General features: G+C 38.4%; 3 protein-coding genes across 3 annotated transcripts; 1 reads left to right on the top strand and 2 right to left on the bottom strand.

Annotated features, from left to right (window-relative positions):
• Positions 1-17065: 17065 nt before the first annotated feature.
• EFHB (EF-hand domain family member B) lies at positions 17066-36299 on the bottom strand. The gene is given in 15 exon segments (XM_074865187.1): positions 17066-17314; positions 21079-21260; positions 21786-21950; positions 21953-21991; positions 22395-22588; positions 22590-22600; positions 23416-23570; positions 24641-24720; positions 29556-29639; positions 29998-30127; positions 32122-32239; positions 32855-33028; positions 34821-34964; positions 35850-35912; positions 36279-36299. Coding segments are annotated over 15 exon segments (1725 nt in total). The 3' UTR covers positions 17066-17149.
• A 7772-nt stretch (positions 36300-44071) lies between these two features.
• Positions 44072-61925, top strand: RAB5A (RAB5A, member RAS oncogene family). The gene is made up of 6 exons (XM_074861287.1): positions 44072-44367; positions 50440-50690; positions 54349-54500; positions 55482-55604; positions 57402-57495; positions 60440-61925. The coding sequence occupies exons 2-6, from the start codon at positions 50528-50530 to the stop codon at positions 60553-60555; spliced, it is 648 nt and encodes a 215-aa protein (XP_074717388.1). The 5' UTR covers positions 44072-44367; positions 50440-50527; the 3' UTR covers positions 60556-61925.
• Positions 61926-62098: 173 nt separating this feature from the next.
• PP2D1 (protein phosphatase 2C like domain containing 1) lies at positions 62099-70082 on the bottom strand. Its single transcript, XM_074864158.1, is given in 8 exon segments — positions 62099-62472; positions 62475-63350; positions 66777-66883; positions 66885-67073; positions 67075-67353; positions 67355-67795; positions 68090-68291; positions 70055-70082. Coding segments are annotated over 8 exon segments (2496 nt in total).
• Positions 70083-72089: the final 2007 nt, after the last annotated feature.

The following is a 72089-nucleotide window of genomic DNA, read 5'->3' as shown; positions in this document are numbered from 1 at the left end:
CAATTTTCCTTATCTAGCAATTAGTGATTGAGTAATTCAAGTACAAAAACATGTTGTATTTGAATCAAAGCGTGTAGCTTTGAAGAACGGTGAAAGAAAATGAGTATACTAAAAATGGGGGTGACTAGACACAGCATTAAGTCTTGCAGCTAGCCAATAATATCATTTAACTATGGATTTCTAAAAGAAACTTAGAAAAAAAAGTGATTGAAAAACTACAAGTAAAAAAGCATCATTGCAGTTACATTTAAAACAAAATGGGTATTAAAGAAATCAAAATAGAAATAGCTTCCTAAGGTTGTCTCAGGAACAGCATTTACACCTGTGGATTAATACTAATCTTAGTCCACTGCATCTGTTGATGCTGCTTGTTGTGGTAGTGTGGTGGTACAATTCTCACCCCTCCCCACCCCTCCTTGTTGGGCTGCTTGGTGCTAGGTGTGATTCCACCCACATCCTCCAAGCTATACACCAATCTGTGGAGATAAGAACTGCTAACATTGAGGCACCCCATAATGAGCCTGGCTCCTGCCCCTCCTGACTGCTCAGAAACGGTTATAACAGCCCAGCATCTCCTAAGGGCCTAGCACACCTGTGCCTGGGATGGGGTCAGATGGGAACAATAACAGAGTTGCACAGTCATCAAGTTCTTGTGCAACTGCTGGAAGGCACCAGAAGGTATCTGACAAAAGTCAATTATCTTGGACCCTATAAATGGTGACCACAAGGGAGACCCTTTGAGCTCTTCTGGATTGCAGTGGGCCTGTGACCAGCATCTCCCCTGAGCTGGGATGCCTCTCAGGTACCAAAACCCTTAAGGTGTCGTCTGCTGCCAGAGCTGATAGAAAGCCAGGGCAAAGTCAACCCACTTGAGTCTCAATTATTGCCCTATGAGGAATGCCAAGGCATTATGAGTATTTGCTCTAAACTTGAGAAGAGGGAAATTTTTCTTTGAGCTAGCTTCTCTTTCACCTGTTCTTTTTCTGCTTATTGGTGTGTGGGTATGTACTTCATTCTACTGGATCCAAATACTTTTGTTTCTGTGTGTTTGTATGTTTTGTGTATGTGCATGTATATATGTATAAATTAAGGTACTATTAAGTAAGTTAGTGTGAATCTTGTAATTTTAGAATCTGTAAATAAGTTGCTTTTCTTTCTTTCAACATTTCTGAATTATTTTGTAATGATAAATTGCTGTTAGTTATTAATAAATCTAGATTTCCTGTTAAATCATTACCGTGTCAATACTTTCATCTGCAAGAGATAGTTAAAACCTAAAGAAAATGCCATGCAGAGATCTCAACAGCAGATGTCGCTTAGAAGTATCTTAATGGAGATGAAACAAGCAAAAAAATCTAGCACCTTTCACTGGGTTTATGGGGTTTCTTTATTTTTTTCTTTGGGAAAATTAGCTACAAATTGAAAAATAACCATTTTCTTCCTCTCTTTCTTGGGCACAGACGTCTGTCTTATTCAGTTTTTATTGTCTGTCAAATCACATACAAAATATACATCAGAGTATTAGACAAAGCAGATACATTCTTCACAAAGCAAGATCAATGAGGGCCTCGCATGTCCTGTACTTTAACCACCCTTAAGACAGAGAAGCACTAGTCACTACAAAACCATGAGCTCAATTACTATATTACTTAATTATTTTGGTATCCAGCTTAAGCACCCAAATCCAACATATTTTATTCAACTTCATCATTGAGTTTAGTCCAAAAGCCACAGTAAGTAGTGAGAAATACTGGCTTCAGCACCATCTGCAATTAAGTTCCACTTGACTCATATCTAAGAACATATACACTTAAAACTATATTTTCTCAGATTTTAGCCCAATACCAGTTGCACTTAGTTACACAAATACTTATTTCAGTTGATATATAGGGTCTGTTTCTCCTTGCATTAGTTACTTTTGTACCTATGTGGAGTTTTTTCTGCTTTATAACTATAGAAATGATGTTAGAGGTCGATGCTCAGTGGCAGAACTGTCATGGTCCTTAACAAACTGGTAGAGCTTGATTCAGCATTATCAGAATGAGGAAGCCCAGGCAATGAAAGAATCATCTCCGCACTATCCTGCTTCAGTTTCAAAGGCTGAAGGAGCTGGAAGTAGCAGGTAAGAGAAGTCATGATAACTCATAGCAAAGAGTTTAAATCTTCTTTGCCAACCTGCATACATACACATGCATGCACACACAAAAACCTGCTGTCCCAAGTGGAGAAGAAAAAATGTTCTACAGTTGGAAATTTCAGATCAATGCCCTACTACTATTGTAACTTACAACTGGTACTTGTGCCAGAATTTGTCAAATTTTCCAGGGTCGCAAGTCTAATTTAACTTTACTTTTCCAAATTCAACATTAATCATAGAGGTAGCTAATAAGAGCTGGAAAATGCTGCTTCTTGGAGAAGTGGTTGGCAGCATATCTTATTTCTATTTTCTCCTGAATTTGGGCATTTCTGGTTATTGGGAGCTAGGATTTGCTGCCCCGTGTAGTTTACTAGCCCCTGGAAGTCTCTTAGCACTTTCAAAGTAGGCCTCTTGACTCAAGCAGATTTGGGGATTTAACTGAAAGCATCAACGTAAAACATCAGTGAGAGGCAGCAACTTCTACCTCTGACCAGCTCTGCTGTATGCAATTCAAAAATCGACCTTGTCCTGGTTTAACCAGGATAGGGTTAAGTTTCCCCAGCAGTGGGGGGGGAGCTCTAGCCGGGTTATTCAGATACCATGCGGATGTCACATCCTGGCAGGTCACATTTTCCTGGCGCGGGAGCGCGGTGCACTCGTGGTTTTGTGCATCGTGCTTCTCATTGCTGTATTTGGTAGCTATTTTGCTCTGTTCATTGCTATCGCTATTACTGTTATTGTTATTGTTGTTGTTGATTGTGTTGCTATTGCATTGTTGTATTAAACCTTTCCTTATTTCAGTCTTGGGGCTTTGTATTTCACTCCCTTTGTGGGGGAGGGGCAGCGGCCACGTGGTCTCAGACCCCGGCAGGGGCTAAACCATCACAGACCTGTTCTCATAGTTTTTGAACCCTGTACTATCTGTAGTATTATGTTAAGACAGCGTAGTTCAGATCCCAACCTTTTTCAGAACTGACTTTGTCATTTGACTTTCACCACCATTCGTGTCTATCCACTGAGAGAAGGGTCCAGGTCCCTTCTCACGGATCTCTCAGCGTACATGACACACCCATTGGGTCAGATGCAGCCCTTGGAGTGGAGGTCTATTTATTAAAGTACTTTGGGTATCTAAAACATCTCACTGCTGAAAAATAACGGGTGTATTTGCATTTGAAGGAAGGAAGGGTCTAAGTATAAAGAAGGATCTAAGTATAGGGAAGGCGTCCACACATACACAGTAAGATAGGTTTGTATCAAGAATATGATGGGGAAAGGCATGAAAACAGTAGTGGGAGGGACAGGCTAACACAAGTAAAGGGAAGCAAGGATCAGACAGGTAAAAAGGGCAGTCTCACTGACAATAAGACACACTTAAACTTCATGGAAAAGATCAAAGGATTTAGAGCTAGACATTAAAAAGAACAATGGGACATTGCTCAGTGTACAATCACTGTACAGAGATTTTATTTCATCATTTTAAATGGAACAAAGAAGTGAGGAGATGATAGGGTGGAAGATGAAGATTATTTTAAAGCAGCTAGGGAAGAGAGGCTTTAGAATACTTTCAGAGGACAATATAAAGGAAACTGATGCAAGATGGACTCAATGAAAGAGGAAGAGTCTTTAGTAAGACAGCAAGATCGTGGTTCCAGGAGAGAAAGCAAAGTGAAATTACAGGACTAGTTTGAAAGGGAAGGCTTGTAAAGAGATGCTTTCATCATGAGACTGTAGTAGGAACTTTGGGATATATGTCAGGAATGAAAGTTTGCAGAAAAAGGGAAGAACTAAAATTAAGCATCAGTTTGGAGTTCTAAGATTATAGGCAGAGACAAAAGCCTAGGCAGTGAATGAATTCAACAGCACAGATTAGTGAAATACATAATTTTGCTAGTTCCAAGAAAATAATTTCCATTTAACCTAATCGGTGACACTTAGGAAAACATCTAAAATAATTTTCAACTACCATAAGAAAACAGTGGGTAGGTGAATAGCCCTTAATTAAATAATTTCATTTCCACATACAAGCCCACACATTGAATGAAGTATAGAACATGGCTTAAGTGACTTGTACAATGGTCTGACCATGAACCATTTGTCCATGGATTAATATGCAGTGTCAGCCTGTCAGCAACTTCTGTGTCACTATCATCACTTCCTGCAGCACTGCCGGTGGCAGGAGCTCTTGCTAATATGGAGACTTCTTTGCAAGGGCTGCAATGTTTTGCTGTTGGATGGCCCTGGAGAGGATATACTTTTGCAAGCAAAGCATGATTCCCATTCAACCCTAAGGGTAGATTCAAACTAAGTCAAAATATTCTTACCATTGTAGCTGTTTCTTCAGCTGAAATTTTAGGATTTTCACCAACCTTTAAGAAAACATTAAGAAGAAGTTAAAACGTCAGTCAAACTGACAACATCAGAACTAGGATTTAATTTTCCACTATAGTAATCAAAAAAAGTAATACACAAGTGGAGAATTGAGATGTTGGCTCAATTTCTTTGTCATTAGACAAGAGTGTCATAACCAATTTTGGACTTTCTTCCTATTCACTTTTAAAGCAGAAGTTAAATTCAGGAAGCCTGTAACAAAATTAGAGTATGAATCACTGGAAGATTATGGGTAAAGTAATATGAAAACATATTACTTTGCTTGTAATGTCTCCTGCTTGTGAGTGCTTACATTTCTAGTTACTCTGTGAGGAACTTTAACAGCCTTTACTTTTAGAAAATGCTGATAGCCTATCCTTTGAAATTCCAGACCTCTTAAAAGTAATTCAAGTGGTCCCAAAAAAAAAATTGAAAGCAGGTTAAATCTCGAGTATTCAAAAAGAGGGGGGAAAAAAGTCCTTCTGAACACAGGAGAGTTTTTATATTTCCCTCCCCCATCTCTCTGACCTTACAGAAGGATGTCTTTCGGCTTAGGGTCTAGGTTTTTATTCAAAAAAGAAATTTGTCAGATGAGGATTTAAGAGAAAAAATTATATACTCTCAGGTTTTGGTTAATACAGGAACAATTTCATTGATTTTCAGCTCAATCTGTTTTGGTTTCATTTTGCTTTCTACAGAGAAAGACTGATAGGTTTTAATATAGCTCAGATTCAAGAGCTGGAAATGTGACATTCCCCAGCTCTGCTCCTCTGCTTTGCAACAGTTCCTGGGGGCAGATATTTAGAGTGAATCTGTTACTAGGTGAATTGGAGTATATTTTACCATAAAGTAAATTTAACTTTGAGAGGATGAGAAACAAACAGAAAATGCATTACCAGTATGTATTTGAGCAACAGAGTAACTAATTCACCACTGAAAACCCCATACTTAAGCATTACATGGCCAAATGCTTAATTTAACACGTTTGTTACCTGGGGTATCAGTAATAAAATATGAATAGACATTTAAAACATTTTAAAGTAACTTCCCCATCCTTTTAGTCCAAGAGTATTTTATATTATTGATGCTTTAAAAGAATAAAAAAAACCCAACACAATGACTTTTTGGCCTTTGGATTGATGAAAACCTGTATATTAACACACAGGACATGAATATTTCTTTAATACATGCACTCACTAATGAACCTTTTCTTCTAATTTTTAGGTTATTGTAAATTGTTATTGCAATACTACCATAAAACCTCCTGTGCCATTTGGAGATCCTCTAAGGATTTTTCTTTCTTCCCATTTTAATTGCCATTCACCATGGCTGCTACGTACGTCAGATAACAAACTTACCATTAAAGGGAAATTTTTTTTACTTTTATTAATTTTTTTATATAACTTTCCATTATTGTTTGCATCAATGATAAAATGTGATGTTTCCTGAAGATCTCTCAGCTACAAACTAAGGCAACTATAGATACAAACATGCTAACCCTCGCAGACAAAAATATTTCCAGGTTCATCTGCATCAGCGTTTGCATGTTGGTTTAATACTTATTGAACGTGACTGAAAATCTGTTGCCTGCTTAAATCAAGTCATACAAACACGACAAAAACATGATTAATAACACAGATATGTAGCAGGGAAGAAAGTGTGATAAGGTATTTATTTAGACATTACAATAGTCCGGAATTACTGAATTTCCTTTCTTTCAGAACAAGGTTATATGGGCCAGAACGAACATGCAATATTAGACATCCCCGAACTAATGATCCCCCTTAAAATTCAATACGGAGAAAGGGACGTCATTTACTCTGTGCTTCAGCAGAAGTGAAAAAGATCACCTGCCATTTAGTCGCTCTGGAAGCCACAGCGCTCAGCGAACCCACCGGCCGGGAAACGGCGGCGGCTCCGCTGCGGGGACCACCCGGGGCCGCCCCCCGCCCGCGCCCGGCCCGGCCGCCCCCCTCGTGTCCCGTGCGGCAATACTAGAGCGCCCCCTGGCGGCGGAACGGCCGCTCCTCAGCCCGCGCTGCTGCGGCCGCCCGGGGAAACCGCTACGAAGCGACCGTTCGGCAGGAATAAAAGCTCTTACTTCGTTGTTGTTGGGTTTTGTTTTGTTTTTTTCTCCCCAGACATATACAATTTAAAAAGATACAGCAGTGGATAATTGAATTTAAACTTTTACATTTTATCGCACAGACACCGACACCAAGCTGTGTGGTGCGGTCGACACGCTGGAGGGAAGGGATGTGCCATCCAGAGGGACCTGGACAGGCTGGAGAGGTGGGACCATGCAAACCTCATGAAGTTCAACAAGGCCAAGTGCAAGGTCCTGCACATGGGTCGGGGCAATCCCAAGACAAATACAGGCTCGATGATGAGTGGGTTGAGAGCAGCCCTGCGGAGGAAGGACTTCGGGGTATGGGTGGATGGAAAACTGACTGTGAGCCAGCAATGTGTGCTCACAGCCCAGAAAGCCAACTGTATCCTGGGCTGCATCAAGAGAAGTGTGGCCAGCAGGTCGAGGGAGGGGATTCTTCCCCTCTACTCTGCTCTCATGAGACCCCACCTGCAGTGCTGTGTCCAGCTCTGGGGCCCCAACAGAAGGACATGGACCTGCTTGAGCAGATCCAGAGGAGGCCACAAAGATGATCAGGGGGCTGGAGCACCTCCCCTGTGAGGACAGGCTGAGAGAGTTGGGGTTGTTCAGCCTAGAGAAGAGAAGGCTCCAAGGAGACCTTATAGCGGCCTTCCAGTACTTAAAGGGGGCTACAGGAAAGATGGGGAGGGACCCTGTATCAGGGAGGGTAGTGATAGGATGAAGGGTAATGGTTTTAAACTGAAAGAAGGTAGAATTAGATTAGATAAGAAATTCTTCACTGTGAGGGTGGTGAGACACTGGAACAGGTTGCCCAGAGAAGCTGTGGCTGCCCCCTCCCTGGCAGTGTTCAAGGCCAGGTTGGACGGGGCTTTGAGCAACCTGGTCTAGTGGAAGGTGTCCCTGCCCATGGCAGGGGGTTGGAACGAGATGATCTTTAAGGTGCCTTCCAACCCAAACCATTCTATGATTCTATGATTGCTTCCTACTCTTTCTACTGCTACCCAGTAAAAATAAATAGCTTTAAATCACATGAATCATTAAGAGCAAATGTTGAGCCAACACAGTTCTACAAAACAAGGCCTTTGGTTTAAAAAAATGTAGTAAATCAAACTCACAAGTAACTTAATCTCAAGGAAACCTACTCTCTTCCACGTGGTAATCTAATGTACACATACATAGAAGGCAGAAGTGAAGGCTAGGGACTGAAGCTAAATTAAATGCTGAGTGGAAATACCCCACCAAGCTCATATGCTTAACAGATGTATCAAAGTGGTTCTAAACCTTCCCTTAGTCTTTGACTATTGAGAAAAATGTTTGAAAAACTGAACTGCCACAAAAGTGCACATCTTCTGTTTAATATAAAGGAACCTTTAGGCAAGCTGGTGCTTCAGTAAATTGTGTACAGTTAAGTAGACAGGCATAGAGATTTTGTGCTTAATATCACCAACTATCCTATCTCATAAATATACATTGTATTTATAGTTTAAATACATTCTTGAATGCTGGATGAAAACATTTTGGACTACTCACAATTCCAGAATAACATTACTAACTTGGAATCCTGGAATTAAGGATGTGAATGACATGTAGAAATTAAAAAAAAAAAAAAGGGTTGCTTATCAGAAATGCAAGGAGCAGTTTCAGCTCTCAATTCTGCCAGGAAATAGGAGCCGAAGCAATACAACACATCCTCCCACTTGTATGAAACACTACAAAATATTTAAGGCAAGTATATTTTCTACATTACCCCACCAGCAGTCACTTAATAAAGTGATAATTATTAATATTCTTACAGATTACAGGGAAATTAAAGGGAATAATAAAATACTGTATTCCTATTGCACAGCTAACAATTTAGGGAAGAACAATGATGTATGATCATATTTCTATAGTCATTCAAAATAAAGAACCAGCAGAATAGATTATTCTAGTTTAAATGAGTGATATATATAAGAACTATTGCGGGTTTTGTCAGAGTTTCTTCAACATACCAAGAAAAAGAGTAAGAATGGAATAAGGAGCAGTCGTCATTTTATTGCCTTTACTTGCCTTTTTCTAACTAATTAGCTGACTAACAGAAAGAAATCCCTTCTGTGGAAAATTCTTATGTGATTTAATAAAGGGGGGGGAAAAAAACACATTCTGTAGAAATTTCTTTGCCCCTACTTGTTTTGCTCCCTTCCTCATTTCTTCACTTTTCTCCACAAAATAATCATTTGCCTAACAGGGAGTGTTTCCTCCCACACCTCTTGGGATAATAAAACACTGTCTGAGTATCTCATGCACTTTCTATTTGAAAAGGACTATGCAGAAAATCAGGACTTGCTTTTCAGACTAAGAGCTTCCGAGTATCTGAAGTTACTTATTAAAATTATTTCATTATTATAGATGCAATAACCCATCCATAACCTCTAGATACTGTAAACTCTGCTGTTTCCCTACAGGAATTTATAATCGGACTTACAGGCCTAAGAAGTGTAGCTAGACATGAAACAAATATGGCATATACAGGATGGTATAACCATCCTGTAGAAAAATCTTTCCATAAAAGGTGCTGCATATTGCACATGGTGGGGAGCTATGCGCACGTTGTACTGGCACGCCGCTGCCGTACAATCCAATACACAACATTTCTCCCAACATTTCAAACCATCTTTTAATATTGAAGAATAACTACTACTCTATAGACAGGTACAATACATTTTTTCTCACAAACCCTCTGCTGTATTTCAAGAAAGGGTCAACGTACTTTCAGGCATTTCCCTTTAGAGAATCACAGCTTTCTTCCATGTAGGCTCTTTGGCAGAAATGGATGGAGCTGACTAAAAAGTCCCTTCAGACTTCGGTTCTTCTTATCAAAGAAAAACAGACAAACAAAGTCATTTTGATGCAAGTTTTTCTTCTCTTTGAAAAGAAGAATTGTGTCTTTTCATACCATACTCATTTCTCATTTCCCCACTTCCTCCTATTTTCTTCTTACTGTGTTTGTTCTTCTACTTTCTTCAGTGAAACAAAAGAGGACAGACTGTGTTTCTCTACCTCTGTTTTTCTTTGCACTTAAGAAGGGAATAATTCACAGAAACTGTGTAACAGCATACAAAATGTTAGTTTCTTTTCCTTTCATTCCAAGCAGGGTTTTTTTTCCCCACCAACTCCGTTAACTGGTTAACCAGAGGGAGAATTTGATGTGACACTTGACATCTTTCAAGCCTCAAGCTCTTCAATTCATGCAAAGCTCTTTTCAGGATAGCACTCTGCTTGCCTAGTTCTCCAGTGAAGAAGCAGTAGAAAGGGAAACAATCATCACTCATCTGAACCATGCCTAGTTTTATGAACAAATGTTTGTCATGCAGTATTTTATTCAGTAATCTCTCAGTTGTTCTCAAATAATAAGGCTAATAATCATGACACTGGAGCATTGTTAGCACATCTCTGACCACCTGCAAACACTGTTAGGCTGTGTGTTCCTACTATCCTCAATATTACCCCTAAGTAAATCATCTGAACTGAAAAGCTGACAAACACAGTAAATGGTGGCAAATGGTTTGAAGCAAAAAATGAGTCAGTAATGAAGTGCTAGCACTTTCTGTGACAACATACTCAGGCTACTGCTGTTGCTTCCAGCAATCAAAAAGCCCCCAACTTTTAAGAAACAATAGCTATTATTCAAGTGAGAAATACTTGTTGTGATATCTAAGCTTTTGGTCCCAATCTTATCCCTCTGTTACTAATATTAGGTTTCATGTCAAAGCAACTTTAGAGGTGAACTGTGTACTATCATCTTAAACAAGGATGTGTTAAACATTGATGGTGGTTTAACAAGGGTTCACTGATGGTCTAACAAGGGTTAACTGGTTTACTTAACCACCTGCGTGATTAAATTAGAAAAGAAAACCAGGTCTGTGGCAGACAATTATATGCCTGCATGCATGCAGGGACAGTTACCTACGGTCTTCAGTAGATGGCTGCACATCTACAAACACATTTAAAACTTGTCCTAAAAAATGGCAACATGAGTCTTTGTTTCCCTGCCTGTAGAATAAGGACAAAAGCAGACTAAAAAAAAAAAAAAAGCCCTATGCATCACGTTACTATTTTAACTGTAATGTAAGTCCCGTTCAAATGAGGTAATTAATCATTAGCTTGTTTTCTCCTCAGAAATTCTTTGTACTGCTTTCTATTCTAAAGAGGGTGCAAATAAGGACTTCAAAAGAGATGCTTATTAAGAGATCAGAAGTCTGGAATCCACTCACTTTTGGCTTTCAGCAGTACTGTACTTTGAGTGAATCATTGTACGAGTGCTGTTTTGTTACCCATATAAATGCACTGGAATAACACGACCAATAAGTACAGAGATAGCATTATTCTATATTCCCACTGTGACTGAACAACAAAAAGAACACTGGCAGATAGCATTAGCTTTGGCCCTAGATCAAGAGACCTGGCATTTAAGAAAGCTAACAGACTGAATCTGATCTTTATTTTCACAGGGTTAGCATGAGCCTGTGCACTAATCTAGGCCTATTATAGATGTAAGCGGTAGCTAGATGTCTTTGATGAATTTATGCAGAGGAAGAATTACATCTCAGTATAATAAACGTCTCTCACTAGCAGCTTAACAATTTACCTTGCTATATGTGCAATGGTGGCATTGAAACAGAGTATTTATCAAAGCAAAGCCAGTTTAATCTTAGGCTTCATCTTCCATCCAACACCTCCAAAGCATTTTATGAAAGAAAACACATAGACTGCCCAGGTGTATAAGCTGAACTAAATTCTGTTCTCACAACAACATGCAAACTGGAATCAAATCCACTTGACTCAGTGTTTTTATAAGAGCAAAGCAGGTCATGGGAGACTGTTTGCATTAAGCATACAACTGTGTATCATGAGGTTTCTGTGCTCAGCAGTGCCTTACTGACTCAGTCTGTGCTGGCTGCCCTATAATTGTAAAAAGCATCTTTGAAACTACCATTGTCTCCATGTTTGAAATACAGTAACCATTCCTAATACTGTTATTAGGGGAAATAAACTGACAGCAAAGAGAAAGCTCCATCTCCCACTTCTAAATCCATGTTCACTGCTGCAGAATCAGAAAAATTTCAGAGAAAGGTCAAAAGAACACTTTGGAATAATATCTATACAGTCAATAGCTAGGCAAGCACTCCCTGGCCAGGACTTAGGAGGGATGTGACAAAGGCCTATAAATATCTGTATTCTGGACAGTGCCTAGAAATTGATTTGTTTGTGGTTTCTTCCGATAAATTAATTATCTTACATCATGTCAAGCCATTGGAAAGGTTTAAAACAAGGAGCTAGTTTTTCCTGTTCAGTGTATTGCTAAAGCTGTGGAACTCCTTGCCAGAAGATGTTGCAGAGGTGAGTATCACAAAGTTTCAAGGGCAGACTGGGTAGGTTCATTAAGAGAAACGTGTTTAAGATCACTGAATATAAGGAAAAGATATGCTTTTCAGAAAGGTCCTTCCTTCCTTTCAACCACTTGAAGTTCAAGTGGTTGAAGCACTGGGAGACAGCTAGGAAGAAACATCATGTTTGCCCTGATCTGCTACTTCGCCCTAATCATGTTTTTGTCCACCGTCAGATGGGACACTGGGCTAGACAGAACCTTTCAGCTGCCCTGTACAGATGCTCTTTACATTCTTATCTTATATTCATTGCTGACTAGCAAAAAGTAGTCTTAAATTTTTTTTTATGCATTCATCCTTGTTGCTCACTGGGGAGACACACTTTTTGTAAAGTGTATATGGGATTACATATGTCTTTATAATCCGTTGAAAACTGCTGGGAAAACAAAATCACCCCATGATTAACTGGTACCATTTGAAAACCCTTCTGCTCTTACTTCAGTCCTTTGTTCCACCTCAGATTCGAAGAAATACTTGACATTTTCTAGAATCTGCAGAAAATTTCCAGGCTTATAGAAAAGCTATTTCTAGAAGTACGTGTTCTTAAGATACCCTGTCTGCTTTTGATCTGATTGTGTGGTAGAACCTTATCTAGTATACACACACCACACACAAGATTTTTTTTTTAAGATGCAGAAGGTATGATCCCTATTACTAGAGAAAGAGATACTTCATAAAACCCACATGAATAAAATCTGTCAGTGATACTCAGGCCCGTCTCTTTTTTTCAGGTTAGGTCTTGGTTTTGCCATTCTCATTTACATCTAGGCACTGGAATGAGGAGTGAGCTTTGAAAACATGCAGAATACACCAACGATTTACTATTTAGGTATTATAGAATTTACCACCTAGAGTATAATTTCATAACACAGTTGCACATGCTTGTGTCCCGAGGAATATAAATTTTCCATGGTTATGACATTTGGAAGTCAGGAATGTGGACCCAGGATGCACAAGTTCTCCATCTACTCTAGTGTGCGCAGAGGCCACACACAGTTGGCAGAAACCAACAAGCATCTATCATAGCAAATCAGGCCACAGTGAGACTGGTCTAACTACCTTTCCCTTTGCAGACTGATCCTGATCAAAGACGCCAAAATCTTTCCTACAGGTTTGCATAATCTCTGTTGGCATTTTCAAAATTAATATAGTTTTAAAGAGTAATAAAGAAATATAGATCCTATCCCAACTACTCAACCATGCAGCATTTAGTGCTTCTTTGGCATGCCTAAACTCATACCCATCTGCTAGAAAAGCATTCTGGCCATTCAGCAAGGTGAAACACTCAGGCAGGTGGTGCCCAATGATAGACTGTCAAATGCAAATAACTAGTTTCCAAAGAAATACCTCCTAATGGCAAACACCAACTAATTAGGCTGCATAAGCCATTCCTCCCTATTCATATCTGTTGGCAAGACAAAGACTTAAATCATATTTCTGGGCACTTTGCCCCAGTACCTCCTTTTCTGCTTAGACATCCATTTGAAGTATTCTTCTTAGCATAAAGGTTTATTAGCATTCTGTTTAGCACCCAAATAATTACATATAGTTGTTTAAAAACCAAAACAAACAACCAAACAAAACTGGCCATTCATTTCTAAGAATGAGTTCCAGGACCAGGAAATTTACTCAAGTCAGGTAAGATCACTGAAAAACAGCAATTCTTAATTTACTGGGAAAAAAAAAAAATCTTTTAAAGACATATTTTAAAGATATGTAGTAATAATATCAAGGTAAGGTCTACATTTATTTGTACATATGTTTCTTGGAAGACAGTGGGCTGGATCTTCCAGCATTTGAAACACGAGTCATTGCACAGACATGTTTTTCCATTACACAACAGTAAAAAGAATAATCAAGTCCAACATCTTTATGTAGCACAAGTCCCTGCCAAATAAGTCATATTAGCTGTACGTTTATCTGCGCTAATATTCACATTCTAAAGATTAAGAGCCAGAAATGTAGAATGAATAACAAATACTTTTGCACATTCAAATCCTCAGCCTCATCTTTACAGGTAAGTGTTTTCAGGTACTGAAAGTCAGTAGCCCTGACACGGCTTTTGGGGAGAAACACCGGCTACCTCTGAAGAAAGTTAGACCTCCCCGCTCTGTCCCTGGAAACCAATGCATCTGCTCTAAGATGAACTTAAGAGGAGTTCAATTCATCTGACAGAATCAATTAAAAATGCATAATTATTAAATATGCTATTCTTTGGAATAATCACTGTAGCTAAACAGAGATTAATGGAGAAAAAGTACACAAATATCTGAATGTGCTGTGTCTCTTATCCAGCACCTATTTTTATGACAATTCTATAAAGAAAATTTGGCCCAAAATGTCTAGAACTCCTTGATTTTTACCGAAATATTTACCTTTGTCAGGATTTCCTGTTTACTAGTTTCGTCCACAAAGTCTCAATCAACATATTTACAACCTCTGTGATTTTGTAATATAACTGTCAACAGAATAAATTATTCAAACATTCATTTGTACATTTTCTCTTAGAACACATGGCTTTTGAGTCATAGTGAAGGTTGTTTTGCTAACCCTTTCTGGAAAACTTTATCTTGGATATGGCCCAAGTACCTTAGTGAAAGGTAGTGTGCTCTCCTGGTTAAATCTGCTCCATATCTAGACAAAGTCAATCACACTGCAATACAGATGAAAGCAAACTTGTTAACTTCTGTCTGTTGGAATATATTAAGGGAGCCATAAAAACCACAGAACACAACTTGCAGGTCTAAAGCCTATAAATATGCCATTGAATTCACACATATTGGGAAGTCAAACAGAAATTAAATACAAAAATCTGCACCAAGACTCTGTGTGCATAAAGCATCTAACAAAAGGAAGCAAAAGGACTGGGGAACTCAACAGAAGTAACAAGTACCTACAAGTAGAATTTACAGCCCTGTTCAGTGATTAATCCTTTAAAGCTTCAGAAGAGGTAAGTTTAGGTGAACACCACTTCCAGTTCATTTCAAACCCAAGCTCAAAAGGAAACCTTCAGTCTGCACTTAAAAACATACTGGCAAAAAACTAAACCATGATTTATCACTCTTCTTTATTCTGGACTTATTCACAGACTGCCCAAGAACAATGTTAATTCCATTTCACGGACAAAGTAAGATTTCACTGAAAGTAGAGGAATGAAAGTGGGTATCTTTACAGTAGATTTAAAAAATAGGGTACACAGAATTTCCAGTTGCTGAACAAACACAACAGATCTCATATATATATACACACACAGAGATCTGTTGTTTTTTTCATTTTTCCCTGAAGTGAGTTTAAACCTTTCATCTAAAATTTTTTATTGAAGGAGAAAAACAGCACTTTTTTTAAAAGTAATTATGTCCGATGCTTTTGGAAGCGCACTGCAATGAAGGTAAAGGATTCTTCTCTCCCACCTTATACGAGCAGAAGAGGAGCTTTAGAGAATTACTGGAGGTAATGAAATCCTGACATAACACATTCACTTGAAATTAGCAGTACATTAATCTTTCTGTCATTTCACTTAGGCCAGTCACAGTCTGCTTCCTGCACGCTTCCCAGTGCATGCACAGAGTTCCAGCAGGATGGGAAGGCAAGGCAACAACGGCACACAAGAACTTTCATTCAGAGCAGGAAAGAAACTGCCTTCATCAAGCAGCATTTCCACCATCTGCTCCCTGGAGATACCAGAAAGCAAATTTTTTCTACTTGATGTAAGACAGCTACAATAATAACGTACAAAAGGGCCTGGCTTGTGGATCTCACATAACAAGCTAGTAAATTACAAGCTCCTAGAACACTGGCAAAAGACGAATCTTAACTATCACTTGAGTAAGGCATTACAATGAAACTTTAAGCTGGCATCACACGTGCATTCCTAGTATTTAAGATATATAGAACCTTTACTTACATTATAGCACTCAGTAAAACTTTTGGCTGACATCCTCCAAATCTTACTAAGATATTTAAAGTACCAATAGGTGACAAAGTGGTATCCTTCCTGCAATCCCACATGTTAAGACTACATTGAGCAAGGATATTTCAATTAATTTGAAAAAGTCTGCAAGTAATCATTCTCACTGTCAATACTGAACAATTTCCATTTGTTTTATACCAAGCTCAGTATTGCAGGTGAAGAGTGAACATTCCAATTCACAGTTGCAGATTTTAGTATTACTTACTTTCCATTGTTTATTCTTACCGGACTTCATCTGTATCTATTGGCATTCCATAATGATTCTCAAGTGTTTGTCATTTATGAAGATGCCTCTTCCCAAAAAATTGCATTGGTCACAGGTGAATGCTTAGCTCTCTGAAAGACCTCCCAAACTTTTCTGACTACCTAGCCTGTGTTTTTATGTCATGGGCACTTACACCTCTAAATATCCGTTCTTTTTTCTTGTTTGTGAAAGCTAAATATTACCTAATAGCCATAAGCTTGCATAAAGAATATGAGCCCTCAGCCACACAACTGACCATTTATTTTTGCACTTAATCAATTGGTTCGTAGAGAGTCTATTTCATAGCAACATTTAAAATCCCACACTCATGACTATGTAGTTTCCTTAATATCTTACTGTAAAGTACTTTCTCACATGAATTTTTAAACATGTCAAATATCTTACCACAACCAGATCTTTGTTAGCTACCATTTTGCTGGCAACAAATTATGGAACATTAGAAGCAAGGCAAGATGCCATTCTATGATAATAATCTTTAAGATGTCTTGCATATCTGAAACATTTATCTTAAGTACTTTCAAAAGTGTCCTTCTGTTTATAAGAGAAAAAAATAAATCCAAAAATGCAAAATGTGTCCATGCTCAAAAGTATTATTATTTCAACTTAGAAACACTGTAAAAAAATATAATGAATGTAAGATAAATATTTGCATTCCATTTACAAATATGCTGTATCCTCTTATTCCTATGGATATCAGTTCCTAACTGCAATGATAGCAGTAAGATTCATATATATGTGGTGAATCCACTATTCAGAAACACAATAAACAGTGAATTCCAGTTCTGTAAACATGTTATTGAAAATGTTTATTGTATTCAGCATCAGAATTATGACTGATGTCAATTTAAATAAATGCAATGCCCAAAGACTAGAATTAGCAACTGCTTTTTGTGTATGATCCATGTATCTCGTTCAGTACATTCCTGATGCTTTCTGCACAAACCTCTTCTTCGTGATGTTTCATACAGGCTTGCTTCCATATCTCTTCAAACCCTCCATCTGAAATGTTCATGCCGATGTTGCGGAGAATTTGTGCAATCTACAAAATAATACAATTCATGTAATTCTGGTTCACAGTTTCTTTAAACTATATAGAGTCTGGCTTTTACATATATTAGCAATCTCTATTTGCCAAAGAGTATTTTCCCACTCTTAAATAAAAGCTACAGACCACATCCTGCATCCTTAACCAAAGAAGTTCCTATTTAAGTAAATCTGAATCTTAGTGGGATGAAAGCTGGGGTATACAAAATTGTCTTTATTTAATAAAGTAATCTTGCTGCAACTTCAACATTGGAAAAATCAAATACAGAAAATTCAGGGATAAGTAAACGTTTTTTAAAAGCCCTAAGTCAAGTCCTGTTTATCCACTGAATTTTTACTCTTTGCAGTTATCAACATAAATGAGATTATATTATTGTCTGCATTTCACAGCAAGAATACTATATGCAAGATCTTCAGGTGGTATAGATAAGTGGGTGAAGTGACTAAAATGAAATGGTTCACATCAACTTTCGGTCTTGCTGTAGTTTTACACCAAAGTAATCCAACAGAAGTTTTTTTTTTTCCCGTATTTTCCCACTTGGATGCTTCCTGCTACATGCCTCATTACACTGACTTGTTGACTCATCAGAGGAAGGTGGCTTTAGAAGAATATTGACATGACTTGTGCTTTTGTTAGTATTAGCAAATGTTTGGCTTCTTCAGTTGTATCCTGTGTGTGTGCATGTGTGTCTATATTTATGCTCTGGAGATTTTATGCATGCTTTGATAAAGTAAGACCTTTAACACAGTCAAATTAACCTTGTTTGACATCCTTCTCTAAACTTTTGTATAAATATAGGCCTGATTCACAGCACAGCAAATCTGCAGCTTCATCTATGACAGTTTACGCCAGCTGATATTACAGGAGGAAAACATAGACTAAATTTTGTTTCTTTAAGCACAGGTGTTGTTTCAGTTAAATCAATAACATTACTCACAAGGAAAACAAACCAGATTTGGTCTAATGTCTTCAACAAGCTAGTGAAATTTAAAAGTTAAACTAAAAGCAATATTTCATTACAGGACACCACTGCAGGGGCAATAAAGGCCTACAGCCTCTCATAACTTGGCTTCACCTTGTTAAAATACAACTCTGTCCTGACTCATCAACAGCCATAAAATAATCACTGACTAAACCACAGAGTATCAGATGTGCACATGGGGTTAAACCAACCCTTACCTATTATTAACATGATCATGTTGAATATAAATTACACACTATTACTCTTCTATTCTCTTCAATAGACTAGGAGGAATTCCAGTGAAGAAAACAGCCGGCCCTAGAACTACTCTGGTCTTTTGTAACAGCTTTTCGAAGCTGCTTTATAGTCAGAATTTGCATTCATTTCTACAGGCCTATACAAAAACTAGTAGTATTAAATGACTCTGGCTTTCATATAATTTCATTAGCATGTTTGAAAATATTAATGCCCCATTGTTTTGCTGATTAAGGATACCAATTAAACTCGGACACCAGAGTGAAAGGAGTAGGCGTACTTTACTAGTGATAGTTACAAGTAATGTAACAGCGTAATACAGAGAACATGCAGTAAGAATAAGCAGAATAGTGCACTTAAAGCAACAAACAGAGTAATGCATCAAATCATTACTACATGAGAGAGAGAGAGAATAATAATTAAGAGAAATATATCACCACTTGCATATATAATCATCATCATCCAGATCCGCAGACGCTGGAGAGCCCCGGTTACAGCGAGGATTTGGAGAGCCAGTCCCGGCAAGTGGGAAATCCTACGCGGTGCGTCCACCCATAGGTGAGGCTTCCAAAGTCGCTGTGAACGGGCCCAGTCTTATATACCAGAGATCGACAAGCCAGAATAGCTGGCATCTTTGTTTTGAGCGGAAAGTTTTATTCTCCTGTTGGATTCCACCCAAAGCTTGGCCAGGGCTCGAGGGGGGAGACCAAGGGAGTTTTTAACAAGGCCAAATACTTGGGTTCTCAGCCTTGAAGAAGGCTGCGAAAGGAAAGTCGGATACATTCTCTCCTCTCTACTGATTATATTTTGTCTTTCACTAGCGAGTTTACATATTTTACTAATGACTACATGCTAAGTTAGCAGCTTCAGCTTGGGGCCTGTTGTTCAGGCTGCAGTATTTCAATACTTTAGCACTTTTTACACCAGCATAAGTAGGTTGTTATAACTTAGTACAATACCTACTAGCACAATGGTTATCAGTTATAAAATATGCAGGATTCATCTATAGGTCAACTCAGGCTTGGGCCTGTTGTCCAAGCCTTAGCACTTCACCCATACCAAAATAAATCAAAGACCATCACTAAAATACTGAAACAGTCCATTTCATGAGTATAGGAGGATTTAATACACTCAGAGGTGGTTCTGTACTGAACTCTGTACAGCCTGTATAGTCTCCAATGGAGTATGACATCTCAGGCCACATTATAACTTCAGAGAAGAGTTCTGTCTAGTGTTTGACAGGTATAATGAGCTTCTCAATGAAGCATGAATTCTATTTACTGTTAGCTATATTCTGCATGCATGGATTTCCTGCTTCAGAGCTAGATTATAAAATGGTAAGTGCTCACGTACACAACATTCTGACAAGCCATTTTATGAATATGGATAGAACATGACACCACACCTTTTACATCCCCAGCGCTCAAGTTCCAGATCCACTTTCAAATTTGACTGAATATTTAATATAATGACTAGTAGAGAGGGAGAGGTTGTCAAGGCTTCTTTTCTGATTTTAGATTGGAATTTCATGTTTTGTTACAATTGTCTCATAAATTGTATTTCAGGTAATGAAGTTACCTTAGTATTTTTTCACTAGAAAATGCATATAAACGTAGAAGCAAAAGAGTAAATAATACTGAAGAAGAAACAAAGTTGTTTTGTGGGAGGAACTCTGGGCTGTAACAGAGTGGTAGCAGCCCCCAGACATATCAGATAGAAAAGTCCCCAAGAAATCCCTACAGTCTCACATCCTACCTTTCTCTTCAGACAGATGAGATGGCACAGCATTGGTGAGTGACTCCCTATATCCTCTATCACTGTATAAGCCCTTTGTAGATCTGAGCCTACGACCATGACTCAGAAGAGCACTTAAGAAGTATATTCAAGCAGTTTGCTGAATTTGCCATTAGCAAAATCGGCAAGGTTGTTTGAAGAGAGACACCTAGGATAAAGTTTTCCACTGAACCTTCCTCTGTAATAGAAACTAGTTTTACACACCTGTAAAAATCTTCTTGTGGGGCTTTTAACAGCATCTACTCATAGAATAACAGGTTGGAAGAGATCTCCGGAGATCATCCATCCAACCACATAATCAAAGCAGGGCTAACTTTACCATTAAAGCATGTTGCTCGCTGCTTGAGCCCTTCCTCAGAAATTTGACTATGTGCAAGGATGGAAATTTCACAACTGCTTTATCTGCTCTTCTCACATTGCAGAAATGATGTGTCATAGACTCTTGAGCCCTAGACTAATTACAAACCCTTGTTCGACACAGCATTTGAGCACGTGAGCAGCAACAACCTGATGTACTTCCTTATATTACTTATTGAAGGTGGATCTCAGTAAAATTATTATCTACCACATTTATGAATAATTTTGAATGTGAAGAGTACATATTTTTCAGATAGTTGAATGGATGTAAAGACAGTAATGTTGCAACAATGAATTTTACAATCTGTTTATCTGATAATATGACTTTCCACTCCCACATGGCTAGAGGTACATTTACCTTGGAAGAATATTCTGAAGAAATGCACTATACCTCTGTCTTTGGTCTTGTTTTTAAAAAGTCTCTTTCATACACTCCCTTCCGACTGAAGACAGAAGGGAACAATACTGCATAAGCACTGGCCTCATCACCATAGTTAGTTCTGTCACTGATGCGGCGAATTCGAGAAGCAGGAATAGCTGAACGAATAGTTGGAACACCACACACTGGATAACCTATGGAAATCAATCAAGAGGTAGCATGGAAAAGCCTGTATGTAAAGATAGCACCAGGGAGGATAAAACATTTTGTATGAAGTAAGAACAAATTTGATGCTTCATCTCACATAGGTTCAATAACAAGTTATATAATTTTCTTCCTCATCTCTTTTTTTCATATTTTTAGAATTCCTAGATTGAGCTACATCATGAAGCACTGCAACAGGAAATCTTGCAGTCATATTCTACTTATCCAGTACTTCCAGCTGAAAACATTTTAAGTGATTCCAAGACAACACTGTTCTCTTAAAATTATCAGCATAATTTCTCAAAGACATCTAGATTAACCTTCGCATTTTGAATGGATTAACCATGCCAAACATCCAAGCCATGCCAGCTTCCAAGCCATGGTCCTAAACAAACTTAGTTTAGATAAATTAATTCACTATTGTACATTAATAGAACCTGTAGCAATATTTTAAAACTTGTTCCTGATTCTGTCTTAAATAATGCTCAGAAGTGAGTACAGTCCACTGTACTTACAGGTTGTTGGGAGACCACCTACTACAGCATTGTACTGAGAAGAAGTTGTTTGATAATTTGCAAATACATGATCTGTTGATCTTGTAAGCATTTCTGCTGTCTTTTCTGAGCTTCCCGGTTCTTTTAACAGAATATCTTCCTGCTTCAGCAGTGGCTCATCATTATCTTTGTGTCTTCGGGCAGAAGAGGAACATCTAGTTTTTTCCCTATAAACAAAAGTTATGGTACAGCCAAGGTTTATTATCAGCACAATATAGACTAAGAGGTAAAAGACATTGCTTGAATCCTTGAAAAACTATAAAGTAAGTAACATAATTAATCGGCATTTCTGGTAATGATTCTAAGAGGTTTTTTACTTTCTCTTGATTTATGGGACATTCTCAATATGCAACAGACTCCAGGGTTCTGAAATACATTTCTATCTGAGGCTCTGCTGGTGGTAGGCAAGGACTAAATGCACTCTCTAAATCCTACCCTTCTAAAGGAGCACCTAGTCTACAACAGCAGAACAAGATCATCTTGTTTTCATATTGAAAGTTTCCAATAGCTTTCAATAGCTGTTGTAAGAATAAGATCACATCCACAATTTCCCAATATTAAGTCATCTACCTTTTGTAATTATTTTTTCTTCAAACTCTTTAACAGCCATTTTGTCTTTCCAGTTCAGAAAGTTTGTAAACTCCAGATAATTAATCAGACCATCTTTATCCAAATCACAACAGTCAAATAAGGAATCCAGGAGCTCATCATCTAGATTCAGATTAAGCTGAATACAGGACTTTCGTAGGTTGTCCTTGTCTATTTCCATCACCATTCTATTATAAATAAAAGAAAACAGTTGTTATAACAGCCGTTATAAAAAGGTTCCACCAAAAAGGAACACATACACGGATGTGTTTATGTTTTCACGTATGTATATAATTTTATATATATATATAGCACCAAGCACACCATTTCAGACGAGTAACATTGCTGAGTAAAAAAAGAAACCCTAAATAATTTAGAAATTTGAAATCTGAATATAAAAGTGTCAATAAATAATTTTCAACTTAAATAATACAGTGATTTGAGACTAAAAGAGTGTGACAGGGTATTGTGACAAGATAACAACCTAATCACAAATGTTGAGGCAAAGACAAGATTTCTTTTGAGAGTAAGGCATCAATCATTCTGTATACATTACAATTGATGTTATATATGAAATGTCAATTATCATTTTTCTTCCAAAGAGAAGAAAAGATCTGAACTTCTGATGCTTGGTGACTCAGTCAAAAATACAGCTTGGAAGAAAATATGAACATAATCCTTTCAACTGTATTTCTTTTAAGAAGAACTACCAAATTTTCAAGAGCAAAAAATGCTAGGATTATTCCTGCTCACATGTATGTCCCTTGCTCACTGTAACTTGGATATTTAAAATACTGTTGTGAAAGGCTCCAGCTACGGTTGTGTTTAATTCCATAGCACATCACAGTAGATTAAACATGCAATAACTATGAATTTACCTTGTCTTTATAGTCTTCATCTATATTTGCCTTGCTATGCTTGTTTCTTCATGTCTGTGTCTCCACAGCACAGGAGTGCTGATGTCACACATTCCTTTACATCTATAGTTTTTCAAAGCACTAACCTTATCATAATGCCTGAATGCTTCTCGTAATATGTCAAAATTCTCATAGTTAGCTTTCTTCAAACTTTGCCGAACTGCCGTCAAGACAGCTCTCTCTCTGTCTTTACCATGGAGGAACTCACATGGAACATGGCACTGAAGAAGATCACCAATTCCTATAAAAATAAACACATCCTCAATTAGTTATGCATATATAGAAAATAGACATTTAAAAAAAAATTGTTTACAGTCTTAAGGAAAAGGAGAATTTCAGTTTCAGGATGCTGATTTTCAGCACTAATGAATATCTGATATGGCCATTTCATTAAAAGATCAAATGGTCCATATGATGATTTCTCTACTCACATGCAGTTAATATCAAAAGTCCCCAAGACAGCAAGGTCACTTTCTAGACTGCAAGAAGTTAATTCAGTGTCCAATAACAAATAGGAGTAACTCACCTAATCCCCTTCTAGCAGCAATGTACATGCATTATTTCTACTTGTTAATAATTTTTTTGTTCAGTTCCTTCTGCTGTTCCTTATAGGACAAGCATACCTACACATTTAAAATATTTATTACAGAACATAGTAAAGCATGTATAAAAGCTTATGCAGAATTTGAACAAGCCTTCTCTGGTAGTAACTCTTAGTAACTTTGAGCCACTTACATTTTTTGCTGCTAAACTACTCACTGTATTCCCTAGTTATTAAACATAATGTTAAAACACCATCAATCCCAATATTTACTATTTGAATTAACTAGCTTTTAATATTGTCATAATGAAAATTAATAATTTTTTATTTTCATTGTTTTCTTTCTCCCTGCTACCTTCCAAACTTATTATTCTTATTGCTTGTTATTTTTACTCTTTTTACAGAAGTGCTGGAAAAATCAAGAGGAAAGACACAGAATTGATTTAAATAGCCATTTAAAAATTGTCACTTAGATCTCAATATGAGTTTTCTGCTGTTTCCTGTTTTGCTCGCATTCAGATACAGAGGCTTAAAAACCAAAACAAAACCAAAACAAAAAAAACATCATCCGAAACCTAAAGTTTCTTTATTTCTGACATTTTTTTTCCCCACTAGCAACTTCAATTCTTCTCAACTTTTCCCTCCAAAAATTTACTGTCAGTGTTAAATTTTTGCACCTTGCCTTTAAGATTTTAGGAAAATTATATACTACACAACCCACAGTAATTAATTCAGCATAGTTTCAGAAAGAAGATAAGATTTTATTCTGCCCCTCAACTTATCATATTCATCTCGATGGAGTAACATTCCAAATGCACGTCCTGGGGGAACATTCATAGTTTCTGCTATACTGTCAATAAGCACATTTCTTTGTTAATTGTCAAATAGTTTATTAACAGCCAAAATAAATCCCGTATTATTATATTTAAAAAAAAAGTAATAATCTGTTATATGATTTGGGACGATACACATAGTTCACCTGAAATTTATAAGTACTTTGCTTCAAAGTTGCCACTGCAGAAAAGCATTCCTTTATAAACCTGTTCAGAACATTTGCTGTTTGTAATAGAACACAACTAAATGTAAACATTAACTTTTTGAACACTTATACTCATTAGGAAAAACATTCTATGCTAAAATAAGTTTTTTTCTAAGACAATGTCAGAAATGAGTGAAAAAAGTCCTTATAACATACTAGTCAAATAATAGGAACGTTTAGGACAAACCAGATCTCCAACTGAAATAATGTCTCCAAATAAACTACTTTTGGCTAAAGTGGAAAAATTGAATCACACCTCTGCTTTTTAACATGCAATTTTGTGTCTACCAAAACCAGCAACCAAGCCAATATCCATCTGGAAAAACTGTCCCAGCTTTACTTACCAGAAAATTAAGATGCTGTTGGTAACATTAAAGAACTGTTTATTTCTTAATTTGAAAAAGATGCAATGTTCATTTTATTGCTATGTTTAATAATTACAACTGTTACATGAATCAGAAATTTCCATCAAGTGTGAAACTGAAGCACAGCCTTAGCTTCAGTGACCATGAAATGGTGGAGTTCAAGATCCTTAGGGCAGCAAGGAGGGCACACAGCAAGCTCACTGCCCTGGACATCAGGAGAGCAGACTTTGGCGACTTCAGGGATCTGCTTGGCAGAGTACCGTGGGATAAAGCTCCGGAGCGATGCATCCTGACAAAGAGGAAGTCAGGTAAAAATGCCAGGTGGCCTGCATGGATGAACAAGGAGCTCCTGGATGTTACGACCTGGACTGGAGGCCCAGAGAGTCACAAAGGTTCTGTGATCCCCTCGGGTTAAATTAAGGTGAAATAACACCAGACAACCAGTTAAAATGTTTTACTTGCAGTAGAAATGGCTTAAACTTGGAAAAGGATAATAAGCAATGTGGTCTCTTATAAATCTATAAGAAAGAAAAGAAAGGAAAGGAAAAGAAAGAAGAGAAAGAGTCACAGAAATATGGATCACCCCAGGTTCCAGCATTGTCTCAGGTCTGGTAATCTTGAGTGGTGGGTGCACACACAGCAAAGTTCTCTGTTGCCTTCTAAGTTCATCTTATCAGCTGATTAGCATACTAGATGAGGAGAGGCAGGTATTCCGCAAACTCATTTCCATGAAAGACGAGGAAAAAGGTGGAGCATGGGTTCTGCGCGTGCATTGAGCGGCAATGGGGAGCATCAACCCCTGTGTCCAATTAAGTCGGTGGTTGTGCTCCCCCTGCTGCCTTTACTTCTTCCCCAGTTCCCACAGATTTTTGCTGACTTTATGCTTCTTGAGCAATCATCTGGTTTCTGGTGCCTACTGGGGAGCCAGTGATTAGCAAGGCCTGAATCATATCACACTTGCACAATGGAGCCAATGATCCCCACTTTGAGGTTGATCTAAGGAATTTGGCAATACAACCACAAGGGAGCGGGGACGTGCATCCTTCCATACACTCCGCACTTCCTTGGGTGACATTCCTTAGACTAATCACAAAGGCCACAGCTTGTCCTTGAGGTTTTCTGTGTCGATGAATGTTTGAGGCATTAATTCCTTCAGTTCCTTACACTGGATAAGCTCAAACATAAAAATGAAGCCTACAGAGGGTAGAAACAAGGACAGATACCCTGGGAGGAATACAGAGAAACTATCCAAGCAGCTGGGGATCAGGTCAGGAAGGCCAAAGCCCTGACAGAATTAAATCTGGCCAGGGATGTCAAGGGCAACAAGAAAAGCTTCTGCAGGTATGTTGGTGATAAAAGGAAGAGTCAGGAAAATGTAGGCCCTCTCCAGAAGGAAACAGGAGACCTGGTTACGGTATATGGAGAAGGCTGAGGTACTCTTATGACTTTTTTGCCTCAGTCTTCACCAGTAAGGGCTCCAGCCATACAGCCCAAGTAGCAGAAGGCAAAGGTGGGGACTGGGAGAATGAAGAACTGCCCACTGTAGGAGAAGATCAGGTTTGAGACCATCTAAGGAACCTGAAGGTGCACAAGACCATGGGACCTGAAGAGATGCATCCGCAGGTCCTGAGGGAACTGGTGGACGAAGTGGCCAAGCCACTATCCATCATATTTGAGAAGTCGTGGAAGTCTGGTGAAGTTCCCATGACTGGAAAAGAGGAAACATAATCCCCATTTTTAAAAAGGGAAAACAGGAAGACCCAGGGAACTACAGGCCAGTCAGTCTCACCTCTGTGCCCAGCAAGATCATGGAGTGGATCCTCCTGGAAACTCTGCTAGGGCACATGGAAAATAAGGAAATGATGGGTGACAGCCCACACGGCTTCACTAAGGCCAAACCGTGCCTGACAAATCTGGTGGCCTTCTATGCTGGGGTTGCAGAATGCTACAATAGGGAATAAGGGATAAGGGTGAATAAGGGAAGAGCAACTGACATCATCTACCTGGACTTCTGCAAAGCATTTGACACTGTCCCACACAACATCTTTGTCTCTAAACTGGAGAGACATGGATTTGACGGATGGACCACTCAGTGGATAAGGAATTGGCTGGATGGTCGCACTCAAAGAGTTGTGGTCAACAGCTTGATGTTCAAGTGGAGAGCAGTGACGAGTGGCGTTCCTCAGGGGTCGGCACTGGGACCGGCGCTGTTTAACATCTTTGTTGGTGACACGGACAGTGGGATTGAGGGCACTCTCAGCAAGTTTGCCGATGACACCAAGCTGTGTGGTGCGGTCAACATGCTAGAGGGAAGGGATGTGCCATCCAGAGGGACCTGGACAGGCTGGAGAGGTGGGACCATGCAAACCTCATGAACTTCAACAAGGCCAAGTGCAAGGTCCTGTACATGGGTCGGGGCAATCCCAAGCACAAATACAGGCTGGGAGATGAGTGGGTTGAGAGCAGCCCTGCGGAGAAGGGCTTGGGAGTATTAGTGGATGGAAAACTGACTATGAGCCAGCAATGTGTGCTCGCAGCTCAGAAAGCCAACAGTATCCTGGGCTGCATCAAGAGAAGTGTGGCCAGCAGGTCAAGGGAGGGGATTCTACCCCTCTACTCTGCTCTCGTGAAACCCCACCTGCAGTGCTCTGTCCAGCTCTGGGGCCCCCAACAGAAGGAGGACATGGACCTGCTTGAGCAGATCCAGAGGAGGCCACAAAGATGATCGGGGGCTGGAGCATCTTCCCTATGAGGACAGGCTGAGAGACTTGGGGTTGTTCAGCCTGGAGAAGAGAAGGAGACCTTATAGCGGCCTTCCAGTACTTAAAGGGAGCTACAGGAAAGATGGGGAGGGACCCTGTATCAGGGAGTGTCGTGATAGGATGAGGGGTAACAGTTTTAAACTGAAAAAGGGTAGATTGAGATGAGATATAAGGAAGAAATTCTTACCTGTGAGGGTGTGAGACACTGGAACAGGTTGCCCAGAGGAGCTGTGGCTTTCCCCTCCCTGGCAGTGTTCCAGGCCAGGTTGGACGGGGCTTTGAGCAACCTGGTCTACTGGAAGGTGTCCCTGCCCATGGCAGGGGGGTTGGAACTAGGTGATCTTTAAGGTCCCTTCCAACCCAAACCATTCTATGATTCTGTGATCAAAATTGAAAGGAGAATCAGTGCTTTGTTCTAAAATACAAAACAAACAAACAAACAACCCAGACAGAGATGGAAGCAGTGTAATCTAAAAACTACTTTTTATCATTTCATCTTTTATCATTTTCATATTACACACTGGATGTGGATGGTGTAAAATTCACTAAATAAAATTAAGTTTGCTTGTATCTGTCTTTTAATATTAGTGCATGGTTTGAGCTTGCACTGCAACCCCTATTTCCTGACTGATCATACTGCCCCATGTTGCTCACACTCCAGGTCTACTTAAAAGTAAGGCAGAACACAGTGAAGAGGAAAGGAGAAGCTGGCTCACATTTGTGTTCATTCCTCACAGGTACTACAGGCATAGATCTCCAGTCACTAAAGCCTGTGATCTTGAGCTTAAAATTAAATTTTGATACCAAAGTCAATAACGTCTTCAGATATTGTTTTGCAGAAATCTAGAGCAGCCACAAAGACAGTTTTTGTATACATTCAGGAACCACAGATGTATAGCACAGCTGGATCCTGACCACACTGTACCTCAGGACTACTGCAGCCCTTCATAAGCACTGCTTTGTAAAATTAAAAAGCTGTTCCAGATCACCTGAGGTTTATGAAGCATTGTAATGATTTGACTGAGACTGATACATGCTGCTAGATAATAACACAACTTCGTTCCATGTGCTTTCCCAAGGAAATAACAAGGTGAGAATAGAGGTGATGTAACAAAGATGATCAAAAATAGTGTCAGAGTAAGAAAAACAGTCAAATCCCCAAATAATAGGTGAGACATTTCAGTTCTTTTGAACCTTCGTAACTGCAAAAGACAACAAATAAACAATGAGTTGTTGCAGTGTGCTTGTAATTTGCTTGGTGCAAACTCGATCAATTCAGATACAGACCATTTAAACAATAAGATTTAAAACCACCACATAGACACAATACAGCCCTCATCAGTAACATGTGTACTTATCAGCCTAATTAGGGCAAGTAGAAAGTCCCTTTCTGTAATTGAATGCTGTAGTGGAAGCACTGAGCACACAGTTATAATTTTTACCCAAGACAGAAAAAGATATCAGAGACTTTGCAAATGCAAGTGAATTTTGCTCTTGGAAGGTATCTTTGCTTACTTACGGATCAAGGACTTTTCCAAGCTGAGGCTGAAATTTTTCTTTGAAATCATCACTTCGTTTTGATAAGATTTTTGCTGCTCTCTTCCTACGAATTATGAAAATAATTCTCATACATATTTGTTTAACAATATTCAACAATTTTTCAATAATATTAAAAATATTATTGTGTGTTAGAAGGAAACAGCAACTCCTCTGCAAGACAAATACAGATTTAGTTAATTGAAAAATCTTGCTATTTAAAATCAAAGGTGTCTTTATGTAATGCTAAAGACATGCCAAGTGCTGTTATACTATGGTAGAACTGATTTGGATAAACTATTCTGAAAATTAGTCCTTACATTTTCTATTCAGTTCAATATAGCTAAGGATGGGATTGTGAGATGTGAAATTATCTTCTTGAGAACTCACACCACTAATTAACTAGTTAACTCATTGCAACTTACGATTGCAGATCACAGAGCCAATTTAAGGATTTGGATATGCTTCGCCCATCTTTAAAATGAGGGGTTTCTACTCCATAAACAAAAGACTTGCTGAAGTTTGGTGAGTCATACTTCCTATTTATTGTTTCCCCTGTGGAAAAAGTGTTTCAACCTGTATAAAACACCTCAGGAAGAAAAATGTACTAAGTATCTTCATTCTTAAGACAAAACAATGAAGAAACAAAAGCAAATAACTAATTAACAATTCTGTTCAATTAAAGAGAACTAATTTGCATTCTCCACGTTTAGTAAGTAGCAAGGAATAATCCCATTGTCAAAAGTGAAGATAAAAGGCAAAATAAAAAGCAAAAACTGCTTCAGTGGTAAAATAGTTGGATGTCTTTTTATGTCTGACTAAAGATATGCCCAACACAATTAATGAAAAAATACCTGGCAGCCTAAGTAGTGAGGGTCACGCAAACAAATCACTTTATTACGTCCATACCTGAGCAGAGACGCGTTCCATTAATTTACTATTTATTAAAAAATAATGCTAAAAGGAAAAAAATGTTTTTGAGGTACTGCACTTTCAGATATACTCTTGCTATGTTGACTTCAATGGAAATTTTGTCACTGACTTCACTGTAAACAAGGTATTACCCTACTTGTTCATGATTCTATTAATCAAGTCTTGCCTATAAAATGAAGTTTCACATACAAGAATATCACATAAGTACTCTAAGTGAGCAAACACATGTTTCTTGTCACAGAAGAAACTGCCACTCTGTTTCTTCAAGCTGTTTTCAATCACCTTTTGACAGGAATGGCAATTAGAACTTTCAAAAAATATTATTCACTGTGTGCTTTCTAATAAGGGTTTCCTCTGGCTGTATGGCAGCATGGAATTTTTATGCTATTGTTCAGAACTGGGGCACACAGTTACTTTTTTTTTTCTGTCTGTCTGTTTTTGGATTGGCCTCTCCATGACCTCTCCATGACAGGATGAAAGTTGCAAAGGAGACAGAAACAGATAATGAAGAACTCTACTAAAACACCTAGGAAAGATGGGGAAGAGGTGAAAAAAAACTACAAGTTTGGCCAATTTATACCATTAGTACTTGTAGTAATTTCTCCATGAGAGAACACAGTACTAAAATGTCACTTCTACCTAACTACCTCCATATAAAATTTACATTATTACAACTGAAGTACCTGTACTGCAGTTTCTTACGTGTTTGGCCTACACCTACAAAACTGCTGGTACTAGCACAATGAGCAATTTTATTATAATACTAGTCTTATAGAGCAGCAACGTAGTAACCCTCTCAGCTTAAGTGGAAAGGATGGGACTGGGAAAAATAGAAGCGGCTGCAAAAGTAATACATGTACTGCGTTTCAGAGTGATATTTGTCACTCTGTTCCTGTACTGACCTATGAGATAAAGGGTAACCATCCCTGAGCAGACCTCTTCACACAAGTACAGCTTCCTGAGGCTGAAGCAGTGGAGGCACAGCCCAGTGGAAGGGCAGAGACAGAGGCTGTGGGACAGACTCACAGGCAGGATCCTGTAGGCTGAGGAACCTGCATTCCTGAGAGCCAATTAGCAGTCTGAAATTCCTCGTAACCAGAGCCTGATCCTGAGCGCTCCATCAGAAAGTCTAGCTGTCCTGAAATTCCTTTTGGATCCTGATAAAAGGAAGGAACCAGAGGTGAAAGTACTGGAATAGGTTGGGCTCACAGTCTGTGGCTTTAAGCCTGAGATTGCTCTCAGTGGCATAGACAATGCCAAACTCAATAAGCAACCAGGGCATCTGTGCATTTCTAGTTTCCTGGAAATACTTTGCCTTTCAAATAGCACCCAAAAGAAATCAGGCTTCCAACTCCTTCATTAAGTTCTTATACTGACCGATACACCCACCATGAAGTGATCTACAGTCCTACAAACAGGTCATGCTCTCTCAGTTGCATATGCTTTTTCACATCACTACTTTCAAAAATAATTTCTATTATATTAATACAGTAATAAAAAATAATAGTTTATATCTCAAACAATAGCATACAAAATATTGAAGACACAAAGAAAAACTATTACCTTTATTTATATTAGAACTTTTAATGCCATTTCTTATCAGCCTTTACACTTACCCACATAATAATCATTGTGTGACACAATGTACAGATCATGTCCTTCTCTGGCTTCTTTATCCACTTCCTCAGAAGTTTTTGGTGGATTTATAATCTCTCCAGCTGGTATACCTGGCAAGTATGGAATAAATATATGGTTGGGGAAGGTAAGGGGGATAGGTGTTTTCTTTGGTTGGTCCTTAATTTTAAACAACATCTTGTAGCGAAGGTGCTAATAGTGTGGAAGAATGATACTTCTTACCACATTTCCAGTCATTCCATAGGAATCTTACAGCATAATGACATGGGACTGAGGGGAAAAAAAAATAAAAATCACAGAACCTGAGATGTACATAACTGTTGCAAGAAAGCTACATGGTCAACACATATGCGATTTTCTCCAATCTATGGAGGAAAGATTCACAGGACAAGATAATATCTTTTATTAGACCTATTAGAATAGTTAGGAATAGGAAGGTAAATTGTTAACTATCTAAACAGTTCTCCAGGGAAATCTACGACAGCTCCAGAACAGAGACAAAAGCCCTACTAGTCACCAAATGTCCTCAGTTGCTGTTTCTTCATTGTAACTGAAAAATACTAGTACGTTTTTATGCCTTTCAATAACTGCTAGAATTTAACTTCTCTATTAAGCTGGAATTGTTGGAAGCATAGTATATGTGCTGGATACTAAATTGCAGATTATCCTGTATGTGAAATAAATGTTTTAATGCTAAATTTTCCTAACTTGGATGACTTTTGTTCCAAATGTAGTATTAATTATATCCAAGCCCTTAGGTAACATACAAGATTGATCATGTGATCTGCCCAAGGATGCTTGACGATTACTAAAGTAGATTGCTTCTTCTTTGTCTTGTATTCTTTGTTGAAAATCAGTTTTAGGAAGTGGATTTATCAATGAAGCTGCCTAAAGACATCACAAACACCACAAGATACAGAAAAGCAGCAAAATTTAAGCATTCACACATCACTATGGCTACCTCCTCAACATACACGCGAACAAAAATTTGATCCTAAGTGTTCTAATGAGATCTTATATGATTACACTGACATTTTATATACCAAGTTGCAAAACAAAACTGTGTTTGAGAGAAGACTACTAATAATCAATGCTATATTTCCAGCTCAATAAAATACATGTCGTGAGACAGAGCTTTTTATTTTTATGCAAGTTTTTCCACTTGTTAATTTATAAAATTTCAGACTGTGGCCTTTCTGTTCTTAGCATGTATTAGAAACTATAGTCAAATTGTAATATGACCAAAACTTAAGTGTGAAAATGATTATAATCATAACATCTTTGGAATGAAGTCTCCTGGTGCTTATGCTTAAAAACATCTATTGTCTAGCGGTTAAGATTATCTATGCTCTAAACACCTATTCCCAATTCTGCCAATGCAGAATTAAAAGATAATATTTCAAGATATACACTAATATTGCACGCTAAGACAACTACCAACAGGAAATACTTCATCAGGTTTTTCAAAGCTTAGCACTAAAGTTAGACAAAATTTTTTTCTCTGTGTACACACTGGGCTTGGGTCAATAGAAGTTACTCGTAAAATTAGGTCAACTTCAAGGGGGAAAAAAAACCTCAAAAAAAAGGTTTCAGAAATGTCAAAACAGGGTATTGTGATCTTCCCAAAATGTCTGAGTTTTCATCAAAGTAATGGGCACTCTAGACAGTGTTTATTTTTAGATTCTTGTTGAATGTTATATAAAGAAGACCTGAAAGCAGTAGTAGCAAATACAATTGATCCAAACCCACACTTAGCAAACCCACTAAGATTCCGACTCTTTCTCCAGTTAATATTTAATTGATAATGCAAACTGAAACAGTCTTCAACAGACAGTACAGGCTAAACAAATCAATCCATTCAGTGTAAAACTTCTGAGAAGGGACACCAAGAACCTTTCTTTTCATTTTGGATATGCCTAATAAATGTCCTACTCAACATCCTCTAATATCAGGACTTAGGTGTTTCAATCTGAAGACTTCTTTTTGAAACCTGAACTCCTCTTTGCCTCAACTTCTTCATTTGTAAAACTGAAAATTGTTAAATTACAAGCCCAGCTGATGAAATGCACCATAAAATTGTATTTTACTAACACAACTGTTATTTTTAGATATTTTAACAATTATGTGACAAAATCACCAATGATCTCTTCAGTTGATTGATTACAGATTACAAAAATAATTTCTGAAGAATATACACAAAATAGTCTGACATATCCAGAGTATCACTCTTTAGCTTACAAAATCAATTTCAACCCAAATGTAAGAAAGAATACGGAATAATTAGACTGAACTATAAGCACGTTCTCAGATAGCAGTTCTCTTGCTAAAAGCTCAACAGGTTTTATCTCTACAATCAGTAAAGAAAGCAGCAAAATTTGTGGGTAGAAGACTGTTCACTAAAATGTTGACATGAAATAAATAATTCAGTAGTCACTGCAAAAGTTAAGTCACTGGTAAAATAAAAGTCAGTGAACTTCAAGTGTTTTCCTATTTCAATCATGCTAATTAAATCCTATGAATTGACCTCAATTCAGATAATCCACAACAGCGGTGAAATGCTGCAGTGTAAATCACTCAGCTATGTATTTTTATCCCCGACTATGAAGAAACCAGTTGCTCTTATTAAGGACATTCTTAAGCGGTCCATTCTTACACAAAAGTAAATGAGTCAGATGCTTACACTGAGTGAAGAACATGACTCTATACCATGTGTCAAGTGAGCTGCAATGTCAGGACCGTCTGCTCTGCCGTAGAATATTCTTTCAACACCAGGAGCTGGATTTGTTGTATTTCGAAACTTTCGCACAATAGCTGGAGTAATGGGCTATATATAAAGCAAAGCAAAACCAATTTTACAGCAGATATTCACAAAATATTAATGAAAATAAAATCTACTGCAGCCATTTCAGTGTGATTTCACAAAGGTACAAATGAAACATTTGTATGTTTTAGGGCTATAACGCATGTGTACGCTTCTGCGGATACTGATATTCTGTGCATAAGGTCAACATAGCCCAGCCTAAATTTTATCAAACCAGCAACAGAAGTAATGAGAGAGTTGCTAAGTTTCAGCTATCCGGTTCCATATTTAAGATGGGGAACAGCTTCTTCATGTATACTTCATGAAAAGTAGATGCTACACTATCAACTTCAAAAACCTTTAACCTGATTCTTAATTCCACCATCAGTTAAGCAATTTCAGAAATTATTTCAACCAGGTTTTTTTTATTATTATCCATTTAAAGGAAGAGCTATTTAAGGGATCTGTTTGTGTCTCAGTACCCTCTGACTCTTCAGGGGCATGGGGAAGGGCTAGTGGGAAGCACAATTCTGAGGGGCAGCCTTGATAAAGAAGGACCTCCATCGGAAGTAATAATAATTCCTAATAATAAACCCTATAATTGTATTCCCAGAGAAAAATTGTCTAAACCAATTCTATTTAGTCCCATCTAAGCAGGCATAGTGAATTTTGTAAAACATGCAGAGTGAAAAAGAACTTTACAATCCTACCAGCTATTCTCTATTATCCCATGTGACAAAAACTAACATGTAAAAAAATAGTAGTTTCTAAAGAGAAAGGATGTGGAAAAAATTACCAAGGTTTCACTGATTTTTTTTTTTTTTTTTTATACGGCTTGTCTCAAAGTACAATCACTAATGGGAGGTCATTACAAAAGTTTCACAAGGAGTATCTGAAAAACCAACTCACCCGGGGTAAAACCTCAGTCAGGCAACTTGCAGCTGTATCGCCAGTGAGAAGCAACTTTCCAGCCTAAACGATATAATCAAAAAATAAGGCATAACCAAACCCACTGTACTAATGAGCACAACTAGTCAAATTGGGATCTGACACCTTGCAGGAGATGTTGTCTCATTGTCCCCGTTTTGATAAAAGGGGGGGAAAAAAGGAGCGACAAGCATTTTTGGGGTGAGAGCGGGTGGACCGCCGCGAGGCGTGCGTGCCCGCCCCCCACACTGCCCCTCCTTCAGCCTCTTCCCTCAGCCTACGGCGAGACCCCGGCCCCAGAAAGGCGCGGGAAGCGGGCGGGCGGCTGTGCGGTAACGGTGGGACCCCTTCGGCGAAGGCACTCACGGCCGACAGCTAGGGAAACCTGTCGGTGAACTTCCCCTTGTAGACGGGCCGCAGCTGCTCCGCCATGGCGGCACGGGGCCGCGGCGGCCGTCAAACCCGGCCGCTGGGTAACGGCGGCAGCCGGCGCCACCGCGCCCCCGGGAGGCAGCGACGAGAGCGCTTGTGCGGGGCGGGCGGCGCGGCCGCCCTCGCAGTACCCCCGCCATCGCACCCACCGGCCTCCCCCTCACAGCCCTCCCGCCATCTCCCTCTCACCCAGCACCCACCGGCCTCCCCCTCACAGCCCGCCCGCCATCTCCCTCTCACCCCCTGGAGAAAGCTAGGAAACAAACTCCACTCAGGCTATTCTGTAACCGTCATGATCTAAGAAAATAATTATAAGAAAATAATTAAAGTCCAACTGCAGAGGTAGTATGTTTCCTAGACCAATTATTAAAATCCTTGAAAATCCACCAGCTTTCAGACAGGCAGGTTGTGACTTCTTTGGGCTGAAAGAAGGTCATACACGGTCAAAAGTCTGATCAAACTTTAAATCTTTATTCATTCTTCTAATAAAAAATAAAGCCCCTTTCACAAATGTTGTCACATGTATAAAAATATTAATATTTTATACTGAGACTGTTCCTCTAGAGAAAACTGCAACTCCCATCTACACAACAGCACAGAGGTGGGTGGGAGGAGTCTGTCAGCACTACCCATATATCAGGACACATGAATGCTCTTCCTTTTTATCTTAAATGAGTCAACACATTCTATATCTAAACCACTGTATTTGCGTTTTAGAAACAGATGCAGATTATTTCAGAAAAGCAGCGTGGGTAAGACTGAACAAGCTTCACTGTTTAAAAGCCCCTCAGGTCTTACAAAGACTTCTACTCTCAGGTGATATGTAGTAAACTCTCCCCTTCTTTCCAGCAAAACATCTAAATTTAATCACATCCTGCTCCATTCTCTATAGTCCTATGATGGCAAAACCAATTTTAGATAAACATACAGACTTTAACCGTAATTAATTAACAAACATTACCAGCTGTTGCCATTTCGTTCTCAACTCTAACATGTGTTTGATAAGGATTTAAAATGAAGGAAGCTAAATTAAAACTGAAATCTCAGGACCCTTTCCTACAAATGGAAGATGGGAGGCTCAGGCAGTGATTGCTCTCTGATGACCAGGCCACCGGGCAGTAGGGGTGCCTGACAACCTGCTCCAGCTGGCTGTTAGAGGCATGTCAGAGTACATGTCAGTACTATGATCAGCTAGCTTCTAGCATGCATGAACGTAGTATCTTAACCTTCTTCAGGTAACATTAAGTTATCGTCAGCTATTATCTAGCTGTTGCCATGCTGGTGTCTTTTCAAAAGTAGGTGTGTTTTCCTGCGGCAGACGTGGCTGTACCACACCGCTAATACAAAACATCTACAACGGGGGAACTAAAGAAGCTTCCTGTAAATTCTTAACGTGTTCATTCATTTCATATTTCAATCATATTTGTTGTTACTTAAAGTTTAGAGCGCTCCTGCCAAATAAAGCAATAATTGTTGGTAGTTTAGTAAATAAATAGCAAATAGTAAATAGTAAAGAGTAAATAAAATCAGCTACATCTTGCCTTGTGATCTGTTCATTTGTCAGGTGCAATTTCTATCCACTAAAGGCTAAATTGTGATTTGAAAAAAACTGCAGGTGTTAGAAATCAGGGATGAATTTGATCTGATTGAGAGGAGTAACTAGGTCAGGATAAAACTGTCAGAAAAAGAGGGAACTATTTATACAGAGAAAGAGCAAAGTATAGCATCACAAAAACTATATGGTAATAGTGGGGCACAGGAAACTGGGACTTGAATTTTTATTCTTGCGTTTGTTGTATTTCTAGCTGGCTATATACCTGTGCTCAAGGTATTACAATTTTTGTACATTCGGTTATTTCTGATTTATTTTTATATTTTTTTTTCCCCAGTAGGTGGCCACACTTGCGAATTTAAAGAATCCACTCAGCCCGGATGGAGTGGGTTGTGTCAAAGGTAGAAAAATAGGACATGGCCATATAAAAAGAACGCCTATTGCAGAAACAAGTAGACCAGAAGTCCTCAACCTTCTCTGTTTTGCCCCTGTTTCTTCCCAGCAGAACTGCAGGTCCTGATAAATCAGTTTGAAGCCCACTAACATACATGCTTCTCTTGGCTATCTTTCACACATCTCTTAGAAACAGATCCTAAACCCCCTCAGACCAAAAACCTGCTCTTAGAAATGCTCTCATTTGTTAGCCTCTTTGTGGAAGAGGGAGATGCCTGTCTGGCTGCTTTCCACAAGAGATGCATCCAGGTGCCAGAAAAAGCAGGCAAACATTTTTTATCTGCAGGAGCTGCTTCTACCATAAATTACTAAAGCAGAGTGGATACTGTAGAACACTGGCTACTAAAGAGGTAGAGAAGAATACATCTCTTTCACCTCCTATATAAAAAACCCTCTACTGTTAAGCTGTAAAAACTGCACCCATATTTTCACCCCCTATCAGAAAAAAAATACTATTCTTTAAAATGTGAATCTTGAAGTTATAGAAATGAAACTCAAATGGTAGTGGATTAATTTGGAAAGATTTTCACTTCATATAAATTGCATTAGAGGTAGATAGGACTCAGTCTGGTAAAAACCAGGCTAAGTGCATTCTCAGCACTATGGGTGGATACACCATATGAGAAAGGGTTCTAAAAGCTAGGGTTTTCTTACCTCTATTTTCTAGGTGTTTTCCTAAGTCCACAGTGCAGATACAAGATGTGAACTCAAAGTTCGACGCAGATGTATCCAGTGAAAGAGCTGCCCCTTCTCCATATAATTGTGCTCATTTTAGGAATCGGTGTCATATTCATTCTTTCTTAGATTGAAAGTCTAGTGTGCAGGAAGAGTAGGTTAAGAAGGATCTGTAAATTTTAAACATAAACTGATGAATTAAAAGAAAAACCCCCCTGAACTCCATTTTAGAAAAGAAGATCAAAACTTTCTTAACTTCAGCATGAAATTGTCATCTCCTATATTAAAAAAAACCCAGATCTCTAGAGAAATCCATTTTGGACAGAATTGAACAAAATATTCCCTTCTACAAGAGTACTTTTTTACTTGACAGTACTTGTCATTTGAAAGTTACCACTATTAACTGACATCCAATTCCCACAATATAGTACCTTTTTCTGTCTTGTTCAATCTAAAATTGAGGAATGGAAACTCCCTAAAACCCTGCATTTTACTTTTTTTATGAAGCACAAAGACACCATGTTCTGCAACACAGTTCTCATTCTGACTATGGTGCTGGCATAGATGGCAGTCAAAGCACCAAGTTTGTAAATTTCTTAAGATCTCTCAAGGCCAGAGAACTTGATGTAAAATGCTGCAAATTTTGTGAAACTCTTGAAGGACATTAGCCATGCTGATACACTTTGCTGTTGTTACTTTCATGGTTTTTACTCATTTATGGATTGAAAGTTACTGCCTTCTACGTGTCACACACATTCTATATGCTACGATATGACCAAACCAATGGATGTACAGAGAAAATGTACACAAGCAGAGATAGAAGACAGACAGAAGAAAGGATATTATACCAGATGGTCATATTAAAAAAAATTTGGGAAGTTCAAGAATGAAGAGATTCTGCACGTCCTCTAAAGTCAAACTCCATTTATTATTACACATCTAGAGTCAGATTTAAACACAAAAAGACTGAACGGAGCATATTATTAAATGAGAAATGCTGAAATAGATAGAAATCCATCTGGTGAAAACATGACCCACTAACATAATTTTTTTTGTTAACATCATCCAACACAGTTTCACTTTTGGTATTTGACGTATGACCCAAGATGACATAAAATATGAAAACATGAACGCTGGTAGGGCTATCTGGGTGATTTCTGAGCTCTTCTTAAACAGCTGTTTGTCCAGACTACAACAGAAGAAACACATCTTCACCCCTAACATTCACAGACCTGTCAAACCCAAAACACAGTAACTGGAACTCACTCATTTGATCACTGCTGCACACCCTCCTGCCTCCCTTTCACAAACTCACAGTGAATCTTTGCTGTTTGCTGACCCCATATGTCAGCGTCAACCAGCTATGAACAACTGGGGAGTTTCACAAAGGAAGAGAGACATACTATAGCTCTGTGTTGTGGTCAGGGAGCTAGTTAGCCAGTAGGCTCCGCATATGCGTAACACGCTTTCTAGCAGCACACCGCTATGGTAGCTCTGCTGTTGCAGGAGCTGAGTCTCAGAGTGCATCCACCACATAACCCAAAACGTGGACTGCCTATATACTTAACAGACAAAAAGCATGTGAGACTTGCATTCATGCTAGCAGTTTCAGCAAAATGGCCTACTGCAATGTATCTTCAGTCTGCTCAAAGGATTCTGAAGAGAAAAATTCTCTAATCTCTCATGTGAAAGTAATACATTCTTTATCACTTTTGGCCCCTTTTTATTCATTACACATTTGCTAATCTGAAGGATTACTCTGATTTTAGAAAGTATTTCTTTATATTAGAAGTACAGAATATCTGATCCCTACATGTGGAATGTTACGGTTCTTCTTTTCTGAACATTGCTGCATTACGTTTCGTATTTTCTCTCATTCTTCTTGTGTAAACTGAGCATGTGGTTTCACATTACACCTAACCAAAGCTTACTGTGAAACATGCAGTTCTGGGCTCTTTGTCTTCTGAATTAAAACTCCTTTGCTCACACCTGCACCAGATCTAGTCAACCTGCAGCCACAGATGAGTTGGTTCAGTCAGCTGAGCCACTACAAAACTGTCTTTTGGTGAATAATTTTTGAATGACGTAAGTGGTTGATCCAACTCACTCTGCAGCTGTAAGCTATCGCAACTTACGCAAGAGGTGTAAGCTTGCAGCTGGAAATGGAAATGGACTAGGATCATACCTTCCATCAGTGGCTCTTTATTGGAGTAGATTAAGTGAAACATGAAATGCCATGTATGACATGAGCATCTAATTTCTAAAATGAATTTAAGTTCAAGTAATTCTAAAGACCCACAGTGTAATATGTTCATTTTTTTGATCCAAAACTGTTCGTGTATGTCCTGGGTCTGGCTACGATGGAGTTAATTGTCTCCATAGCAGCCTGTGGTGCTATGGTTTGAATTTGTGACTAAAACAGTGTTGTTAACGCAGCAATACTTCAGCTACTGCTGAACAGAGCTTGCACAGGGTCAAGGCTTTCTCTTTTTCTCATCTTTGTCATCATCCCCACCCAGGAGGTGCACTGGGGGTGGGCAAGAAACTTGGGAGGGGAATACAGCCAGGACAGTTGACCCTAACTGATCAAAGGGATATTTCATATCACCATGCTCAGCAATAAAAATTGGAGGTAGAGGAAGAAGGAGCTGGCTTCCAAGATGGCTGCTGCCTGGAGACTCGTTGGACATTGGCCTATTTGTGGGAGGTGGGGAGTGATTTCCTTCATGTGGCCTTTCCCACCCTCCTCTTTCCTTCATCTATTAAACTGTCTTTATTTTGACCCACAAGTTTTCTCGCTTTTGTTCTTCCTATTCTATTCTCTCTCCCATTGCAGAGAAATGAGCGAGTGAGCAAGTGAGCAGCTGCCAGGTTGGTTGGATGTATGCTCGTAATGTGTACCGCACAAAACATCTGTCTATGAGGATTCTGATGTTTTGCTCAGCAAATCCTGCAGTTCAGTTGAACACACTGACACCAGTCAGAGGGTTAGGGCAAATAAACAGGACGTTAGGGCAGGATTACCTGATTTAAAGAGCAACTCTGACAAATATTCTAAAAGGCAGTCTTCACCTTAAGCTTCAGCAAACTCACAGCTCAGAAAACTTGCATACTTTCAAACATGTTTCTCTGGAGCTAGTCTGGCATTCTACATCACTGGTGAACTCAAAGTCCTTTTCACTTTTTCTAAGTTATATACTGCCCTTACAAAAAGCATTTATGTAAGTGATTAACTTTTAATTAGTAAAGCAGAATGGTGAAATTATTACCCTGAGACCAATCTGCTACCAGTGGAAAAGTACATGGAAAAGAACTGAAGAAGGAGAAAAGAAAAAGAACAGTCTGGTTTTATTCCATTCACTACAGTAATTTTTAAAATACTGATATATCCATACTAGGAAAGGAAAAAAAAAAAAAGACAAAAAAAAAAAGGAAAACACAAAAGCAGACAGATATGAGATTTGTTGATTTCTCTCTCATTCTACAAGGCTATCGGCTATAATATTTTAAAAGTAGTGAGGTATTTCTAAAGCAGCACTAAAGCATGGATAAAAAAAAGAAAGACTCTGACATGATTGATTATACCTTTCTTTCTGTTCTCAGCATATTCCTAAAGTAGCAGCAACAACAGGAGAATATAAACCTGCACTGGCAAGAGGACTGACTGGACAACTAACACTAGTCATATATTTTATGAATGAATGGCATAATGGAGCCTCAGCTCCAGTGTAACACTGGCCACTGGCTTTTCCTAACTTAGTTTTTGTTTCAATTAAATACATGTGGTTGACCCAAAGCATATTTTGAGGAGACAGCACATCAAATCTTCAGTATTTCCAGTGATGGGAGTATCTAAACAATCTTCATTAAATTGTACCAATGATTAAATACCATTACTGATAAAACTTATTAAATGTCTTACCGGCTCTGGTTTTTATTTCCTTCAGATGCCAACTGCTAGACCTTGTTCAATCTGCTAGACTGAAGATACACTTATTACCAGTTTTGTTTCCTATACAGCCCAGTCTGCGACCAAGTGATCCTTACCCTTCTCTCTTACGAGGTCAGCAGATCTTTGCATTTTCCACCATGAGGCAAGTTTTCTAGTCTTTTAACCATTATTAAATGTCATTCCTGAACTATCCTCAAATTTTTCAGCATTATTCCTGTTATCAAGATAAAAAAGACACACAGTATTACAAAGGCTTCACAAAATACAACCGTAATACAGAAAACCAGTGATGTATGCCCAACAGTCTCTATAGCAAGGTGTAGTATTTAATATTTGCATGTATTAAGTCAGATTGCTTGTACCCACCTACTAAGCCATCAAGACTTGTTCTGTGTTAGCAACCTGTTCTCTTTAAGTTTTAGCAGTGTCCCAATAACAAGCCTATCTCTAAGGCTTTATCAGTGGTTGTTCACTTTTTTTAAAAGTAAGGTAAATTCCCGATTGTAATTCAGATTTTCCTGTGTAGTTCCTTCTTCGAACTCATTTGACTAACAGCTTGAGAAACTGGTTCTTTTAAAGCATTAAGCCCGGACTTTTCCGTCTGTGTGATACCCAGCTCCTGCCCCGGGCACCTCAGCGGCCCCGGCAGGCCGCACTGCGCCGGCAGTCCCTAGAGGACTCGCACGGAAGATGCCTGGTCGCTCCCAGGAACGCTCCTGCTCGGCGCTGAGGAGCAGCAGGCGGTACGGGGCACCCTGCGGATCAAACGGTCGAAGGTCCCACCCTGCTGCTGACAGGCCACCTCTGCAGTGACCGGTCGCTCCTCGGGACTTACCCGGCTACAAAGCACAGGCAGGGAAGCAGGGGGAGGGGGGGACGGGGACACCCCTCCCTCAGGCCCCGCGTCGCGCTTATGCTCCCTTCGGTGCCGGCGACGCAGGGCCCGGGTGTCCCGCCTCTCCGCGTTGGCATGGTAACGTCCGCCCCCCCCAGGGGAGGGGACACACGGCCACACACACACACGCACACGAAGGGAAAAGGTGGGAAAGAAAGGGGGTCACGTGACGCGCGAGCGAACCGGAAGTGCATGCCGCGTGCGGGCCGTGACGTGGCGGCGGCGGCGGAAGTACGTGTGTCCCTGTGTGTGTGTTTTGGTCGGGGCAGAGGCGGCGGCGGCGGAAGTCGGCGGCGGGCTGGGTGAGGCACGGCTGCGCCCCCGCCCCTCGCCCCCACCCCTCTCCCGCGCCCCGCCGAGGGAGTCGCCTCCCCTCCCCTCCCCTCCTCCACCCACCCACCCACCCTGCCCGGGCTCACCCGCCAGCCCCACCGGACGGACCGACTGACCGACCGACGGACGGACGTCGCTGCGCCGCCGCCCGGCTCCCCCTCTTCCCCCTCCCTCGCTCCCGCGCGCGCGGCCGCCGCGGCCAGGCCAGGTGAGGCGGGGGGGCCCCGGCGGCGACCGGGTTGGGGGAGGGGGTGTCTGTCGTTCGGGCTCCTGCCGGCGGCCGCTTCCCCGGGCACCGCCGGCGGGCCCTGCGGGAGCAGTGGGCCCTGCTGCGGGCTACCGAGGTGGGCAGCGCGGCGCGCGGGAAGAAGAGGCTGGTCTCTCCCTTCCCGTCTCAAAATGGCGCCCCCGATTTTCCCACTTCCCCTTATTCCTGTGCCTGGAAGGGAGCCGCGGGGGAGGGGAGGTGGTGGTGGTGGTGGCGGCGGCGGCGGCGGGGGTTGGAGGGGCTGGGCCCGAGGACTGCGGCGAGAAGGAGAGAGCTGGGGATCCTCCCCTGCGTGCGGGCTCTCCTGCAGTGAGTTATCACCGTCTGGGTCCAGCTACAAGGGCAGGGTTTTTTCCTTCGAGTTGCTTGTGAGCTACGGAGGGTGAGGTTGGGTGATGGGCCCCTCGCTTTCCCTTTCACTTGCGACTGGAGGAGAGACGGTGAACAAGGTGGGCAGTAAAATACTCAGCGCGTCGCCATCCGGGGGATCACGACAGGCCTAGTATACTCGGTACGCTCTACCTAAGACTTAATTGGAACTGGCCATAAAGCTAAAGTATGGTGGAGGAACAAACCTATGCCTTCTTATGTTTTAGAGGAGAGCTGAATTGTCTGAGAACTACCAAAATCTTCCAAACAATAGGGCCGTGAAAGGCTGTTCACTCAGCATTTTTGATTGGTTTTTTTTTTTTCTACCTTATGCCTCTTTCAGAGCCTGGGGATGGAAAAGAGAGGTTGAACAGCTGATTAAGCAGCTGAAATTAATCGGTGGCTTCCATGTAACATTCAGACCAAGTGAAAAGCATGGCATCTTTGTTTTTTCCAATTTGGTTGTGACTTTCAGAGTTGGAGGCAGGCTAGATTGCATGCGTGTATTGTTATTCTGTGATAAATGTCAGGGAGAAGGTAGACGTTGGCTGAAGTGAGATGACTAGAGACAATGGTAGTGCAGTCATTGCTTACATTTCCTGTATGATAAATAAGTTTATCTGAAGGCAATTGTTACTATACATCATTCATGTGAGCTTATGAGATGGTTATTATCTTTAATTAGAAGGCTGTGATTTTTTTGCAGTGACTTTCTTGAATCAGTTGTTTAACTTACTGTCTCATTATGTTTCAGTATAAACTGGCTTACATGTGACAGGCATTTTGACAGTTGTAAGCATCCCTGTCTTGAACACTGCAGTAAGATGCCACATTAATTCTGCCAAACCTGGAAGGGAGTAACAAAAAACTTGGTTGGTAGGAGTGTCTAATAAATAAGGCTTTTTAGATACTGCTTTTTAAAGCATTTAAGGTAGTCCACTATAAACAAATTTAAAGTAGGTAACGGTTGCAACCTTAGCATTGTATGATCTGTCTCTGTTCGTGAGGTGTGAAAAAGTTTATTAGAAATTACTACAATAGTAAGTGTGCTCATGGTAAGAAACACTGTCATTTGCTCTGAAATATAAAAGTGGTGGAATGTTCCTGTTTTAAATTACCACAGATTTTTGTTTTGGTCTTTGTATTTGATAATGCGCTTAATCACATTCGTTGTAGGAACAATGTTAGCTGTCTTAATCTCTTCAGTAGGCTGGCTTTTGTCACTACTGTTATTTTGATACTTTTGTATTAGCTTTCTTGTAGTTTAAAATAGGCACTGGTCTGAATGCTTACATGACTGAATTATGCCATTAAAGTGTGAGTTTGTAGATATTGGCTAGGACTGTTGGTGTTTTCTACACAGACTCAAACATAATAAAATTTCTGTGGTGATCTATTAAAATACTTATGACTCTTTCATAAATGCAACTCATTAATAAAAACTATCTACAAGCATATAAATTTCTCTTCTAGAGTAATGAGAATACCCAGCATCTGGTCAATTACTTGGTAGGATTAACTGGTACTTCCTAATAATATGCTCCAAACTTTGTTGTTCTGGCATTTCAGCATGAAGCTGCTGTGCCTTTGGGGGTGATTCATGAGAAGAGTGAAAGTTCCTACTTACCAGAAGGACCTATGTATTTGTAGTGCCCAAGACTGCAAAATAGGCCTTAATTTTTAATATATGATGGAGTTCTCATATTAACCTCCATATAAGTAAGAAAATTTCCCTCATTCTATCCATATGGAGCCATCCATCTAAGAAACTTCTATAGTATTTTCCTTGTCAGATTTTTATATGAGTAATTTCCCTACATAACTTTCATACGTATCAGTTGCAAGTCAAACAGTTATGTGCTTGCTTTTGTGTAGATGAATTAAAATGTCTTCTCAAGGTTTTCTTTATTCATATGTTCCAAACATATTGATTACAAAGTTTGCTTAGCATACAAAAATGGCAGGGAGAGACACTAGTGGGTCTTTTCCTGGAAATTTTCACCAAAGCTAAGGGTAAAAAATAGGTATGGCTGCTAAGCCCTTGAAGTAAGTGTTGAGAATTGTCTTGAAAGTGATTTGTCAAAAAAGGCTTGAGTTTGCAGTGTGTGTGTGTGTGTGTAGGGTACTGAATGTAGTCTTCCTCTCTTCTGTGGTGCTTTTTTTATGGTTCTCCAGGCCAGTGTTTTACAGATGACTTAAGGAACTGGAGAATGAATGTGACCTGAGGCTTGGAGCATGTATGGGGTCTGTAGCACTGAAATCTACTTTTAAATCCTTGTGAGGCACTATGTTTGACACAAATGTGGAAAGACTAGGCCAGAAACATTCTGTAATGTCTATGTTAAACTGTAATATTGCTTCTCTTCAGATTAAGAAAATCTATTCCTTGTTTTTCATGTTTGTATCCTACTGTGCTGTGAACTTACTGAACAGTTCCAATATCATCTGAAACTTCAAAAGATGTTGATTTCTGTATACACTTACAGAAGGTGTTAGTAAATTTTAATATATCAAAATCATCTAGATGTGCTCTATCAGGTTTTCAGTCTTGCTTTTTTTTTTTTTTACCCTGAGCTGTTAAAAAGTGGGTGGTATGACTGTAGTAGGTTTATTATTAAGTTATTACATATATTGACGTGACTAGTGAATGAATGATGTTTGCAGTATGTTTCCTGGACTTGATGGCCTACCTCTCTTGTAGTGTGATCTCTACCAGCTTGACAGCTGGTTATTTTTGTACATGGTATCTGAGTGTCTAGAATGATTTCTGAGGGGGGGTGTTACAAGGTTGTTACAATTTCTCTGATAACTACAGCTTCTGTAGCTTGGGCATCTATAAAAATTGAATTAGGTGTTTTTCTTGACAATCTGTTTCAGCTTTGGTGGGTTCTGAAGGAGTTTTGCAAGGGGTAATAATTATTGTTTTGTAAGTGATACAAATCTGAATAACTAAAAGCTATAAATGACCAGTTGAAACAAATAGATATTATGCGAGTTTTATCAGTCTTGTCTGTTTTTCTATCATACGTCCTTCTGCTCTCCATATGGGAAACAGCAAGCAAAATAGTAGTCATAGCGAGTAACCAGTGTATTGGGTTGATCTCCTTGCTGTGTGTCATCCAGAAGTCACTTCCTCCAAAGAGTACTAACTTGTATGGTCATTGGATGTAGCTCTTACGTCTTTATTAATGCTGCAGAGTCTAGAAAAATTTGGGATGAATTAAGATTAAAGGGCTTTAAATTATTTCATGGTTATCCAAACACACTAGAATGCTACAGCAAACAGATGTATTTAGTTTTAAAACAGAAATAACTTAATTGTCTTCATTACTTTTCCAAAGGAAAAGATAAACAAATGGCTAACAGTATTCCGAGCTACGTATATTTTGGCTATGCCTTGCTGCTTTCTCTCTTATAATTAGAGAGAGATTAACTGTTGTCACTGATCCATTTTTATCCAAATTGCTCCACTACTTCTGAAGAGTTTCAGCAGCACGTGTAGGGTCTTGCCTGAGAACTAACACAACAGCTGTGCATAAACTGTTTTATGGTGTAAGGATGAGAGGTCTGGTATTTTAAAATAACTGGATCCATTCCTGTATTCTGAAATTTTCAACCATAATTAATTTAATGAGTAAGAATTTTAGTTTGTAATTATCATAGTACTTAATAACAATGGTGGTGGGATATGCAGGGGCTTTTTTGCTTCACAGAAACATTCTTTCACGTGTTTGGAAGAACATATATCTAAAATTTGATATTTATTAGATCATGTTGTGCAACTGAAATTAGGAAAAAAATCTGTTGATTTAAGGATATCATAATAGTCAAACAGGACACAAATTTGGGATAGACAGGGACGAATACAGGCTTGGAATATCCTACCTGGAAGAAGCTAAATTATTTTGAGAGATACAGGAAAAGGAGCAACATGAGCAAATAGGAGTTTAAGATGTTGAAAATATTTTTTTAAGACCTGTATGCAAGCTCTGTTTACAGTGAAATAAAATACCACCTTTTCAACTGTTAGGTTGGTGAATAAATAATGCTAAGATTTCTTTCTTGTTGCATAGAAATTAATTTATAAGGGGGTATGTCAGTGGAGGATGGGGTTCTGCTAGAGTGCTAGAAGCACTTTCCAGAAAAGAAGATTCTTCAGGACTTGTGTTGACTTTACAAAAGGGAGAGTTAGGAAGGAGAAGGAAGACTTAGTGTCTGAGCTAGGTGTGTAGCAAACTGGAATGCTCAAGTGCCTGATACATGTGCTAAGTAGTTTGAAATGGAAAGATGGCTAAAGACTACTGCTTGGTTTAAAATGTAGTTGCTTTACCATAAGGAAGAAAGGCAAGAAGTCATTTGAAAGTAGTAGGTTTGCTTACCTTTTTGCAATATATATATATATATATATAAAAGCCATTTTGTGCTTTAGGAAAATATGCTCTAAACTAACTTGCTTGCATTCTAGATTCTAGGAAAGCTGTATACCCACAAAGTATGCACAATTCAATTAATAATCAACTGGACAAAGTTATAGGCTGGGTTTTGGTTGTTTGGTTTTTTTAGCAGAAATACAGAAGCAGATGTTTTTCTCACTGGGAGCTGAGTAACCATCACTTGGGTATATTTCCTGTGGGCTTGCTTGGAGTTTTGTTTTGGGAACTGGGAGGAAACAGAATACAGAAAATTATTGTGCCAGTCTTTCATACAGCAATGCTTACCTGCAAAAAGATTTAATCTCTAAGCGTAAATCTTAGGCTTAGAAGTGGTACCACCAGAATCTAAAGGCTTCCTTGTCCACATGAATAATACTGTGATTTTTTTTTTTAAAGGAGTTTGAAAGAAGAGTAGGTAGAGTAAGGAATACGATGCTCATACTTGTTCTTAACAAAGATCTCTGTTGTGAATATTGATCTGCTAGAACGTGTTAGTATTGGAAAGAGCAATTTATCATCATATGATAGTTCTCTGGTGATTTGCTCAAAGTGATCTAGAATTCTTACTGGTCAAGACAATCCATTTTTCTACATGTGGAAGGCTTTATTTTTGCTTCTCAAAGTACAATTGTTAACTAGAGAATGTATTCATGATTTGTACATCAAGTTCTGTACTTTTATTTATGGAAATTGCACTTGATACATGTGATAGAAGTGAATTCATGAGGTTTACTTGCAAAGAACTTGATGTGGTGATTGAGTTTTCCCAATTTGCTCAATTTTTTTTTAGCATCCTTTAATGGTGCTGACTTCAGAATATTACTTAGCAATAGCAAAACTATGGAAGAAAATTATTATTTCTTGTCACTTTATATTTTACCAGTAATGTGAAAGTCTGAATCTGTTGTTTTATTTCAATCTTGATATGTTAAGAAATAAGATACTGAAGTCTTGCAAGAAGAAACATAATTGAATTTAAATGTCCTAATTTGAAGCTTTAATGGGAAGACTAGGTGTTGAAGAAAACTGGTTCATTTGTCAGAGATTTTGTCTATAGTTGACATGTTAACAGTGATGGTAGCTGTACTCCAGACTATTGACTTTGGTAAATATTAGGACAAGTTATATGTAATCCATGTTGCATTCGTGAATTAGATTTTTCTTACTTGTTTTATAAATCTAATACCGCCCACTGTCTTTCCATAAACAGGTTGTTACTGGCAGAAACACCACTGAGATCTGAATCCTGGAACTTGCTTTCAACAGAGTGAAACAAAGGACTTCTTTCTAATTTGGGCATGGCTAATCGAGGAGCAACAAGACCCAATGGGCCAAATGCTGGAAATAAAATTTGCCAGTTCAAACTCGTACTTTTAGGAGAGTCTGCAGTTGGCAAATCAAGTTTGGTTCTTCGTTTTGTAAAAGGACAGTTTCATGAATTTCAAGAAAGTACAATTGGAGGTAAGGAAATGATCCTGTTAATTTGTTTCACATTGAGTTTATATTGTCCTTGACAATCTTGAATGTAGTGGCACTTCTAGAATGGGTCACTGACAGCAAGGATCAAAGCTGAGCCCTATGTCTCTGAGAACTATAACTTTCTAAGCTAAAATTTGTAGTTGGCAAACATCAATGTCAAGTAGAGAAAGCAAATGTGTGCTTGAACTCTGTGCAGTTTTGAAAACTGGGCTGGATGTTACATTTTTTGGGTGGATGTGTGGCTATTTTAATTGTGCTGTATGCTTAACGCATGAAATAACTGCTTAATAAGAATTAAGAATTTAGTTGCTATGAAAACAAAGTCCTTCGTCCTCCAAAAAGGTTGTGTTGTCATTTATGCATCCTGGCTTTAGTTCTGATTTGGTAGAACTTGCTACATTTCTGGATATACCTTTCTTTGTTAGTAATCACAGATTTTTAATGTGCTGTTTTTACATTTTGTGACTTCAAACAAAACAGGTGCTAGCTACTAGAATTTAAAAAAAAAAAAAAATCATCTGTTTAACTGTGAACAGATTTGATCCCACCTCCCTGGCAGATTTCTTCTGTTCTATTGTATGTTGAAGCTGTTTGTGCTTTGAGCTGTATTCCTCCTTGGATGAATTTAAACTTATCCTAAAACTACCTAACAGCATACAGATTTTAAACAAAATATGCATTTTATGGATTGATAAATATTCTCTAGTAGTACATGTTGCTGGTTGTGTGAATCAGTCTGTTTCATGGTAATATTTATGTGAAGCCCTTTCAGTGGTCTATATGTGTCTTTACATTTCAACAACTGCTGATGTGTAAAAAATCTATAAAGCTTTCCAAAAAAATGCAAAGCTGAATTTCATTGCATCATTTTTTTACTGTATTTCTAGCTGTTACATGTATTTATTTTGTATATCTGTCAGCATAAATAGAACCACCTTTTTCTCCCTTAGCAGTCTTACTAATGCTCACTTTTGGCATTGTGCATTTTATAATGCCTTTAGGATACGTGTTGGTGTGAAAGGCTTCTGTATTCTCATACAACTATGTGGTAACATGGAGTGCTTTTTCGAAGATCTATAGTGAATTACCTTCCCAATATCAATGTGGTTTTTAGTTGGAAAAAACATTTAAAGTTAAGTGAAGTTCATTGTTCAGTTTCAGTGGTCTCCAATTCATTTGACCTCCTTTTTGTTTTTTCTTGTTTTAGTGTCTGGATATAACTAGAGATAACCAGACCCTGTTACACTGTTTAAAATCTATAGAAAGGTTAAACAAGAGCTTCAGTCCAAGTTCAGATATATAGAGTTTAGTGTAATCTCTCTATTAACTTGTGCCTCTTCTATATAAAATAGAAACAAGGAAATGCCATATTATACAGCTGAGAGATATTAAATGTAGCAATGTTAGGATTCAGAAAAAGTTTTCTATAGAGAAAGCTGTCTAATTCTGTAGTTTGTAGTTGCCTAAGGCATAATTTTCTTTGTATATAGGGCCTTTTAACAAAGACAGGCTTATGTGCATTGTGAATCTGAATAAAAACATCTGAAAGAGAGTGCAGTTAAAGGCAAACATGTTGGATGGTGGTGGTGTGTTTGGTAACTAGACTTTGCCACTTCAGACTAATGTGGCAATGCCTGTTAGTTGCTTAAGACAAAAGTATGGCTGTTAAGGATGATAGGCTTTCATATAATTAACACAACTGATTAATTGCCAATTCAATATGTCCTTGCAAGACAGAAGAAAGTTACCTTGTTTGCAGAAATTAACTGGCATTTTACTGTGGTTGAAATGTTCAACAAAAACAAGAGGATGTCATAGATAAAACCCTTGTTTTAATTCTCTTCCTGAGTACCTCCCTTCATTTATGGAGTGTAGATACATTCTTCTGTTGAAAAGAATAAAGTCCCTAAGAACTTCAGATTCTACTTGTTCAACATCTTGTCTCTGCCTTGGAGAAATATAATATTGAGCTGGTTCTGAGGAGGAAGCCCTTGGTCTGATGCAGGACGTATGGTTTTTTTCCTCTTTATTTTGGTTCTGGGCTGCTTAGGGAGCTACCAAGAGGAGCCTGCTTTACCAGTGCTTGGATATTTAGCATTTAGAGAGATTTATGGTGATTAAACATTGGAACATCAAAGCCTTTACCTTCTCTAACCTGCCTCTTCATCTGTGATGGATGCTAATACCCCTGAAGCAGGAACACTGACCATTTAACTAGTCAGCTTCTGTACGGTAGTTAGTGTCCTTTATAAAAGCAAGATTGGCTTGCTTTTGGTTTACTGTAATGAGTTGAAAGTTGCAGCAGTTTTGGAATGATTCATAGTCTATGATGTCTTGGAGTATGTGGGACAGGCTAACATCCCAGGTATGCAAGGGTTATGGGTCAGTGCCTCTTCAGACATTCAATTTAAATTGCCCACAATCTGTCAGTATGCTTAGTGATGAGTCTCCAGTTCAGCCAAGTAGGGGGCTTCCCTTTGCATTTCATCAAGGAGAAAGTCTTTAAATTTTTAAATTTTTTTCGTTGTTTGTGGAAGGAACAAGGACAAGCTAGTCCACTATATTTCACTAAATGTCTGTCATGACTGGAAAAACAACTCCAAGCATTTATGCTGGATTGCGCAAACTTTTATCTAAATTCTTAGAATCGTTGCATTTTCTGCTGTGTATGTACTATAACTGGGCAAACAATGTGACTATAAAGCAGGTAATTGAGACAGCTTGTCAGACCACTGTAATAGTTGTGTGCTTATTTTTAAACTTCAAAAGCTATGGTGGAACGGATGACTGAGTTAAAACTCAAAGGGTTAAGATAATCCAGTAGAAGGAAATCTTACTTTTCAGTGGTTTTTTTCCCCCACAAAATTCTTGAGATTGTAGCTTAGTTTTGTAATATGGGTTTGTATGTTGTGTGGGTACTCGCCCCCGTAGTTCTAATATGTACATTAATGTGAATGGAAAATCTTTACTTGGAGTAGCTGAAGACTTGAAATAAGTTACTGTTTTCTGTAATTAGGAGACCATTATTTATGGTAATGCATTCAGCTGTAGTGGCAATGGATGCAAGTTTCCCTGAAACTGTAGGCTGTCAGAATATTGCTGAATTTCATTCTTGAGTTCACTTGCAAAGTCAAAGATGTCAGCTTTAAGAACAAGAGTTCTTGAGAAGTGGTTCTTTCTTCCATACCATTAGCTAAGGTGGAGTTGTCAGAAGCTGAAAATCAAAGCTTTAAGATACTATTCAAGTAATGTAAATGTGTAGAACTGTAAATATCTGAACTGTTGGATTACAGCGTGATGGGATGCTCTTACTGGTACTCCGTATAGTCTGCTGAAGCAGGAAATATGTCTAGAACACTTAAGGCTTGTGGTTACTCAGATTGACTATTACCAAAAAAAGAATTCTTTCCAATTATTGCTTTCTTATGTCTTTAACTTGAGGAAAGACTGATTGTTTAAATAACTGTTCTGTGTTGTTCAGAGTTACAGTCTGTCAGCTAGTGCTTGCTTCAAACCTGCTGTATTTTAATATAGGTTTGAATTGTTTAAGGAAGTCATATTTGCATCTCTGAACATAATTTTATATGAATATAGAGAGATAAGCAGACTTCTGGTTTCAGCACCTCTATCTCTTTTGTAGCTGCTTTTCTAACCCAGACTGTATGTCTCGACGATACAACAGTAAAATTTGAAATTTGGGATACAGCTGGGCAGGAGCGGTACCACAGTTTAGCACCCATGTACTACAGAGGAGCGCAAGCAGCTATAGTGGTATACGACATTACAAATGAGGTAAGTACTATATTAGGGAGGCACAAGTGGGATTTGAAAGTTAGCAGTCCTTAATTTTTCTCACTGACTTGTGTGAATCAATTCATCATTTCATAGAATCATAGAATGGTTTGGGTTGGAAGAGACCTTTGAAGGTCAGCTAGTCCAAGCCCCCTGCTATGGGCAGGGACATCTTCAACTAGATCAGGTTGCTCATTTCATACTGGGCTATGTAATGTTAACTTGTGTCTGTAAACTTTTCTTGCTAAAAGACCGTTTCTAGGATATATTTTTTTTTTTGTATTAAAGAGAGAAGGAAAGCAAATTCTGTTGTAGAAGTGTTTCAAGCCCACGTTTAAATCAGTTCACCAGAATTGAGCTGTTACTCTCACCACATTGCTGGTGGCAGTTCATTTCAGATAGTGGAAGACATTGTTTTACTATTGTATTATTGCAAGTTACAGGTAATGACTGGAAAGGTAGCACAAGCCATTGAGACCAAAATCTAAGGTTATTTGATTTCTTTTTATTTGAACTTAAATCAGATAGATAAGCTTCACTTGCATTTGGTAACATGAGACTTAAAAAACCCAAAACCTTCAAAAAACCCAGAAACCCTGTACCATAATGAACAGTACTCAGTAATTAGAAAGTGTTTTGGGACCCTTTCAGTACAGCTGTTCATAAACTTGATTCTTCTAGAGGAGAAATTAAAATTCCTATTTTCTCTCTTAACCACTTCTCTTTCCTTACTCTTGTTTACATAAAGATCTTCCCATGTTCACTTACTTTTTCAGCATTATCCCAGCTAAGCACATTTGAGAATTCAGGTAGGAATGTTTCATTTTAAAAGCTCAGTTGGCAAATTGGAGCATGCCTTTCGACTAAGGTAGCAGCCTTGCATTGGCCTTTTGCCTGAAGTATAGATAACAGAGATTGGGGTAATAGGTGAGTACAAAAGGATGGTAAAACTCAGTTGCATCATTTTGCAATCATTAACAGGAGTCCTTTGCCAGAGCGAAAAATTGGGTCAAAGAACTTCAGCGACAAGCAAGTCCTAACATTGTAATAGCTTTAGCAGGAAACAAAGCTGATCTAGCTAACAAAAGAGCTGTGGATTTCCAGGTATGTACTTAACTTCTGTTTATAGAAATAGCATTTTGTTGGAATAGAAAGTAAATAAACTTAGGAGGAGCTTATATACATAGCATAGCTAGTTGTTACAGAGGTCATAATCTAAATATAAATGTCAACTGAGACTAATTATACATGCTACTGAAAAATATATTTCTCTACAAGTGCTATGCAGCAATAGACTTTTTTGAATAGTTAAGTATGACTTTGAGGAATAACTAATTTATTTGCATGTCTTTAAGGCTAATTGAATTTCTGTTCTTTGATGTGACCTCTTCCTGTCTTCAACCTGAAATTACCAGAAACTAGAGTTTGAGTGGGTGAGATAGCAGTAACTCTCAGTGCAAACCATTCTCTCTGACTTGTCAGCAGGAGAATTTTGATTATTGTATGACGCAAAGCTGATTGATGTGCTTAACTTGCTTAGGCTGTCCTGTTGAAGCAATGTTCAAGATCAGAAAATAGCTTCCAAAGCAAATAAAACTTACTGCAGATGGTTCTGATCTATTCATGATTGATTGAATTTGAATTAAGCTTGTATTAGTCATTAATTTTCTAACATTTTTAATTTGTATTTGGTGTCACTGTGTGAGATACTACTGTTTATAGTCATGAATCCTTTTGTAATGATAGGAGTCAGACTACAAAGGTTAGCAGTGTGTTAGGAATTTTCCTGCCAGAATTCAACCATGCTGTTTTCTAACTTTATACTTACATGTCAATTGTAACATAAAGCTGCGTGACAGAAGACATTTGTTTTGTGAAAAATTGTGTTTTGTGAAAAATGTGTGAAAATTAGCAAAAACTTCATACATGTGTGTAGTCAAAAACTTAATCAAATTTACCAAAGTAGAACTGCTTTTAGTACTTTTTTGTACAATTGCAATCTTAATATTTTTAAAATGTTCATTTTTTTATTTATGGGGATTTATGGGCTCCTTGCAGGCTTGACAATCCTTTCTCATTGCAAAGCACATTTTAGATTTCTATGTATTTGTTGATGTGCTATTTCACATATAGATACCTAGACCATAGCGGATGTCACCTAAATGAATGTAGAATGCTGTAGATTATTTTTTTCATCATAGGTATTCTGTAGTTTTGACTTTTTTGCAGATTTCCTATTGAATGCAAAGGCAGTTACATAGTCATAAGAAGCTGGGGATTCTCAGCTGAATTGGCTAAGGAATTGCACAGGAAGTGGCAAAAATAGGAAACTTTTTATAAACAACATATTTCAGATCAAAATTCAGACTGAAAAGAGAGATGACGTGGCAAGATACTTAATATTGCCTTTTTGTTTTATAACTGTGAATTTCTGTCAGGACAATGAAACTATTCTGATTCATCAGCCTCAATGGTTGAAAGATTCAAGATAGTTCACAAACTGCCTTCTTTCCAGAGTGATAATAGACTCTGACATTTGGTGGCACTTTCTGGAGCTCATCCTTGCTATCAACAGCTAGTGTTCTGGATCAGGGTTGTCTTTTTAATAAATATTTTTATTTATTATTGAGTTTTTTGCCTGAGATTTTTCCATATGGATATTTTTACGATGAGTAAGGATTTTTATGGTTGCATTTCTAAACGTTTAACTGCTTGATGGAATTGTAACTTCTTCACAGCTGGTGAATAACTCAGTCACATGAGTATTTCAACAAACTTTCTTTCTTTTAAAATGGTATAGAAATTGTTCATTAGCAATAAAAGTACAATGTGTAATGATTGTGTGATTTTTATTTTTTATTTTTCTATAATGAAGTAATGCAATCTTACTTTAACTTTCAGGAAGCACAGGCTTATGCAGATGACAACAGCTTATTGTTCATGGAGACGTCTGCCAAAACATCTATGAACGTAAATGAAATATTCATGGCAATTGGTGAGTTCATGAACAGACTGAGTATTTAAGGGAATTGTTTTCGTGAGATATACGCCATCACAATCTTTATAACCCAAGATCTTTGTTTTTCATTTAAATTATTTCTGGCGCTGAATTTTCTGTAAGCCCTTTCAGATCCTTTTTGATACTCAGAAGAAGTCAGATAAACTTACTTAAAGTACAGTTGAACAGGTCTTCTGTCAAGCACCAAAACACTTGAATTAACTTGAAATAGCTAAGCTGGGTTACTTTTGAATTCTGTCAGCAAGTTCCGTGTACCTGTTTTGATTCCGTGATGAAAACTTCTACTGCTTCAAGCAAAGTTAAGCTTTAGTTGTTATATACAAAAACCACCCACCTTTCCCGTGGTATGGGTAACCATAAAAAGCTTTACACAGCTTTTCTTAATTGTAAGATGTACTTGGCATTTGTTAATCAAATTAGTGTAAGAATATAAGTAAAAGCGTATAAATGTGTGCCTTTTGATGGTATGTTGTTTGTAGCAGACTCCACACTGCCTTGGATAGGTGCAGAACCTGGAATAATGTACCTTTTATGAGACAGTGGTAACTGAAAGCTGGAAACATTTCAGAATGGGAGTGATAATGGACTTGCTTAAAAAAAAAGTCAAGTGTTCATTTTAGTCTAAATGAAATATTTGCTAAATACACTTCTGTGTTAAAATTTTATTTGAATTCCAAATGCGGCTCTCTGAAATCCAAAAGTTGTGCCAAAGATGACAATATGTGATTAAATTCAGTGTCCAAGTATAAGTAAAGGACACTTCATGTGAAAAGTAAACTTACGAATATATTTCTAGCCCTAACATAATCTTAGAGATTTGTAAAGATGCTAACATGTAATAGTAAGTATAAGTTATTAAGAAATTGTGTAAATTCCATTAAGGTACAAAATTATAATCCATTGTTAATAAAATTTCAAAAATGGAGAAAAAAGCATGTATTTTTAGGTCGGTCACCAACCTATTTATTAATCACCTTAACCATAGTAGTGGCTCTGCTACTGGGGAATAGTAACGTATAGTGTCAAATAACCTTATTAAATTATTTTGTATTTTGCACTAGAGACCTCTCTATTCTACTTCTTTTTGTGAAATCCAGCATTGCTATCAAAATTAAGTGTTTCTAAAGAGCTCTTGTCTTCTGCTTTACAAGTCAGTAAAGCAGAATGTAATTTGTGATGTGGTTCGAAGTTCCAGCAGATGCAAATTTAATTATCACTATAGCAACACTATAACAAGTACTTGCTTTATATTAACTATAAATACTGGGGAGGGAACCATATCTGTATGAGTGGAAAGTGTATTTTTCTCACAAATGCTCAAGATAAGCCTGCATTTAATCATACAGAAATGCTCGGTTATGCTGTTCTGATGAAATTTTAAAATTAATTTGTTCAAAAGTGTGGTTTGCATCTTGTTTAAAAAAAAATTAATCCTTAAAATCTGGTAATTTTTTTGGTAATTTCTTGTATCAACAAGAAGTCTTACCTCTCCATATTTTGATGAAGCATACAAAGTAAATTTGAGAAAACAAAGCCCAATTAGTACCCAGAGGTTTTGTCTGCAACATTGGTTGTCCATGTGAGTATTCTTTTACATCGATGGGTGAAATTCAGCTTTGTCAGTGCATCAGAACAAGATCTCTGCAGCAATGGACCCTGAAAGGAAATCTTCATGAGGATCTAACTAAGTATTGCATGGAACTTGGAATAGCCTTTTGCACAACATGGATGCAGTTCTTCGGATCATTTGTGAATATCTTCAAAAATGGGAGAAAATGAAAAATGAGAACATGGACAGAATTGAAGGATGCAACCTACAGCTGTTGTAAATTGACTGATTTAGAGCTCGTTCAGAACTTCCAGTTAAAAAAATTCATGTCAATTTACAGTTCTAGAATGTATCTAGAATCCAAAATGACAGTGCTCTAAAGGCATTTTTTTGCTGGTGCTTTGTCTCTTTGTGCTGTCTCAGCAGTGTAGTACCATGTGAACTCTGCAGTTCTATTACAGAATCATAGAACAGCCCAAGTTGGAGCAAACCTCAAAAGATCATCTCTGGTCCAACCTTTTGTGGGAAAGGGAGCCTAGATGAGATTATCTAGCACCACAACACATCTTGTTGATGTGTACTTTGCTGGTTTTCTGGCACTTATACTTGCATTTTGTTCCTTTGAGGAAAAGTTGTTTAAAAAGCTGACCAAAATAATTACTTTGGAGTTGAAGCATGCAGCCAAACTGTAGAATAGCGATAGTTGTTGGGTCCTGGTAACGTGGGCAAGACAGCCCCATGGAAGTCATTTTACGTAGAACTTAGCTTTCTCTCCATCAGAAAATTGCTAAGAGGAGCTACTGCTCAGAAGAGTAACATTTGTCACCCTTATTTTTCATGTCAGGACCAAGGAGTTACCTTGGAGCTAAAAGGACAACAAAGAATTATCACAGTCAGTTGACTCGTAAGAGCTGGAGAGAAGAGACAGCTTGAAAAAGAGAGTGTTGATCTAGTGCTGAGGGCCATTTTGTGTGTTGTATGCAAATACTTATTCTGGCTAGATAGCTGGGCAGTAGTTTGACCCATATCTGTCTGTGTTTTGTGCCTTTCTAATCTTTCTGTGTCTTTTAGCACTAACATCCTGATCTTAAAGCCTGTTCTGTGTCAATGGATTTATTACAAGAACCATCATTTATTGGCATAGCAGATAGCTCAAATTACTAATGTATTTCACTTTCGAAAATTATAGATAAGGTAGTTAATCATTGAGAAGTTGTCTTTTTTATTACCAACACACTGAATCAACTCAAATTTTATAGTGATTATATTGATATGCTTATAGAGTAATAAAGTGTTGACTGTTTGTGTACTCTGGTGATTTAATCCTAGTATAATGTCAGTTTTAACTCTTATTTCTTGTTGACTTTATAGCAAAAAAATTGCCCAAGAATGAACCACAGAATGCAGGAGCCAACTCTGCCAGAGGAAGAGGAGTAGACCTTACTGAACCCACACAACCACCCAAGAGTCAATGTTGTAGTAACTAAAACATCAATTGCTTTAAACTGTTCTCAATATTCTTCTGCTTCCTAACTGTTAATAACCATGGAATTGGAGTGCTTAACCTGGCCCAGTACAGCTTCCAAACAGCGAAGAGACTTACGATAATAGTCAAGTTCATGATAAAGAGGTGGCTTTTTTTTTTTACCTAAAATTTTAACATGCATGTATCCACCACTGGCTGTAACGTTTCAGCAGTAGAGGAGAGATGGAAGCGGAATAAACTTCCTTCAGTTGAAAGGTTTCAAAAAATCACTTATTAGGGGTGTAGAAGAACTACTTTCCATGGACCTAATTGGCCAGTTCCTGTAGCCTCAATACTGGTTACTGTTGTAATAAATAGAATTGGGACTTTTCATAATTCTCAATTGTGCTTTAAAACCTTTTTAGAAACAGGGTCTAAAAATTACTTAAACTTATTCACAGTATTGATGCAACCAGTTGTTTCTGCAGGTATCTACTGTTTAGTTATACATTCCATAGTTTAATAATTTAATTACAAATAATACTTGCATTAACAATTTTAAGAACCCTATGCTTGCAGGAAAGTGGAGTTTTAGTTGGTACACTGTATGTAAATTATATCAACCCAGCTAGTTATCTAAAGGAATTAGTGATAAATCAAGTTTAACTTAATTTCTAATCTGTTAAGAGGGTACAGACCAGTAAATTCAACTTTACAACTTAGGATTTTTTTTTCTCTACAAACTGTAAGAGCTCTTCAAGTAAAACCACAAAAAACTTGGTGTCTGTGACTTCTTTCTTGTTTTTATCATTGCTGGCCATTACAGTTTATGTTTTTCCCCTAAGGAAAAAAATAGTGCACTAACGATTATGTACATCCAACTTGATTTTAAATTTGGATATTAATGTACTGTAAATAGGTACTCTGCATTGTAGTCTACATTTGTTTAATACTTTCTGTAATATTTAAGAGTTGCTTAAAGGTATACAGAATGTACAGTTACTTAAAGCTAACTTTTTTCCTCTCTAATCAAAGGGGGTTCTAAGTTCTTCCTTTATGGCTAGAACAGTAATAAATGATGCTCCTGTATCTGTAACATGAGTACTGCTGTCTGTCAGTAATGAACTTGCAACTTTGTTTTCCAAAGTACGTTTTATTTTGATCTGTCCAGTATATTGCACTAATTCTTTTAGTTATTTTCATTATATGAAATCTACCAAGTGTGTCAGAAGAGATGAATTAGTCTATTTAAATGTTGAACTGATAGCAGAAACTTACTTGTGCAGATTTTAAATTTGCAGTAATCTGGGTTTAGCAAGGAAAATGACAGTTCACCAGTGTTTAGTTTTATATTGAGGTGCTCAGGTTTGAATAAAGTGGTTTAAAAAAATATTTTTGATTACTGTTTCTTACTGAGAGTTTCAGAAGGTTTTATTGCATTTGCACAGTTCCAGACAAGATGTCTGATTTATATATGGGTCAGCGTTTAAGATGATTACAAGTAGATTCATGACACAGCTAAATATAAGCTTACTGTTGCACTCCAGTTATCCTATGATAAATTTTTAAATGTTGAGATAATTGGGTATCTTATCACATCCATTTAGAAGTACAATCAAAATAGTTATGTTATCTCTTGAACCTGCAGCTAATGCAGCCTTTACCAGTTGTTCACTAATGTAACTTGCTGCATTATCGTAGAGTGTCTCAGAGGTGACTGTGCCTCTTCCTGCAGTTTGTGATTTGCAATTGGACTGATACGTTTTTGTGTCCTCTTCAAACGGTGGTGGTGGTTTAGAACCCGCTGGTGATACAGTCTTTAGCAGTTCTTGATCGGTGTAACTTGCAGGTTTGTCACAAAATATCTCGGGGTCCACTTTTTCTGTCAGTTGTGGTCCTGAGTCATCACTAGATAGGCATGCTTTTGTATCTTTTGGGAGCTTTCCATGTCTTTAGACGCTATTGCCAGTACATTCTCTTGCAGCTGTTTATGGATGCGACTTGGACCTGTTGCACAGAAAGGGTCAGTGTGTGTTTCCTCTCGCTCTGCAGTCTGTGACTGTGGCTGAAAGCTGTTACATGGATAAACTTTTATGTTCTCAAACCATTTCAGCTCTTTAGAGCCACCTCGTGTGCTAGAATCGGACTGTTTTATCTCTCTGTTCTGTGAATTTACTTCATTGTTACTGAAAAGAGTCAGTTCTGGATCATCTTGATTTTTCTGGTCATCGGTTTCCTTAGGAACTCCATCTTTACTTTGCACATAGGTCCCCCTAGAACATTTTGGCTTATTTTGTTTCAGGTTGCCTTTTGAGTCAGTGAGAAAAATGTCTTTATTGGAATACAGGATCTCTCTTCCATCTTGCAGATCATTAATAGCCTTTGAGTCATTTAAGTTGTCTTCAGTGAGGGGCATCAAATACTGACACTTGTACGGAGAAGTCCCGTTTTGTTGAACACATTCATACATTCTCAAATAACGGGTGAATGTTGTTAGAGTTAATGCAAGTACTTCATTGTAATCCAAAACCGCCCAGAGCCCCTTAGAAGCTAAAATAAGAAACTGACAAGTGTCATCGATTGGGACAGATACAGTATGAGGTACAGGTATAACAGATCTCTTCAGTACTGGATCCCCATGATGTCCAAGACCTCTTGTAGTTCTCAGGTACCCCTCTACTAATCCGTCTGGTTCATTAGTGCTGATGTTTCCACCATTCTGAAGTACACGTTTTCTCTCGCTTACATTGGAAGTGCTGTGCTCTTTTGAGAGGCGATGACGCTTTCCATTTTTACATAAGAATGCACGTGCATTACCTAAAATTGAAATAATATTTTCAATTATGGCATACTGTCTTTTTAAGATACTGCTTTTTGCTAAGGACTAACAGCCTTTTGCTAAGGACTGGGAAAAAAACAGGTCATAGTTCAATGATCTACTGCCACAGGCAACAATATGTCCGTCAATGAATCTGGTTCTATTTTACAGCAAATTTTCTGTGGTGTTTTTCCCCCTTCCATTATTCAGAAGACTATTCTAGAACCTTACTCTTCTGACTGCAACTAAATTCTTATGAGGAGTCTTAAGTGACATTTCCTTCAGCTTAAAGTGCAGTCTGATAGAAATGTTGCACCTTGACTGGCTTTTACGCAAGAGTGCATATTTTTCTCAAATACTTTTTTTTTTTTTCTTCCCTAAGAGAGTGTGTGCTTTCAGAGTATGGCTGAATGACCTGGAAGTTCCAGGTTCAGCACATTTTTACCACTATAAAATTTCTAGTACCTGAAAATAATTTGGACATTGTGTAGAATTTACAGTTTACTAACATGATGCCTTAAATCTCTTCCTCAGTTAAGGGACCCAAGGGAGCAAGACGTCTCACAGTTGTCATGAGAAGCTGAGGAGTAACTTCTTTCCTTTAGTAGGAAACTTTTGAAATCTGCACAGTGAGAATGAAAAGTGTTAGAAATTGCAGCTGTGCAGGTGACTTGCAACACTGCAGGTGACTAGTCTTGTCAGACTTGAATGCAGAGCATGAAGGAAAGCAGCTCTGAAACAAAGTGATGCATTGTTTGAGATCCTCTATGGCTATGCTGGGACAAGACCCATTTTTTGTGTTAGAGGAGGTGATTGGTCTGCTCCTGTGTGTTGGCATAAGGGCAAAAGCGATGACTTAAAGAAGGAGCTTGAGTGGGATGGTAGCTTTCCAGACACTAAGCTGGCTGCAGTGTGTTCATTTATATTATATTTTTAATACCATCTGGATAGACTAGGGCACAGATCTCAAAAGTGCTTATAAGTAGACACTGCTTATACAGTAGTTGTATTTCTTGGGCAGTATTGGCATTGTCTAGTGTAGGAGACAGCTAAGTATAGCCTGTGTGAAGACAGAGTTCTCTAGAAGGTGATTCAGAATACCAAACTGAAGGACAGACCTTTTTTATTGATTATAGAATGTAGATGCCTTAAGTTATGCTGCGTGAATGTATCCTTGTGCTTGCTCCCTCTTCCTTTGATTTCCATGGAGAGCTAGAAGATTGTCTAAAATCTCCTTTGAAATCACCTCGAAGTGAGACCACCATCTGTAAGCCTAACAACAGGCATAATATAACCCATGTGGAACTATTTGACTGCAAGAAAGAGTAAAATCTAGTCACTTTTGGATGCACATCTCTTGTCTGCAAACCAGAGACAGGGCAAAAGGATCGACAAAAACTAGCTGACCTATCAGTGTGGGACTAAATGAAGAAGACAAAAGCTGGCCAATGCCACCATCTCCTGCTCTGCGTATCTGACCATCTTCTTCAGTTGCTTACCTGGTGCTGAAGGAACATGTCTATCTTCTGTAAGAACACATTCCTGGGGGGAGAATGAAGCTGAATTTTGTGCAAATATTTTTCTTTGATGTGATACATTTGGTGGAAAATTAAGTGTATTAGATTAAATAAATGCGTATTTAGCACTGGTTCAAAACTGTGGACTTTAATCATAAAGGGCTTAAAGTATCTGATCAACTTCAAGCCTTAACTCATTAGCAGAGCTCGAGTTTACAGTATCTTTAATTGCAGCCAGCATAAAACCTGATCTGTGAGGGAAGAATGGAGGCAGGTAACTAGAACCAGAAAACTTAGGTTGGGTGAATTCTCTACCAAATTTTCTTACCTTCATCTTACTTGAGTTCATTGTAATAAAAATGGGTTTCTTCCCCAATAAAGTAAAAACAAATACATCTGATGAGATTACAACCTTTATGTGAGTTACTCCTGTATTCCATTAAAGGTGTGACGGCATCTCCTGAAAGAATATCTGAGCTAGCACTAAACTATCAGTTTTGATACCTGTAATGGTAAAGGTCAGGTAGTTGCACAAATGCTTGTTTGGAGGTAGAGGAAGCATGGCTACAGCAACAAGTGTCGGGAGAACGGAGGAGAGGAAGCAGTGGGGGGACAGAGCACAGTTACTTAGTTCAGTGTCAGTGCATGTTCAAGTCGGTTTATAGTGTTCCTCAGACTGGTGGAGGATTGCATAATATTGTTAAGCAAAAATACTTTTTTTTTTTTAAATCTGGGATCAGTTTTTTCCATATGTGGACTATGACAAAATTGGTTTGCCTCCTGAAAAAAATGAAGCCTCCTGAATGATTTTTTTCCCTTTCCCTGCTGATCTTTGACCCTCTTGATTAATTTCAGTCAAATTTCATATGAAGAAATAAGAAGTCTTACAAGTTTTGTAAATACACTCATCTGAGGATGAAAGAGTGCCCCTGTTGATGGAAAGTTGCACTGTTAGCACACTCCTTACTAATGCTAGGGAGAGTGATAGAAAACTCTCAGTGCTGGGCCAGTGCTTCAAGCAGAGACTGGAGAGAATATAACTGCAGACACAAATCCATTTGAAACTATTCACCCAACAGCTTTTTTTATATAATTCTGCTTGTGTACTCCTTTATGGGAAAGCAAGCATCTTGCTTGTAGTCCTACAGCTGTCTTACATACACAAGAGAACTTAATTGATAACAAAAATCACCAAGTGGGAAGATGTAATGAGTGGAGTTGCTAAGAACTGCAAGAGCTTTGTGTAGTGTTTCCTGCAGCAGGGCTGGGTGGAGAAGCATTAAGAATGTATCAGTGTTTCTGATTGTAATTAATAACTGATTTTCTACACTGTAGAAAGGCAAAGCAGGGTTCTCTTTCATAAGGAAACAGGTCTGAATAGGTCTTCCATAACAACAGTAAATAACCAATGCCTATTTCAGAAATTAATAATTCAGGTGGTAGCAAAATGTGGTTTCACTTGTCAATGACACAAATGAATAAAAAATATCTTAAGCATGTTTCATTGACACAAGGGATTTATCAGATCTAAAATCAGTTTTATGATTGAACTAAACTGACAACACCTTAAACCTCCTCTTGATTTAAAAACAAAAATGAAAAAATTGTCCTTGCTACCCTTACAGAGGTCACTTGTATATTATGAAATGTTTCTTAACTATGTCTTTTGCATTAGTAAATTGACTTTATTGCTTTAACTGAAATGAAGGTGATTATTAGATTAAGCTTAGTACTTACTGCCTAATACCAATATCAGTTGCAAGGGAATTTACCATGTCTCCTTCACATTGTCAAATTAAAGCAATTGCTACTTTTTATCTCCACATATCTACTGCCAACAAAACTCTATCTTATTTTTTCTCTTTTTATTGGACAGAGAAAAAAAATCCTAGTGTAGAATGTACCTACCTATATTGGCAATGTGCAGTAACCCAGCAACACCTTTGGCTGTCCTGGCTAATGGACTCTGTGTGTTGTTTTCAAAATGTTTTCTTTCTTCTTCCTCAGTGCCATCTCTCTTTGCTGGGGATTCTCTCCACCAAACAGGTAACAGCTGAACAGCCACTCCAGCGAACTTTGGAAACCTCGTTCCTTCCCAGTCGTAAAAGTCTATCTATTCTCCAAAAAGACTTGGCATATGCTTTGTGAATCCATTCGTAAGTATTAGTATTGTTGGTCTTGTCATTGCCTGGTTTATCAGAGAATTTTCTCTTTTTCCTTGTAATCTGCCTTGATTACTGTGGCAAAAGAATCTAGAATTTGCTGTTCATCTTTACTCTTTCTGTAGGAGGAATCCATTTGAGCTAGCTGGTCAAGAAATAAAAGTGGAAGCTCTGCTGCAACTGTTTCCGCAGCTGTCACACCATGGGAGCCATCAACTAACCCCAGAAAACATGTATCTGACTTATTTCCATAGCTGTCAAGCACAATAAATCTGTCTTTCATGTCTTCCTGCCATGTGGAATTTTTATCTTGGCAAATTGAATGCTTTTATTAAAGAATTAGATACTTTCTTAAAAGTACTAGGGTTGTTAATATTAGCAAGATCACAGTATGATGTAGGACTGTGATTATCTATAAGGAATTCAAATGAATAATCAATCTTCTGCCTATGTGTCTCAGAATATTTTGGAATCGTGGTCAATTTTGAAATTAGTTTTCGTCTCTGAGCTAAAAGTGTTTTGTTGTCAATCTTCATTTGTGGGCTATCAAAGCCCAGCAAAGTTAGGGCTTTGTGGTTTTTTTTATGATAAAGAAGGTGGTACGGGTATATTGTTTGTTGACACACAGAGCAAAAAATTGAAATGGGCTTGGAATCATCATTCTCAGGTGCAGTTATGACCTTCTCCAGCTGATCTTCCTCATCTCTGAAACATTCAAAATCAGGTGGGTTTGGTTTGTCTTGTGACTTTTCCTCCGATGTCATTCTCTAAAGGAGTTGAATATGTTAAGAGTGTTCATAGTTTCATATTTCAATATTTTAATATTAGGTAACACTACATTTACCTAAACCTTGTTCTCACTCTTACAAACTCTAAACTCTGAATTACATCACCATGTAGTAATGCATACTGTGGTCAAGAAATTGGGAAACCCATGTGAGACTATGTAAAAATTGTAACTAATAACTGTTAAAAATCTAATACAGCAAATTCAAAAAGTGAAAAGTTTGGAAATACAGAATTCATGACACAATTTAGATGATTATTGTATTCTTGTACCTAGGTAAGGTCTCGGTTGTTTCCTGCTTGTGATTCAGTGCATAGCCCTGTGCTTTCACACTGTTAGATCTGTAAGTATGAAGTAGTTCCTCATCAGCTTTTCTCTCTCTATTCATCACTTTCCAGACATGGTAATGGAGTGTAATTCCTCTTTGAAAAACAAACCAAACCAAAAAAAAACCCCAACAATAAAAAAAAAACCCTCATATTTGAGATTAAGATTAAAAAAAAAACATCTGCCAATCTTGCATGGGAGATACACCAATGCTTCTGGTCCTGTTTTGTATCCCTTTAATCAAATCTCATTGCTGTCAGTTTTAGTTGTGAGGCCTTTAGAAGTCAACTGGAAAAAACTTATATTATTTTATACCATTGAATTTAGGCACAGAGAAGTTAAATTACATTTATATGGACAATTTATTGTTTTTCTTGCTTATGAGAGCTAGATTTTGCAATGTTCATGTTCCTTTAATGTAGGATGGATTTTGAATGTGTCAGTTTTTAAATCAAGAAAGCGTAATGAAGAACAAAAGTATTATGAAATGGGCCAAGCAGTGTTTCAGCTTTTAGGTCTCTGGAAAACACCCCTGCTCCTTGAGCCATGAGACCTGTGGGCAGCAGCACATACCCTCTGCATTCTCCAGCTATCAGGGTGGAAGGAGACACACACTTTGCAACAGAGCTCATGGAAGAGCAAAAGAGCAATGAGGCTGAAAATGTGGAATCAAGGCCAGGTACTGCAAGGACATCATAGGGTCTAGTCAGCACAAGCACTTCTGCCCGTTCTCCAGCCGAAGCTAGTATCTTCCTCCTGTCCCCATGCACCTTCTTTCTCCCACTTCAGCTCCTTGTTCCAGTCTCCCTTTGCAGCCCAGTCTCTTCTATCTCCTCATTCTTGTCCCCCGAGTCCCGGGACTGCTCGCAGTCCTGCACATACGTTCTCTTGAATATCTACTTCCAAATACCACTCCTGCTGCTAGTGATGGGGATGTGTGCGTATAAAGACACCTTCAGTCTTCTCCTGTTACTAGCAAAGGGAGTACTGAGAGCCAGGACGAAATACAAGACTATTCTTAGGTTTGGCACCTGGTGCTACAAACCCGAGTCAGAGCTGTTGAGTAAGTCCTAGTGAGACACTCCCTGCCAGAGGCCAGCTGGTGCAGAGGGGACAGCCTGAATTCAGCACCTCCACACTGGCATGTCTCTACTCAGCACCAGCAAACTGACGCTGCTTTTTCTGATGCTGCTTTTTAAATATAGTAACTTGCTCCGATTTGGGTAAATTTACAATGACAAAAGGTGCACCACTGATGCAGTCTCAGCCAAATTTCCACAGCCTAGTTTAAAACTTGACAATCTTAGAGCTTCTCTATAAAATAGTTGTTAGAATTTTTGTTTAATCCCAGCAAAACAACATATTTTTCAAATCATATTCTCAGAAGCATCTAAACCATATTGCTTGGAACTTCTTCAAAAGATGCTGCTTGGAAAATTTCAGTAGGAATAGTTAATATCTGGCACGGTTTTAACCTACTGAAAATATGGGGCAACCCTATTGGTAAAAGCACTAATAATTCTCCTATAATTTGAAATGGGTAAGAAAACAGGTATATAACATACGGAGGAAATGTCAATATTGCTTAGGCAGCAAATTGTACAAATGGCTGCTGTGTCCTATAATGTGATGTGCAGCTAAGCCTTACAGCTGCTTGCGTAACATCCTCTCCCCATAGATCAGCACGTAACATACATGTACAGACACCATAATAACACAAAATCCTGACGTCATGTGAGAAGCTTACTTGCCAGCCTATACATTATCTGTCTACGAAGTATGTAAACATAGTGTTTACTAAGTTAATTAAGTTTGTTTTATTTATTTAGCATTTAGTATTTATGTGTGTATGGATGAGAAGTATCAGGCAAAAAAATGCATATATTATAGGTTTTTATTGAATTTTTTACTCTGAGATTTCTGACTTTCAGTGACCATTGTTAACTGCTGTTAATCTACCACCAGGGCAAACAGCAATGGTTTAGCAGCGATAATATGCCACAGCATCATTACAAGAGTAGCCTTTGGTAATTTCATCCTGCTTCAACCTCATCCATTTTCTGGGGCTCTTTAAACTTGATACAGCCACACCTTAAAGTAACTATTTTGCAACTGTTATCTCTTTCAGGATTTCAGCTGGGAAGTAGATTTTCTTTTCTCTCGTTATTTCTGTTCATCACCTCTCAGTTATAAGCATTTCCATGAGTTGTTTTTCAAGGCATGCACTTTTTTCCTGTGGTGACAGTTGTTTGACAAAATTTCTTCAGCTGTTTGAGAATTACAGGAGCATTAAAAGAGAAAGCCCCAACCTCCTCCAGCTCCAGTTTATCATCTTAAAGAATCAAATGCCTCTGATCAGCTGAGCTAGATTTTATTTTTAAAATTTTATAATTGATCGCTTCAGTAGAGGGTGATACCGCTTAAAAACCCCTTATGACACTGTAGTATACTTTGTCCTTGCAGAGGCAAGTTTGCAAGTGTCTACAGCTCTCAATCTGCTGTAGGACCAGTTTATGGGAAAGTCCATCCCTCCATGAGAGGTGAGCATCAGCTTCCTTTAGAAACACTGCACCGCTTTAGTGGGGCAAGATAAGGAGGCACGTGATTAAAATAGCAGGGAAAGATATGCTTGCACAGATCCCTTTTCCTTTTCTACATAGTTTAAGACTGGGAGATCGCACAAGCCCTTTCACTGTTGTCATCGTGATGATGCATTCAGGCATGAGAAAAATTAGGACTAATACATACAAAAATGTGTGGTAAGTTGCTTTTCGTCAGCCTTTTAAATATGAATCCATTTTTCATTTAGTGTATACAAAAGCCCCTTGGATTAGAGATGGGAAGTTGAAAACTTTCAACAAAATGTTAGTTTGACCTCAGTAAGCTTCATTTGTAACAAACATATTTTATAGATGTTTATATCTCTGCAAGTGGGTGTAAGTGCTAACACATCACAATTTCAGAGCACCAAAACAGTCCCACTTCATTACAGTGTGTAAATAACCAGGATAATACACGTAATAATTCATGTAGAACAACATATGCTACAACTCTTTGGTGGCAATCATTTTGCTCATAACTATTAAAAGGACAGTGCTGATGTTAATTTTTTATAGTATGCATACACTGCTTATGTTAATGGCTGAAAAACTTGTAAAAGTGAAATTAAAAAGGAAACATTTCCTTTGTTGGTCTCTTATGAAGTAAAAAGATGAGTCTGTTTCCTTCTCTCCTTGCATTTCCCTCATCAGGAACAGACAGACTCCCAAGATTTTTGCTGTCAGGTTAAAGGATAACAGTGAGATCCTGACAGCATAATACACGAAGCTAAAATGCACGCAGCATCAGAGAGTGAAAGATAAAATTCAGCTTTCTAGCTCACTGCAGTTTCCCTGTGCCTATTTAGGGAGCCAAAACAGCCAGCACCATTTAATGTTCTGAGCTGAAAATAGAACCAGATAAAAAAATTAGAAGATGTAGAAAAATGGGGAGTGAACCACAGTTTGAGACTGTACATGTTTTCAAGGGCAAAAATCATATTTACTGTTTGTGTCACAACAAAGAACCTCTTGGTCAGTCCTTAGTCATGCTTCTAGGAAAACGGTGGCTGCCTCAGCTCTCCACCATACGCACCCTGTGTGTAAGAGGCAGAACTGAGGCAGAGCATAAGACTGCAGGCCAGGGACTTGTATGGCAGAGGATACCATAATCCCAGTAACCCTCTCTACCTGTAGCACTTGGAGTTGGCTTGCTGTTCGTACCGCAAGGTGAGATTATTTTCTGTTTCTACAGTTTTGACACTACAATCTCATTTTATAATTAGTGAAGATGGCACTAATTTGAGCTTCAGGGACCCAGGATCTGATTTGTATCCAAACAGAAGAGTCCCATATACACTCATCTCCCTCTGACACATGTTCCTGTCTCCACCCAAAGTGTGCTTCT

Source organism: Strix uralensis, chromosome 1 (genome assembly GCF_047716275.1).
Source record: "Strix uralensis isolate ZFMK-TIS-50842 chromosome 1, bStrUra1, whole genome shotgun sequence".
NCBI lineage: Eukaryota > Metazoa > Chordata > Aves > Strigiformes > Strigidae > Strix > Strix uralensis.
This window is presented reverse-complemented; position numbering and strand designations above follow the sequence as displayed.

What these genes read in the sequence shown, in the direction of transcription:
- RAB5A (XM_074861287.1), top strand. Translation starts at nt 50,528, where the DNA reads ATGGCTAATCGAGGAGCAACAAGACCCAATGGGCCAAATGCTGGAAAT. An exon ending in TCAAGAAAGTACAATTGGAG is followed by an intron (nt 50,691 to 54,348) that starts GTAAGGAAATGA and finishes TCTCTTTTGTAG; the next exon opens with CTGCTTTTCTAACCCAGACT. An exon ending in AAAGAGCTGTGGATTTCCAG is followed by an intron (nt 55,605 to 57,401) that starts GTATGTACTTAA and finishes TTTAACTTTCAG; the next exon opens with GAAGCACAGGCTTATGCAGA.